At 36.1% G+C, this 54,844-nt stretch overlaps 6 protein-coding genes across 12 annotated transcripts; 3 read left to right on the top strand and 3 right to left on the bottom strand.

Moving 5' to 3' along the window:
• Positions 1-4,237: 4,237 nt before the first annotated feature.
• On the bottom strand, positions 4,238-6,127 carry LOC111891413 (uncharacterized). The gene is made up of 3 exons (XM_023887465.3): positions 5,743-6,127; positions 4,890-4,970; positions 4,238-4,809 (listed from the first exon to the last, which is right to left on the bottom strand). Exons 1-3 carry the CDS (start codon positions 5,899-5,901, stop codon positions 4,486-4,488), a joined length of 564 nt encoding a protein of 187 aa, XP_023743233.1. The 5' UTR covers positions 5,902-6,127; the 3' UTR covers positions 4,238-4,485.
• Positions 6,128-15,465: 9,338 nt separating this feature from the next.
• On the bottom strand, positions 15,466-17,788 carry LOC128126668 (uncharacterized). Of its 2 annotated transcripts, none has more exons than XM_052764505.1 (2): positions 16,177-17,788; positions 15,466-16,099 (listed from the first exon to the last, which is right to left on the bottom strand). In XM_052764505.1, the coding sequence occupies exons 1-2, from the start codon at positions 16,759-16,761 to the stop codon at positions 15,746-15,748; spliced, it is 939 nt and encodes a 312-aa protein (XP_052620465.1). In that variant the 5' UTR covers positions 16,762-17,788; the 3' UTR covers positions 15,466-15,745. The 2 variants fall into 2 exon arrangements, with proteins under 2 accessions (XP_052620465.1, XP_052620466.1); XM_052764506.1 differs by having other exon boundaries at positions 16,177-17,786.
• Positions 17,789-18,116: 328 nt separating this feature from the next.
• Positions 18,117-20,430, top strand: LOC111891433 (uncharacterized). Of its 2 annotated transcripts, XM_023887487.2 has the most exons (8): positions 18,117-18,322; positions 18,675-18,764; positions 18,906-19,031; positions 19,147-19,254; positions 19,366-19,482; positions 19,562-19,654; positions 19,740-19,871; positions 19,956-20,430. In XM_023887487.2, the coding sequence occupies exons 1-8, from the start codon at positions 18,242-18,244 to the stop codon at positions 20,319-20,321; spliced, it is 1,113 nt and encodes a 370-aa protein (XP_023743255.1). In that variant the 5' UTR covers positions 18,117-18,241; the 3' UTR covers positions 20,322-20,430. The 2 variants fall into 2 exon arrangements, with proteins under 2 accessions (XP_023743255.1, XP_023743256.1); XM_023887488.3 differs by lacking the exon at positions 18,675-18,764 and having other exon boundaries at positions 18,121-18,322.
• A 1,818-nt stretch (positions 20,431-22,248) lies between these two features.
• On the top strand, positions 22,249-25,172 carry LOC111891408 (UDP-rhamnose/UDP-galactose transporter 6). 2 transcript variants are annotated; one of them, XM_042895956.2, is made up of 7 exons: positions 22,260-22,435; positions 22,857-23,181; positions 23,503-23,756; positions 23,844-24,028; positions 24,107-24,307; positions 24,379-24,540; positions 24,626-25,172. In XM_042895956.2, the coding sequence occupies exons 3-7, from the start codon at positions 23,627-23,629 to the stop codon at positions 24,953-24,955; spliced, it is 1,008 nt and encodes a 335-aa protein (XP_042751890.1). In that variant the 5' UTR covers positions 22,260-22,435; positions 22,857-23,181; positions 23,503-23,626; the 3' UTR covers positions 24,956-25,172. The 2 variants fall into 2 exon arrangements, with proteins under 2 accessions (XP_023743228.1, XP_042751890.1); XM_023887460.2 differs by lacking the exon at positions 22,857-23,181 and having other exon boundaries at positions 22,249-22,435.
• A 2,571-nt stretch (positions 25,173-27,743) lies between these two features.
• On the top strand, positions 27,744-31,988 carry LOC111891425 (pentatricopeptide repeat-containing protein At5g55840). 3 transcript variants are annotated; one of them, XM_023887478.3, is made up of 3 exons: positions 27,744-27,872; positions 28,107-28,328; positions 28,429-31,988. In XM_023887478.3, the coding sequence occupies exons 2-3, from the start codon at positions 28,184-28,186 to the stop codon at positions 31,668-31,670; spliced, it is 3,387 nt and encodes a 1,128-aa protein (XP_023743246.1). In that variant the 5' UTR covers positions 27,744-27,872; positions 28,107-28,183; the 3' UTR covers positions 31,671-31,988. The 3 variants fall into 3 exon arrangements, with proteins under 3 accessions (XP_023743246.1, XP_023743247.1, XP_042751889.1); XM_042895955.2 differs by having other exon boundaries at positions 27,770-27,872; positions 28,113-28,328; XM_023887479.3 differs by having other exon boundaries at positions 27,755-28,328.
• A 2,347-nt stretch (positions 31,989-34,335) lies between these two features.
• Positions 34,336-39,796, bottom strand: LOC111891398 (protein GIGANTEA). Of its 2 annotated transcripts, none has more exons than XM_023887442.3 (12): positions 39,558-39,796; positions 38,821-38,994; positions 38,614-38,685; positions 38,480-38,534; positions 38,253-38,395; positions 37,895-38,166; positions 37,738-37,793; positions 37,229-37,626; positions 35,472-37,151; positions 35,168-35,386; positions 34,974-35,066; positions 34,336-34,842 (listed from the first exon to the last, which is right to left on the bottom strand). In XM_023887442.3, exons 2-12 carry the CDS (start codon positions 38,905-38,907, stop codon positions 34,528-34,530), a joined length of 3,390 nt encoding a protein of 1,129 aa, XP_023743210.1. In that variant the 5' UTR covers positions 38,908-38,994; positions 39,558-39,796; the 3' UTR covers positions 34,336-34,527. The 2 variants fall into 2 exon arrangements, with proteins under 2 accessions (XP_023743210.1, XP_023743209.1); XM_023887441.3 differs by having other exon boundaries at positions 38,821-38,991.
• Between the last annotated feature and the right edge of the window lie 15,048 nt (positions 39,797-54,844).

Genomic DNA, 54,844 nt, shown 5'->3' with positions numbered 1-54,844 from the left:
AGAAAGGGGACCTTTGACATGGGTTTTTTTAAATGATAAAAGGGAGGTGGCTTCATGGAGGTTATAATGGCATTGTCAACCAAAAAGCCAAAAAAGGAAGGTGGCTTGTTGCAAAGCACACAAATGGCTTTTACTTCAAATTTAATATCTTCAAATTTGCAAAGAAGCATCAAAACAATCATTACATTGGATAGCAATCTTAGACATTTATATTTAAATCGAAGCAAAAACACTATATTTTAACACTCATTAAAAATGAATACTAAATTAAAGATATATAGAAAAACTAGCTAGAAATTGGAATATATTGTTCTTTTTATTTATGTACAAAAATAGTTATAAGTTTTAGAAATTGGAATATATTGTTCTTTTTATTTATGTACAAAAATAGTTATAAGTTTTAAAAGTGTGTAAAATAATATAAAACATAAAAGCTAAAAACTTGAAATTAACTACTTAAAATGACTTCTGGATTAGATAATTCTGTTTAAAAAAAAATCATGTCCCAAAAAAAAGAATCTTAAATCTTATTCTATCAAATTTTATGAGAATCCTCACAACCAAACACATTCTAATATGATGTATGTTATAAAATCTAATCATCATCATCGTACGTTGCAACCTAAAACAAATATACATGGCATGACACATCATCATATTCTAAACATCATACATTATAACCTAAAACAAAACATATAATTTTGGCTTGTTTTTATGATTAAGACCTATCTTACCCTTAATATTATCTTTTATACTAAACTTATTGTTATAATGGAAAGATAGTGCAACCATTATATTCTCTCCATCCAACTCCATTACAGTTAACACTAAAAAAATATTCTAAGTTATATTCTGTTTTATACAATTTATACAAAGACAGTGTTGATATATAATGTAACAATATATTTAGTGTTATATTGTTTATCATCACTATATATAGTTTTATGTTTAGTGGTGAGGTTTGAGCATTTTAGTTTAAAAGTAAGTTTAGCGTAGGGTTAGAGATGTCCTAAACCATTACTCCTTTTGTCCCAAAATTATTGTTCACATTTGACTTTTTAAGTCTCTTTTGTTCAACTTTGACCTCAAATAAGTACTTTTTGTTATATAACTTTTTATGCAATATATATGAATAGATTGTTTTTTTAAATGTATTTTCATTGTTATAAGTTTCATCAAAGATTATATATCACAAATAGAGCTATTTATAGTCAAAGTTGACATGGAAAGACTTCAAAAGTCAAACGTAGACAATGATTTTAGGACAGATTGAGTATATTACTCTGATGCACAATCTCTATATCTCACCATCCTAGAAACATTTAACTTCGATTGGAAGCCATTTTAGACAATTGAAATTAGGGCTTATATCATATAGAAACAAAATTACAGATGTTCTTATTTTTTTTTATTTTAATGTGAGATGGTAACCAACTATGCCCACACCTTGTCCATACACATACCTCTTTCCAACATCCGCCCCACACCTACCCCATATTCACATCCATACCTACACTCTCATCGACCAAATATTTAACTTTAACAAAACAATTAATTAGAAAGTTCAAGAGTATGGGATATATAGTCCCTGAGTTTAAAAAAACTTAATAGATGGTCCACGTGGTTTTAAAACTTTTAACAAATAGTCTATCATCTACATAAAAAGACTTATACTTTTTTAATATAAATTTTATTTTGTTTATTTAAATCTATTTAAAAAAATAAATAAATAAAACCTCGCCCTTGGGCCTCTCTCTCTCTCTCTCTCTCTCTCTCTCTCTCTCTCTCTCTCTCTCTCTCTCTCTCTTTTACGAGAAAGAACCCCCACACACACTCCACAATACACACATAAATACACTACATAATACACAGATACACACACTCCACATACATACATAATTGTCGATGGTTAACTATCAGGGGATGTTTGGCTTGTCATTTTAATAGGCAAAAGTCTTTTTTAAAAAAGATAAAAGGTAAAAGATGTTTGGTAGAGACATTTTAAAAGCTTCTTTTGGATTTTAGATAAAAGGAAAATTGGCTTTTTGGAAAAGTTAGGAAAACTTGACTTTTTGTAACATTTCCAAAAAGAACTTTTGTCTCTCAAAAAGACAAGTCAAACACCCCCTCAATGACTCTCCTCGATTCTCCCACCATCAATTGCGTTCAAAAACACATCAAAAGGAAGCTCAAAGATTTCATCAACGATGGCCTCTCTTCATCCGACTTAGTCTCCGTCGTGATGAGAAAATACGATCATAACCCTGACTCTCTTTCTTCTATTGTCGCTCTTAATTCCTTGCCTTATCAAATCACTACTCATCATCCTCAATCCCAACCAAGGGCTTTTTCCACTTCCGTTTGTTCTTTCCCCAAATTTACCAATATAGGGGATTAGGATGCACTGCTCTGACGTAATTGTCAGTGTTGATGATAATAAGGACATCCACGAATTGGGAAGGAAAGAAGGTGAGGAAGAAGAAACTGAAAAAGAACAAGAACTTTATTTGTTCAAGTAATGAAGTTGGTAGTGGTAGTGTTGGGTTTGAACTTTCGTCTACTCACAATAGTCCCCCTCTGGCGCCAGTGTCGACCATAGCGAGTTCGTTGTCTTGTTTGGTTGTCCATGATGTTTGGTTTAGCCCCATGTATCGAGAATGGTAGTTTTCGAAATAGGAAAAGTCGGTGGTGAAAAGATCAATTTACGAGAGGTGAGATTGTTCATTATATGTTATTGTTGGTTTCAATTTCATGAACTCGATTTCGGTTTGTTTGTTTTAAAGGTGGTTTGTTGGTTTTAAAGAAAATTTTAATTGATTCCTGATTGTTGTGGCAGCAAGATGTGAACATTATGTGGTTTGTTTGTTTTAAAGGTGGTTTGTTGGTTTTAAAGAAAATTTTAATTGATTACTGATTGTTGTGGCAGCAAGATGTGAACATTATGTGTGTTATACCAATATGAAGCATTCAAAGATAAAAGAACATGCTTCCTCTTCCTCCGATGAGAGAGAGAGAGAGAGAGGCTAAGGTGGTTTTTTATTTTTTTTTCTTTTTTTTAAATAGATTTAAATAAAGAGAAACAAAAATATATTAGAAAAGATATATAAGCATTTTTATGAGGGGATGGACTATATGTTAAAAGTTTTGAAACGACACTATTTATGACATTTTCTTAAACTTAATAACTATATCTGAGATTTCAAAAAACCACATGGACCCTTAAATAATTCAAAAGATTATTTTTAATCGAATTAACTAAGGCTTGAGGGATAGGCCTCGACCCTCTTGCCTCCTAACTTCAAGTGCTAGTACCATTCCCATCAAGATGCTAAAAGACTTGTTAAAATTGTCGGGCCATCTACATAGCAAGATGAAAGAAGAGAGAGAAACTTGGATGTTGGGTTTTCATTGGTTGAAACCTTTTTTTTCTTTTTCTTTTTCTTTTTATTTTTTTCTAAAATAGAACTCATTCAACTAACACACCATCACTCCTTACATTTTGCAACTTAGATGCTATCATTTTCTTCATCCTATGTGTCTTCAAAAAATTTGACATGACATCAAAAAACCTGATGTGGCAACATGCTAAGCATCAAAAAATATGATGCGACAACATGTTAAAAATGTTACCACTCCATCCAGCCTAATACAATACAAAAAGTTATTTCCTGAACACAAGTCATTTGTGTGTTTTACTTTTACACAGTGACCTTTGGTGTAATTTTTACATTTCTTGCTATTATGCATGAGCTATTTCTGTAATTTTATCTATTCCATGTAAAATATAAGGACACAAAAACCATTTTTATAATTTTACTATTACACACTGTAATTCTGCAAATTAATAATATACTATTACACACTGTAATTCTACAAATTAATAACATATTGACCATTTCTAAAGTTTTAGTATTGCACATGAACCATTTCTGCAATTCTTGCATTAAAGAACTGAAGTTTGATGAGACCTTAAGAATGTGTTTTCTAATTCTGGAAAATGAAACGAATAAAAAATACACACTAAAATGGAATGAAAATAGAAAAACAGCCATGGCTATATATGAATTATTTTTTCTTAACACAATAAAGAACAACTTGATGGAGAAAAGAATGAGGCTTCCACGACCTAACTTTTTACAAAATTGCCCTCATTTATGTTTTCCTTATGGTGTCATTTTTTCAAATGTTCTTTAAGCATCATATATAACCATACAAAGCATAAAAGACGCATAAACAGTAGCAATCCAAATATTTGAATCTTGCATACATGTAAAACAGTAAAAGTAAAACCACTTTACATATAACACCCAAAAATCCACACAACTCACATTCTCTTTCTCTCTCTCTCTCTCTAGCCACCAAAAATAACACCTAATTTTTTCTTCACCAACCTTCACCACTAGTTTAATTTCTTTAACAACCTTTTTTTTTCCATTTTCTTTTACGTTTTAATGTGTATACATAAAACCGTAAAAAAAAAAAGATTCAAAGAGTAGAATCATGACCTGTAGTATTATCTGCATCCATTGAAGAATCAAAATTCTGATGCTCATGAGATGATGATGATGGTGATGATGATGATGATGATATATGATGATAGCTTTGAAGGCTGCGACGAACAGGGCTTGATAAAGCATTAGAAAATATGTAGTTTTTTGACGGCTGATCACACAGCTCACCTCGGAAACCTTGTACGCCACCTGGCACATTGGATGGCCCTGAATTTATGAACGGATTTGTCACTTGTGGCGGCTGCTGCAATGTTCTTGGAGCTATTGGCGCCTCCTCCACTGAAGATTCTAACTCAGCCTGCACATTCATATATGTATGTTATAGGGGTAAATAAGTAATTTTGTAATCAAAAGTCTCATGTATAATAACATGGTAACCTGGATATAAGCTAGTATGTCTTCAGTGGTCACCCTCAATCCTTCTGCATATTGCTTGGAAATCCATTGATATAGCTTTTCCTGAAAAATGGAATTTCAATTCAAGTCAACAAGATTCAACCTTTTGTAAGTGAAATTTATAATTACTTTCATCAATTACAGGTTACAAACTAAAAGGCTAATACATTGTGTTTGGAAATGGAAAGTCAATTTAAGGAAGTTCATTAGGGTTTTGATAGTCTTTGGCTTGATGCACACCTTAGTAATCTTATGAATACCTGTTTGATCAATAAAAATAGAACTAAGTGTTTATAGAAAAGATATTAACAGCTATAAAGCAAACCCACAGATAAACAAGTAATCTCATCACAGAAGAAACACAGCCATGGATCATAAACAAAAAAGTATTCAAGGTAGTCGTTACTCAACCAGTTCATGATTTTGCAGTTTCAGCATTCATAAAAGGAACATGTGTCTACATAATAAAGAAGAAGAAAACTTGTGTCTATGGCAAATTGTGCTAATCACATCAAACATTTGGTTAAATCCAGCACTAGCAGGATTGGAGTCCATTATATATAATTGGCAAATACAATGAAGGAGATGTGATACTTGCCCTCGAACAGAAAAAGGCGAAATGGAAATAGCAATAACCTAATCAATTTGGTAATACTAATACAGGCCGATTTCGAAGCTACCAAATCATAGAAAAAGATCGGTGTGGTGTACATAAACACGTCGGTTACGTTGGGTAAAAAAACAGGAAACAAAAAACTAGGGTTTTTGGAAATGAAGTAAGATCAGGAAAAAAAACATAATCAAATAACAGGAAATAATCTAGAATTTGATATACCAATCCATGGCGTTCACCGGATAGAAATGAGAGCTTTTGTTGGCTCATGGCTTGCGAGTAAAGCTGAGAGAGAGAGTTGGCGGCGTTGCAAAACGTCGAATACATAGTCCGATCGACCTCGTCTAGGCTCGTTGCCAACGATTTCCTCTTCTTCGCCATCGTATTATATATCTAATAATTCACAAACAAAAATCGTTCCTTATTATCTCTCCCTCCCCCTAGAAAACCTAGGTCGACGTATCGCGTTGATGCTTTCGGCAAATCGGACGCCGACACCGATTACGACGACTAGCAACCGATGGCGGTGGCGGAGGCAGAGCAAACTGCCATGAGAGGCGAACGAAGGGAGGTTGGGAGGTTCTGCGTTAGGATTTTATAGTTTTATAATTTAATTATGATCGGTGCCCAAAAAAGAAAAGGAAATATATTTTTGAGGTTGTATTCTTTTAGACGTGGCAATACACATTTTGTTGGGCCCTCGTCATGTATCACTAATGATGATTTGATCACTCACTCTATAAAAGAAAGGGTTATAAGAGTTTTTGGTGGAATAGTGATTTCTAGGGTTTTGTACAACATACTCAAATATCAAAATGGGGAATACTCATCAAAACTAAGCAAGATGCTTGAGATGAACATGTATGGTTTTATAGGTCACCAAGCATGAAACTATGATTCCATTAAGGATATGTATGAGTACAATGGATGGTTGTACAAGAGTTTTATGTATTTCGGACAATTATATACGATTGTTAACAAAAATGTAGAAATACGTACTAGGTGTATTTGAGTTTGTATCAATCATGTCAAATGACAAATTAAAGAAAACAATATTTTGGGTTTTATGAAAAAGCATTGGTATATGGTTAGCTATCGAGATACAATTAATCGTGTATTCCAGTCTATGTAGGTGTTTTGTGATCATCGTGAAAATCTCGATATGTAAAATCCCGTTTTCCGAAGAAGGCGAGCCAAAAATTAAGGAATCAAATAAGGATTTTTAGGGCAGACCCTCAGCCACGACATGGGGCATAGATGCCCACGATGTGGCGTGATACTTATGGAACGCGTATTTTCGAGGGTCACCGCAGCGTGGCGCCTGTTCAGGCCCAAGCTCACGTATTTTTAGGGTTTTTATCCATAAACTTGTAACATCCCAAATAGGGATGAGCATATGGACCGGGGAACCGGCCGGAACCGGTACCGGAACCGGAACCCGATAGAATCGGTCGGGCCGGGACCGGAACGTTATTTTTATGGATTTTTGGAACCGGGAACCGGTAGAACCGGCAAAAACCGGAATCGTATGATGCTATTTTTCGAGGACCGGTTCCAACATTTGAAGACACGGCAAGAACCAGTAGGAACCGGGAACCGGTAGAACCGCCGGGTCGGTTCGGTTCTTGATTTTCGCCGAAGTCGGTTTCCGGTTCCGGTTCGGCCCTTTTGCTCATCCTTAATCCCAAAAATTTCAATCAATTAAATTTTTTCAAAACAACCAATTTACTAATAAAAATGTATACAAAAATATTGTTTCAAAAACATTATTTAAAAATCAGTGTCTCCCAAGTCCAATGACATAAAATTGGGATGTGTACGGTCACGCCTTCGCCTTGCCACGATTCTATGAGAAACCATAAACCAAAACTGTAAACACACAGCTTAGTGAGTTCCCTCAAAGTACTAACACACAAACAGATAACATATACAAATAACAACATACAATATGTCCACAACTAAAAGATTGGATTACCTCTAAGCCCACAGTATGAGTCTCGCTTACCTATCAGGCCTATAGCTCATATATGGCTTTGCTCCCGAGCCCACAACATAAGAATGGATTGCCCTCGGGGCCCACAACTTATGTATGACTTACTCCCTCAATCATCAGACTATAATACTAATGTTTAGCCCTCAGTACAAGTTTGGCATACCACCCGATCCTCAACTCGTATATAGAATGCTACTGAGCGCTCCGTATGAGTCTGGCTTGCCCTACTCGGCCCTCAGCTCATATCTGGAATGCTCCATGGTTTGTTGGCTACATAACAAAGCAGTACAACCTCAACCCAACACAATACCCATACATATACCGATAATCATACAAACAAAATCACAGGTAGTCCTACAGATCTACCAGACCAGCATATCGACAACTAGCATAATCATGCACATCTAATCCATACTCAGCATATCAGAGGATAATAGGATATCAAATCGATGGGCCGACCTTGGTGCCTTCGACCCATAAATACAATGAGGAAAACTCACATCGCAGTGCCGAACCACACAAACGATCTTTGGCTGCTGGCTAATAGATCCCCGAACTGTCAATATCAAAACAACACCCAGTCAACATTTGAGTTCCAATCCATAATCATAAATCCTTACTTGGGGTAAAAAGACCATTTACCCCTAACCTAGCTTAGTCCGAGACTAAGGCCCAAACTTCCAACCTGAAAGGACCAAAAGCCAGATAATCAACCAAAGCCCTAATATGGCCCAATTTCCAAATTGGGCCAAAACCCCTTACATGGGTCTTACCCTAAAGCCCAACCAATTTCCTAGTCCAAAACACTTGTACCCAGATGGACCATTAAAAATTCAAACACCCAAGCCCAAAAGAAAGCCCAAACTTGAAGCTCAAATGCAAAATCTCATATGACTAAGTACGCCCCGTGTACTCAGTGGGTACGCGAAGCATGCACCCAAGAAACTCAGTACACCCCACATATAAGGAGGTAAGCCCCTCATAGTGACCCTGCCCACAACCAACCTAGAAAATGACTTGATCCCTTAAGACGTCCAATGCTCCGATCTAGATCCAAAACATGCCTTAATCCATAAAGTTGTTTAACTTTGAGATTTTGCATGGCTCAGTGGGTCCCAAATCTAAGTTCTTACTTTCCAACTTCATTGAAAAGTCTAAACTACATGCATAAGTTGATATCAACTATCAAGATCACATTTGTATGCATTTGGGACACCTAAAATGTCCAGATCTAGTGTCCAAATCTTGGGGAAAGATCAAACTCATAAATACTAACCAAAGGGACCAAAAACCACCCCAAACAAGATCTAAACAAAGAGATGCCAAGATGAGAGCTTTTTACCTTCAATAGATGGCAAAGGATGAGAAACTTTTGGATCTATGTAACGTCCCAAAAATACCGGTTAAAAATTTCATTTTTAATTTAGGTTAATACATAGAAACATCATTACAAAACATTCATAACAATAATCCATGTCTGAAAACCAGTAATATCATAGTAATAATTCAGAGTACATCCCATAAATCCATAGTGCGGAAAACAAGAGTGTGTGTGATATGCCGCTACCGTGCCGACTCCTTTCCCCTAGCTGAAGAGGTACCTGAAACAACAACTGAAAAACGTAAGCACAAAGCTTAGTGAGTTCCCCCATCGTACCACATACCATACAAACACATAACATACATACTGCCAGGCTATTCTGGGGTGCCTGACTACCCGGTACGGCCATTCTGTGGTGCTGACTACCCGTGCGGCCATTCTGGGGTGCCGTCTACCCGTGTCAACCTATTCTGGGGTGCTGACTACCCGTCGGTCCTGACAACCGATCCTCGGGGACTATTTCGCCCCCTACTGCTACTTACACATATATCATAACATAACAAATTATCAGACATATATGGGGTGTCTGAACTACCCTTCGGTCCTAACAATCGAACTCTAATTCTATCACATATAACACATCATGCTAGCATATAACATATAGTGTAGTAGCAAACCTAGATGATATCACAAAGACATTCATCTAACGTACAACTCCTACTGGTGGGCCGACATTGTGGTCGTAGACCCACCGCTACTGGAAGGTAACTCACCTCAAAGTAGCTGCTGATCTGATCCGGAACTGACTGTCTACTGTTGTTGTTGCTGCTCCGAACGTCCTCCAGCTATAATTCCCACAAAACGATCAGTCAAACACTGCTAGATGTACTTAGGGTAAAATGACCCTTTTACCCTTTACCAAGTCAAAATCCAAGTCAAAGTCAACTTCCAGTTGACTGGACTCGCTGAGTCCGCGAGCAACTCGCCGAGTCCTTCCCTTACTAATCCGGTCCTACTCGCCAAGTCCCTCTCCCCACTCACTGAGTCACCCTTGACTCACCACTCGGGACTATGGGACCGACTCGAGTCCCGACTCGTCGAGTCTGCGAGCAACTCGCCGAGTTCCTCGAGCGGATCCCCTACTCGCTTCCAATCCACACCAGAACACCCCATACGAGGGTTTGGGGTTTTGGGACTATGTTACACGGTTAATTCCACGTGCAGGTACGAAGGGTTGAACCTTTAACGCTTAAACCCCTCTTGCTCTGTGAAAGTTCATATGACTCACCGAGTTTGAAGAACAACTCGGCGAGCTCCAGGAAATCTTCATAGGACTCGCCAAGTTGTTCATCCAACTCGCCGAGTCTAGGACCATCTTCATAAAACTCGCCGAGTTCCCCTTTGGGACTCGCCGAGTCCCTCGACCCATTTCCCGAGTAGGCCAGATCTGAGACATGCAACGCTTCAAAACCACATATCTATGGTCCTAGGGCATGTTTACCACGTAAAGTTGCAAACTTTACATGCATACATGGCCCTATGAGCTCAAACATGCAATTCCAAGCTCTTTAAGAGGTCCTACACTCAATAGGGACCTCAATCACCTCAACCACATAGACTTTATGCTACTAGGCAAAAGGTCCAAATCCGGAGTCCTTGCAGAACATTAACCATAAACACATAGAGATTTAGGTTCTTAGGGCTTAAAACCACTTTTTAGGGACAAAAAGGGGATTTAATGAACTAAAGATCAAGGTAGGAACTTTTCTACCTGAATAGAAGCCCTTCACAGAGTAGATTCCGGATCTTCTTCCCTTCTTGCACTCTTCAACCTTCTCCTTCTTCTCCCAAGCTCCAAACCACCTTCACAAAGCTAAAAAAATCACCCACAAGGACACAAAGGGGGCTAGGGTTTCGTTCTACAGATCTCTGGGAGTGCTAGGGGAAATGGAGGCTGGGTTAGATCGTTTAAATAAGGTGCAAACACCCGGGTTAGGGTTTTAGTCCAGACAGGGTCTACTCGCCGAGTCCCACGAGCCTACTCGCCGAGTAGACAGAGTAGATCCCGCTTCTACTCGGCGAGTTAGTCCTTCAACTCGCCGAGTCCAAGGTTAAAATGCAATATATATTGAGAGTTAATAACCAAGAATACATACCAGGAACCAGGTGCTACAAATCTCCCCCACTTATTTTAGACTTCGTCCCCGAAGTCTGTTGCTTGCTCCAAAAATAGCTCGGGGTAATGCTCCATCATCTCTTCCATCGACTCCCAAGTCCACTCTGATCCCTTCCAGTGCTACCATTGCACCTTCACGAGTTCCACTCGCTTGTTCCTCAAATCCTTCGACTTCCGGTCGATGATTGCTACTGGTCTCTCAACATAATTCAGGCCGCCATCGACCTGAATGTCCTCTAACGGAACCACTGTGGAGTCGTCTACCATGCACTTCCGCAGCTGAGAAACATGGAAAGTGTTGTGTATCTGACTGAGTTTGGCTGGCAAATCCAGCCTATACGCCACCTTGCCCACCCGGGCTACAACCCTGAACAGCCCAATATACCTCGGGCCCAACTTGCCCCGCTTCCTGAATCGAATGACACCCTTCCAAGGCGACACCTTCAGGAGAACCATATCCTCAACCTGGAACTCCAGGTCGGATCGGCGCTTGTCGGTGTAACTTTTCTGCCGACTCTGCGCGGTCTGAAGCCTGCTCCGAACCTGTTGAATCCTCTCAGTAGTCTTGAGCACCACTTCAGTGCTCCCCATGACCCTCTGACCAACCTCTCCCCAGCATATCGGGGTCCTGCACCTCCGTCCGTACAACATCTCGAATGGAGGGCGGTCGATACTCGCGTGATAGCTGTTGTTGTACGAGAACTCAGCCAAGGGAAGATAAGTATCCCAGCTACCACCGAAGTCTAGCACGCACGCCCACAACATATCCTCCAGAGTCTGGATGGTCCGCTCGCTCTGACCATCTGTCTGTGGGTGAAAGGTGGTGCTAAAATGCAAACGAGTGCCCAAATCGTCATGAAACCTCTTCCAAAACCTGGAAGTAAAACGCACATCCCTGTCCGAGATAACCGATATTGGCACGCCGTGTCGCGCCACAATCTACCTAATATAGATGTCGGCCAATTTCTCGGCCGATATGCTATCCTGAATCGGAATAAAAGGAGCACTCTTGGTCAATCGATCCACGATGACTCAAATCGAATCTACTCCACGCGCGGTCCTGGGAAGCTTCGTGATAAAATCCATCGTGATATCTTCCCATTTCCACAACGGGATGTCCAACGGCTGCATCTTGCCATGCGGTTTCTGATGTTCGGCCTTGACCTTCCTGCAGGTTAAGCACCGCTCAACGTACCAAGCCACATCCCGCTTCATGCAGGCCCACCAATAATCTAGACGAAGATCCCTATACATCTTCGTCGCCCCTGGATGAATAGAGAATCGGGATTTATGCGCCTCCTCCATCAAGATCTGGCACACGCCTCTGTGATACGGCACCCACACCCTACGGTGTAGTGTCAATAGTCCTCGGCTATCATAATCGAAGGAGGAAACCTGACCCACCACATGCTCGCTCTTTCGATGCTCCTCCTTGATAGCATCATGTTGAGCCTCCCGAATTTGCTCCAACAGGGGAGTCACTACGGTCATCCTCATGCAAATATCCTTGGTCGGCGCCACCTTGCGGCTAAGCGCATCGGCCACCACATTGGCCTTCCCCGGGTGGTAGAGGAACTCGTCATCAGCAACCGAACCCTGCACAATAAGAGCATTCATGGAAGGGTTAGCGGTAGATTTCTTCTTCCTCATCTCATCAAGCTTTTTCTGTAGCAAAGCTTCCTCATCTTTTTCAGCCATCTTTTTGAGGACACAATCCTTAGCATAGTGATTTTTCCCTCCACAGTAGTAACAACTTACTCCATAATCACCATCTGCTTTCGGTTCCTTCTTGGGCTCTTCAACCTTCGGTTCATTATTAACCTTTTCAGAACTATAACTCCCCTGCCAGTTTCGGTTTTTGTTGCTGGGGAATCTCTTCTTAATGAACCTCTTAGGGTTAGACACCATCATAGCATAATCCTCAGACGTGAGGTCATACTCCTCCAAGTTTAGGTCTTCATCCTCCATCACAGCTTTACTTTTTGACAGGAGGGCCAACGAACCTAGGCTTGAAACAACATTCTTTTCCTGCAGCACAATCTTCTCCTGAGACTTGAGAATACCCACTAGTTTCGCCAAAGAGTATGATTTAAACTGCTCATAGGTTTTAACTGTTGACACCACTGCTCTCCATTCTGACCTTAGACCATTTAAGAACGTAACCTTCTGCTCGATAAGCTTCCTTTCGATGTCATGTTTGATCATCCTGCTGAGAAGATGATTGAAGCGATCGAACGTCTGGGTCACAGTTTCTTCGGCTCCTTGCCTGAATTCTCCAAACTCAGATAAGAGCAAGGTTTGGATAGAATGTTCAAGATCCTCGTCTGTAGAGTACAGTTCGCGAAGTCTATCCCAAACTTCCTTTGCCGTCGTGCATGAGCTGACCAACCTGAAGGTGTCGGACTGAAGGGCGAATCTTATCAATCTTAACGCCTTGATATTACACTGGAATTTATCCTTTTCATCTTGTGCAATATCTTTGACATCCTTCAGCAGATCATTATACTCCTTTTGAGTTTTAACAATCCTTGACGTTGCAGAATGAGAAAAAGGTCCATTAATGATTGCTTCCCATATGAGGTATCCATTATCCTCAGATCCTATAACGTAGTCTTCGAAGTGATGCGCCCAGACTTCATAATCATGGGTATATAGGATTGGAATCTTCGTGGTTGAACCGATGCTGTTGGAAATATTGATGGGATTTGATTGCGACTCGTCCATTATGATCGAAAAAAAAACCTGTTCAAAGATCTGACTTGTAATAAATCAGATTAGGGCAAAACAATAAATATCAAGATACGTCAATAATGAGATGACGGCTCAATAAATATCAGTAATTGCGGAAAAACCCTAATTGAAACCTTTTCACAGAAAAGAAGTGTATCGATTACACAGCCTCCTGCTCTGATACCAATTGATGAGATTAAAACTTAATCTTGAAGATCGATTAGATCTCAAACAGGTAATTAATGATTAAATAGCAAGAACACGAAAATAAAGAACAAGTCAAGAATGAATCAAACGTGTCGAATGATTATAAAATAACCCTCAGAAGAGCTCGATTAAGAACATCAACTGTAGAGGGTTGGAGGTTTACAAGAACGATAAAAGAAATCTGTAATGCTATCGTAATCGTTATTCTCTAGATCGTTCAATCATTAACCTAATATGCATGCAAGCATATACTTATATAATAAACCTAGCAAGTTCACGATTTGGACAGGCCCAAAACCGGAGTACAAAATTAATGGACTAACAGTCGAGCCCAATGACGCAATCTTCAAACAAATCTTCAACCCAACAAAAGAGCATAAAGATTGGATAAAAAAAAGTAAGAAGGCAATCAAAACGACTGGAAAACGGCTTGCTGAGAAGGATGAGCAGTTGATACACATTATGGTAAAAAAGGATCGTTTCGAAGACAAAATGAGAATTAGGGATGACTATATAACAATGGAGAAAGAGAAGTACCCGTTGCAGTTCCCTGAGTTTAAAAATTAGTTACAAAGTTGTTGTAATATTATCATGAAACAGATTAGGTTGCCAAAGGATCGTTTGTTGTTTTTTTTTAAATAACATGTTGTAACTGTTAAAATAAATTTGCAAACTATATTTTATAATATAAAGGCTTCATTCATTGTTATAATCAACAAACTTAACTAAAATATGAAAGCATAGCAATGTCTTGTAAGAGTTAATAAAAATATTACAATACATAATAAGCTAACAACTCGTCATTACTCTTAATTTCAAGGTTGTTTTATATCAAAATCAGCGTTATAGGTTTGTGAGCAACCCGCTGAACCACCAATATTATATGCCATTTCTGCAGTAGAAATTATGTGACCTGCTCTGCTACCGGACGCCCTTCCAGTACAATTATTTCTCGTGTGTCCTAGTTGAACACATGTAGAACACTCTTTTATAATTGGACCCTCGCATTGGGATGGAATGCGGTCTGTGTTTCTTGGCCTGCCTGGCTGATGTTTATCCATTATAGGTGGCTTAACAATCATCAAATCATCGGGGATCTCCCATTCGGATGGCTTCGGCAGAGGGTTTATTGATTCCTCATATGTTTTCCTCAATGTTTCGGTAAGGTAAGCATTTAATGCAAACCTCGAGCAGTCTTGGTAATTGTTCACTGTTAAACATCTTATGACATGACCACAAGGTATCCCATCAAGTTGCCAATGTCTACATGTACATGTCATATGTTGAAAATCAACAATCACATTTTGTGCCCCCTTTTTGACCTCGCATTTCGTATTTGAGATCATGCGAACATCTCATTTGGTAAAAGTTTTCTTGTTTTCTTTTATAACTTCATCCGCCCAAGGGGTAAGTGTTGTTGTTGCTTCCGCTAAAAAAACAGCCAAAATGAAGAAGTTAAGATCAATAACATCAAAACTAATAAAACATTAATATTACAAATTTACTTAATACCTGCAAAGTTACGTCTTTGAAACCACCATTGCTGCATTGTAGCACGAAAAAAATCAATCAACATAAGTATTGACACCTTACGTGCGTGTCTAGATAATGCATTTATAGACTCCGCACTGATGGACGACATAAGATTGTATCGGTTCCCTTTAAAATGTGCCCTTGACCAGGTTTCTGGATTTATACTTTTTAAGTACTCCCATACTGGTTCTTTTGTCTTTTTCATAACATCCATGGCAGCATCAAAAGCATCAACTGTGTACGCCCTACACGCCTCCCAAAAAATTCATTTAACCGTCTTACTCTTGCCGAATATAGATACTATGTTGAAATACAAATGGACAACACATATTCCATGATGAGCGTGAGGAAAAATGTTGGCAACGGATGTTGCTATAGATGGAGACCTATCAGATATAATTGTAAGCTCCTGCATATTTCCTATGCAATCATGTAGTTTTTGAAAAAACCATGTCCAAGAATCGGTACACTCATTTTTGCATATACCATATGCAACCGGTAATATTTGGTTTTGTCCGTCCTTAGTAACTGCAAGTAGCATGGTACCTTTGAACTCGCCCTTTAGGTGAGCTCCATCTACTACTAGGGTCGGCTTACAAAAATTGACAAAATCTCGTACCTACAATACATTGTATATCTATTCAAATACACCAAAATAAATATTAAAAAATTAAATTAGGATATGATAATACTAACCGAGCAACCAAGTGCGACGTACAAAAACTCAAAGCGATCATCAACATCTGTTTTAATATGTGTGACAATACCCGGATTATGTTTGGCCAAGTTGTGACAATACGCTGGAAGTTTGGTAAAAGAATCCTCTTTCGTACCCCTTAACGACAACAATGCATATTGCTTCACACGCCATGCCTGATGGTATGAGATATTGATATTCAATTGAGCATTCATATCATTAACAATTTCTTTTCCCCGATAAACTCTACTATAGTCTTCAGCCAAAACATCAGCAACATATTCACCCAAAACATATTTGTTTGCTTGTCGATGATTAGGTTGCAACAATGTTGAAGAACATGTGTGTACATCAACAAATTTATTCACTTGGAAAAGTCCATCAGAATTTTTAATTGCTTTTGCTCTTAGTAACCAAGAACAATTTTTCGAAACACACACAACTTCATACCTTGATTTGGTGGATCTACTTGTCCTCGTCTGGAAACCTTCTCGAAGACATTTTTTACCAATACACCGCTTTAAAAGTTCTTTGTTTTTAAATGTACTCTCACATTGAATCTTTTGAAGATTCATGTCTACCATCTGTGTTGGGATATCTTCATTAATATCAACTGGTCATGCTGGTACAGAGGGCATACCGTGAAAAAGATTATCGGGAAACTTAGCTTTAACTCCATCACCCAACTCATCTCTATCGGAATTGCTTTGTAGCTCGGTTATATCTAAACATACATCACCAACATCAACATAATGCCCGTAAACATGATTTTTTTCATTTTTTTGACTTGAATTTTTTTTCTTTTTAGTTTTATCTACCACACGCCTATTCATAAGTTTAACTTCTTGTTCGGCAACATCATCACAACGACCACCCACATGATTAAGATATGTACCAACATCATCATCACCAACAGACTTGTAATTCTCGGGATCCACATAGTGAATAGGTGAATAACTAACATTAACATTTTCAACAACACTGTGAAACTGAGGTACACTAGGACTATTGAAAGTACCTATCGGATCGTTGCTCCCTTTATAACTGCATAAATTACCAACAAGCTGGTTTCCAATTTCACCACCCCCATTAACCTCCTCAACTTCATCAACCACCACAAACACTTTCACAGCCCTTCCTCCACTACATTTGGTTACGTTTATCAACATTCTAACATCCATGTCTTCAACTATAGCTATATAATAATTTAATTCAGGATGGTGGAAACGAAGACTAATTCTATATTTGTCTAACAAACCAATTTTTACCAAAGATACAAAATCACTATAACTAATATACTCAGAAAATATCAAAGCAAGTTTAGAAATACCTCCCTGTAGACATATGTATTCCAGATTAGTTCCATTAACTTGCCATCTCCCACCGGTTACAAGACAAACCAAATATTCAATCATTTTTTGAGCAAATTGTAGAGAGAGTTCCTAAACAAATAACAACCAAAATGATATTTTTTCTACAAAACTTTTTATATAGCAACATGATTTCGTAGTCAAACCAATTCATTTCATAGTCAAACTTAAAAAAAAAAATAATACAAAAAAAACCACGATTTCGCAGATAGAGTGAGAGTATTTCGCAGATGGACCTATTCCATCTGCGAAATTACCCCTATATATACAGCAAAAATATTAAAAAAAAAAAAATTAATTCCACCTGCGAAAGTACAAGCACCTAAAGCACAACTGTGCTTTAGGTGCTTGTACTTTCGCAGATGAGAAGGTCATTTCGCAGATGGGACCTTCTCATCTGCGAAATCGCTGGCTATTTTTGTAATTTCGATTTTTTTTAGCTATTTTTGTAATGCAATTAGTGTAAATGACTATTTTTGTCATTTACTCTAAATAATATAATTTATTGATAGTTTTTTGTTCTAGACAAAATTAAATAGTGTTTTTTCTTGTATGATTTTGAAACTTTGGTACAAGTAATTTTCCCTTAACCGTACTTCTCTCTCTCTCTCTCTCTCTCTCTCTCTCTCTCTCACTTCGAAACTCTCTCTATACACAGACACACAGAAAACCTTACTTGTCTGAGACACCGGAAATGGCTGACGATGACTGGCCGGAGTGGCTTCCATCGGGCTGGACGATACAAATCAGAAAGATCGATGGACGGAAGGTCAAGGTACTTGCGATTCTCACTCTTCCATCTCGACTTCCTCCAACTTAGGGTTTTTTTTTTCTCGCTTCAGTTTCTACAGAATTTGAGTTTTTTGTCTACATTTTTGGTTTAATTTTGAACATGTAGCTAAGAACATACCTGCACGCGAATTGTGTTGAGTTAATTTTGCGTTGCTCGGAGGCCCATCATTTTTTTTTCAACCTTATGTTCCTCTCTCCTTTACGATTAAGAGGTGCAGTTTGATTTCTCTAAAATTGACATCAATGTTTGCTTTATGAGAGGGTTTTTGATAATCGATACACCCCCAGAGTTAGAGTTATTTGTGCGATAATTTCATGCCTGATTGCTGTTGCAGTGTTACATTGATCCAGAAGGACACAAGTTCTATTCGAAGCCGCAAGTGGAACGGCATCTTAACGCCATCAGAAACAGCATAGTAGTGACTGTAATGATACCTTCTGTTGATATTTTTCCCTTTAACTCCTAGCATTCTTACAGAGTCCTGTTTTCTTTTAGAACAATGCCCATACAAATGAGGATCCTGAATCAACAAAAAAAAGTCTTTACATAATGCCTGGTGATACAGGAAACTGAAGGGCTTTTCGCTTCTAAGCCTAAACGTGGAAGAAGAAGAAAAATCGAAGATTCTAATTGGCTACCTGATGGATGGAATGTGGAAGTGAAGTATAGAAGTTGTGGAAAAGAATATAAGGTAAATGGATTATCTTTGAGTAGCATACATAACATAACATTGCTCTACCATTTTTTTATTCTATAATATCTCTATCCATTTCCTGATCACATTTCTTGTTTTGCTATTGTTGTAGGTTTTCATGGATCCCATCAATGGACATAAATTCTTTACAAAGCAACAGATTCTGAAATATCTTGCTAATAAGGCCAATACAAACAACAGTCCAGCTGAAGAGAAAAAAGTATGCATCAGCCACTAGTATCAACTTTCATATTCTTCTTTTTGTCATTTATAAATTCAATTCTTGAAATTATAGCATCATAATCTTCTGTTACATTATGACTTTTTATAGGGAGATAAAACCCCTATTAAACTTGAGGAGTCCCAGATTACTGAACCCATTGAAGCCAAGAAAACAAATGAAACCAGTGCGAGTTCAGCAATTACAGAAAGCACCCCTGACTATGAAGTTTGTTCCACTTTAACCCTCCAAGATTTTCATATATTACATTTATATCATCACCCATTTGACTTTGACCAAAATCTAGGTTATCTCAAGAACTCCTGCAGATGGGTTGCCTCCAGGATGGATAAAAGAAATCAGAGCGACACAACATGGATCCGAGAAGAAAAAAAATTTGGTATATTATTTTTTCTTATTTAAAAACTCATTATAACATATAAATCATAATACAATGTTTTATAATTAATTAATTCTCCATGCAGTTCTACGCAGACCCTTTGAGTGGCTACATATTTTTCTCAAAACTGGATGCTTTATGCTATTTGGATACTGGAGGAGACATAAAGAAATGTGCCATGAGACCATTGAGAAGGGATATGAGTCGAGAAATCAATGTAAGTTATGTACTTATATTCACTTGATGATAATTATCTATTTGTTTAAATATCAATCTACTTACAATTCTTTATGCAAAATAGAGTTTGAAACGAAGCAAGACATCCGACTCAAACGATCATATGACATCATCGAATTGCTATGAGGATATGGTTGAAGAATTTGAAAGTGATAAAGCAAAAAAAGCGGCTTCATTATCAAAAAATTTGGTCCCACAAGATGAAAAAATTGAAGAATTAGTTGATAATATAAAGAAGTTTAATTCTACATATGATGAACACTTGCAATTTGAGAAAGAAAAGTTTCGGTCGAGGTTACAAGAACGTGAGAAAGAACGGGATTTGAAAATATTAACCACCAACACTCAGCATTTAACGGAAGGGGCCCGTGACACGATTCTAGCGATGCAAGCGGAGATAGAGAAAAAGTATCGTGATAGCGGGATGTAATTTTTATGTATTATTAATGTTTTATTTGCATTTTTAGTTTAAATGTTTTTTGGAATATTAAATATTATTTGAATTGAGAAATAATAAAATTTGGTGAAAAGTTAGACCATGGTTGAAAGGTGGGTATTTTCTTGAAAGAAAAGAGTGAAAGGTTTGAATAAGAGGCCAAAGGGAGCTGAGGAAGAAGAACAATGGGGTAATTTGAGTACTATGATTCAAAATTTTGTAGTTTTGGATTAGAAAGATAGACTAGATTGGTCATTGGATGCTAATAATGAGTTGATAGAACAAGTTTAAATATCTTTGCTTTGGCGTGTGACATTTAATCGAATTCCCACACGGGAAAACCCGATGGAAAATGTATAGACTGGAGACTGCTCTATGCCTTTCCGAAGAGGAAGTTGAGAGCACGAATCACATCTTTATTTTTGGAACAACGACTCTTAGAAAATCAAACATTTTTTGATGACATTGTTTTGCTATATTTTTTTTGGATTTATAATAGGAGATAACTATGGGTCTCTAAAAACTTTGAGGCTTAATCCTTTAGATATATAAAAATAATTACAACTTTGAGGCTTAATCCTTTAGATATATAAAAATAATTACAACTTTGAGGCTTAATCCTTTAGATATATAAAAAAAATAATTACAAGTGTTTAAATTTTTTGAGACTTAAGCCGTTACATAGGTAAATAAATTTCGAGGCTTAAGCTATCAACCATGTTGGACCCACCTGTGTGTGTGTGTGTGTGTGTGTGAGAGAGAGAGAGAGAGAGAGAGAGAGAGAGAGAGAGAGAGAGAGAGAGAGAGAGAGAGAGAGAGAGAGAGAGTCACCATTGTGGTTTTGGCCTAAACCATTCAATACAGAGATTATAAAATTGTCAAGATCCGCTTTTTGAGTTGATTCATGTTTTAAAAATACTCTTGATTGGACTTTGTTATTACCACACTCAATTCATAACTCAAAGTCAAAGACTTATACCTTTAAACCTAACTTTTCCAAACTCTAAAGTTATTCATAATTTTGTAGATTTCCTTTCACTCGTATTTTACTTTGACAATACTCTTTCCCTTTTATAATGTAAGTCAATTGGTATGGCATTTTACATTAAATGATTTTGCATCCCAAACCAAGTACATACTATTTGATATCCTAACTAAAGTACAACATATGCATTAAAAATATAATCGCTTAAAAACCCATGTTTCAATTATATTTGTGGTTCTTGTGAAAAGTAATATGTGCAAAATAAAAAGAATTAGGATGTTTGGTGTGTGTGTAATGGTATGTAAGTTCTAAAAATTAAACATTTTAATGAAGATGTGAATTGTTAGATAATTCAGATATTTAAGACATATATTTCGAATGATTTATACATGTTTTTTGTATTTAGACATGCAATATATGTGGCCCTTACTTAATTTTCGTGAAATAACGTTTTCAAGCAATATTCTCATTTGTGTTTTTTATTCATCCATTTAAAATAAAAACGATTGATTTTATATCTTTATCATGATTTTTTATTTTTAGTTAAAACAAAGGGTATAAAAATCAAATTTTAAATTGTTGTTTTTATTTTATGATATTGATTTTTGATATATTTTGGAGTTATTTTAGTGTTTATTTTAGTTTTAAACATACGTTACTTTTTTGCCCCCTCACAACTTTATGTGTATGTATGGATAAATGTATGTATATGTATTTTAAAACAAATCAATAGTCATATACTGTTTTCTCAAAAGACCTAGAACATGCAATATGAATTGTAGATGAATTTAAAAGACATGTCTTAGAAAATAGTTAAAGGATTTTTTAAAATTCACGTAATAATAATTTTCAGTTATAATAAAATATAACTTATATCTCTCTATATATTTATTAATTTTAATTAATAAGAAAGGTTATAAAACAGAATGGAAATTTGGAAATAAGTACCTGATCGAACGTGCAAATCCTTCGAACTTCTTCGGGTCTGTGGGGTTTATTTCAGTCAAAGTCCTTCTCCTCATATGCTCAAACACACACACACATAACACCTTCAACTGTGTGTGGGAGCGAGCTCTGTGATTTGATCCTAAAGATCTGAATTCGTTCACTTCGATTTCTCAAGGTATGTTTACGCGACTTGATTGGTGTAAAAACTCTCTGGACTTATGAAAAGTTTAGATATAAATTGACGATTTTAGATCTGAAATTACTTGAGAAATTGCGGAGTTTGTCGCGATCTAATCCTGTTGCTAAAATTCAGACTATTGATGACATTATGTGCTAATTGCTTTCAATTTTGAGTGCTTATATACTGTTCCCGATCTGATTAATTTATGGATCTGCATTTTGATTTTGATTATTTGAATTGTTTTGATGTTTTTCTGTTGATAATTGTACAAATAATCAAGTTATAACGGATCGAATACGTGAAATTTTGAATATTCCTCGTGAATTTAGGGAGAGTGGTGTGAAGATTGGTATCGAGTTGAGTAGTTGAGTTGTGATGTAGATAGAGTTTAATCATGATGGTGAGATTCTCGCAGGAGTTATCTGTACGCATTATCAACCTAGGGATTTGTGTACATCAATTTTGAGGAAGTTAATCGGATGCAAAAGTTGACGTGTAGAGTTTGACTACTTTGGCAGTTTCTACATCTGGTGGCACAAACATTCATGTTCTCGATCTGATTTAATTTATGGATCCCGTTTTGATTTTGAATTATTCACGTTACTCTAGTAATATAGTGTTGCTAATTAATTAAGTTCAGAGGATCAAATCTGTGAATTCTAAGTGTTCACATGATCATTCAAGGAGGGTTAGAAGCAAATTGAGGAGTTAGAGTTGTGATCTACAGTGTAATGACAGTGGTGAGGTTCTTGCAACTTCCAAAAGTAAACCTTGAACAATATGAAATCTGTGAATTGTGTTTTGCAACTTTTGTACCTAAACATGTTATCTTTAGATAATTAGATCCATGAACTTATTTCCTATCCATGATCCAAAAGTTAAAAACCCCTCTGCAACCCCTCTAAACTTCATAGATTTTGAATAACAAGTTTCGAATTTCTAGAATCCTTTTTCTTTAGTTTTCCCTTGATACCTTTCTTTGAAATATCTCAAAGAATGCTTGCTATTTTATTCCATATACCTTATTCTTAACTGTTGTATCTATTTCATAAAAACAACAGTGACAAAACAGAAGATCTTCCTTGGGTAATGTGGAATTGCAGAAATCTACTTTTCGCATACAAGGGGTAAAACCGTAAAAATAAAACTTCTTCTGTTGAAAAATATCTACCTCTACTCAAAAAAATGACTCCATCAAGTAAAGCTGATAAAAAGGCAGCAGTTGATATTGCTGCATGGACATTCAACATAGTCACTTCTGTTGGCATCATCATCGTGAACAAAGCCTTAATGGCAACATATGGTTTCACATTCGGTAAGTTCTCTATTTATCTATTTTCTTTGTTAATTTTATTTATAAAATTCTTATTTCCTGATATCCAATAATTTCTTTTATGTGCAGCAACAACCTTAACAGGATTGCATTTTGTCACCACAACCTTGATGACTATTGTTCTTAGGTGGTTGGGTTACATCCAACCCTCTCATCTACCCATTGCAGATCTTCTCAAATTCGTCCTATTTGCTAACTTCTCCATTGTTGGAATGAATGTCAGTCTTATGTGGAACTCTGTGGGATTCTATCAAGTAAGCTTTATACTTTATACTCCTTTTTTTTTAAAGGTGTTTGCTTTATGATATTTATGTTAAGGTATTGATTTTCAGATAGCAAAACTGAGTATGATTCCTGTATCCTGTTTATTGGAAGTTGCATTTGATAAGATACGATATTCAAGGGACACAAAGCTCAGTATTTTAATTGTTCTTCTGGGTGTTGCTGTATGCACTGTTACTGATGTCAGTGTCAATACTAAAGGTTTTGTTGCTGCCTTTGTTGCAGTATGGAGTACAGCCCTTCAACAATATGTATGTAAATTTAACTCTTTTTTTTTTTCCCCCCAAATTATATTCTAATATTTATATATTTTTTTTTACAGTATGTGCATTACCTTCAAAGAAAGTACCAGTTGAGTTCTTTCAATCTGTTAGGACATACTGCCCCAATCCAGGCTGGATCCCTACTGTTAGTGGGCCCCTTTGTTGACTACTGGTTGACCAACAAAAGAGTGGATGCTTTTAAGTACAATACAGTATCTCTGGTAAGTTTTATTAGTACACTACAATTGGGCTCTTTTAGTTGTTTGTAAAAATTAGTCTGATAATATTATGATATGATATTTGCAGATATTTTTAATTCTATCGTGTACGATTGCAATTGGGACAAATCTAAGCCAGTTTATCTGCATCGGGAGGTTTACAGCCGTCACATTCCAAGTCCTAGGTCACATGAAAACAATCCTCGTACTGATGTTGGGTTTTATTTTCTTTGGGCGTGAGGGTTTAAACCTTCACGTGGTAATTGGAATGATAATAGCAATCATGGGAATGATTTGGTATGGGAACGCGTCATCAAAGCCAGGTGGCAAAGAGAGGCGTAGCTATTCCCTTCCGAAAACAAGTCAACCCAAAAAGGACTCTCTTCTAGAAACTTCCGAGACGGATGAGAAGGTGTAAGGGTTTTTCAGGAGTATCATATAGAAAGGAAAGGAAAGGAATATTTTAATTTTTTTTTAATTGTTAAATCAAGTGATGGAGACTATACGAAGGAAGAAGGTTATGTTGCTAGAAAATTTGTCGGTTAATCGGTTGTTATTGTTAAGTTATTATTATATACGATATGATTTTTGTATGTCATTTTTAAATGTTATGATTTGGAGGACTTGAAGAGGGAGGAGGATTTGTCTTTTTTTTTTTTTTTTTTTTTTGAAAAACCTGTGATTAGTCTTGATATAGAAATCAATAAGTGTGTGTTGGAGTATTTATTATCAATTTATGTAGTCATGTCCCAGTTTATTATGAAAACTATCAGATTATATATGTGAAAATTGGTAACAAGATGGAAAAATGGTTGTATGAATGGGTAACGAATAGAAAACTGGGTAAATAAGCAACTATTATACCTTTTTAAAATAAATAATCCAAATGAAACTTTTAGCCTTACAATGTATGAAATACATAAATGGATTCAATTCAATAGTAATAAGTTGACATTCAATGAATTTGGAGTTAAATGATAAGTGAACATTCAATGAATTTAAAGTTAAATGATAAGTGATCTGTGAGAAAAAAACAAACTTTTTACTGTAAAAGTATGTCACTTATCTTTGTAGAGTTTAAAAGTATGTTTGTGGAAATAAAATGATAAAATTGTATAGAAAATGAGAGTATGTGAAAAAAAAATAATAAAATTGTATGGAAAATGAAATATTGATGTGTCAATTTATTAAAAATTCAATATGTTGTGAATGCCTTTAATACTCGTGGATGAAATTATTATGGGTATTTGATATTCATCTTAGATTGAAAACCCCGAAAATTCAAACCAAATAAAATGAGTTAAACCTGGCTTGCAAGTAACAGATAAATAACTTTTCATTTAAACTCTTAGGTCGAGCTATCTCATTTTTCATGAGATGATATAAAAGTTGTACATAATATTTGCTTTAAAAATATTTATTTTGAATTTCTTTTGATGGTATAATATTATGTTCAAATGTAATGCTCACCGGTTTCAACTAGTATATTTGATTTGGACGGAACTTTAAATACACTTTATCAAATATGGACTAACTTTATAAAAAAAAATTATGCTACTCATCAACTCTATGCTTAGCCTTCACACCCTCTACATAAGACTATGTCCCTAGAAAGAGTAAACTTATCCATATGTAACCTCATACCATAAAAAAGAGTAAGCTTATCAATGTATAACCTCATACTATCATCTTAGTAAGCTTATCAATGTATAACCTCATACTATCATCTTACTTTCTTCAGGACATAGTTTTCTACTTTTTACCATCAATCATCATTGAATCTACCTCCTTACCATTGTCAAAGGTTCCTCCTTAGGTTATGTTCATACCACCTCAATCGTCTTTCTCTTAATTTATCAAGTGATCCATGCTATTCCTAATGAATTTCTAATAGCCGCATTTAGTATCCTATCAAATAATATTTCACCGCAAGTCCACCTCATCCATACATCATGGTAATCCTAACAACTACCATGTAAAATTTATCCTTGAATTTCAACGGGGACCTTCTTGACACCCAAGACTCATAAGACCACCCTCCACTTTAACCAAACCCTATTTATGTGATGGGTAACGTCTGTCTCCACCATTCCTTTATGGATCATAGACCACATATACTTGAAGCTCTCATTCAATGTAAGAGCTTGCTCCCTTGTATTTACATCTACTCTTTCATCATTTATTTTTCCACTGAAATTGTATTAAAGATACTTTGTTTTAATATTATTGATTTATAACCCTTTGACTTCTAATGTTGACATCTATGTTTCCAATCAATCACTCAGTCCAATTCTAGACTTAATCACCAACACAATGTGATTGGCAAAAATAAACACCAAGGCACTTCCTCCTATATCTCAAGTTCAAGACAAAAATATACGAATGAAAGTCGAACCCTGATGGAGCCCGATTTCATCCATAAATGACATTGTATAGTCGGGACATATATCTCCTACGTACCCTTCTAGCTTTAAACTTTAAAGTCCCTCACATTGTTTCTCGTCTTTTCTGGGTCGATGAACACCATATGAAGATCCTTATTTTTTATTATGTTTCTCTATAAGATGTCTAAGAGGTGGATAACCTATGAAACCATATTAGTTATCTGAAATAGTGGTGATGCTAGGCAAGTATGCAACCCAACCTCCAATGCTCGCTCACATAGTTTCATGATATGCTTACTTTCTCACCCGCTCTCTAAGGGGGTGTTTGGGAGAGCTTTTTGAACTAAAAAAGTGTTTTTAGATAAAAGTGCTTATTTGCTTATAGTGGTGCTAAAAAGAGTTTTTTAAAAAGTGTTTGGATAAGCTTTTATAGTGAAAAAGTCAATAAGTCAATAAGTTAAAAAATGTTTGGCTTAAAAAGTGTTTTTTGAAGTTATATTGGTTGAAAAGCCATAAGCAGTTTCAAAAACCCATGTTTTACATGGTTATTCAAAATGTTTATTGAAGCTTATGAAAAAGCTATTCTCAAAAGTGCTTTTGAGTTTGCAAAACACTTTTTTTGACTTATTAACTTTTCAAGAAGCCAATAAGCAAATAAACACTTTTCAATTGCAATCCCAAACACCCCTAAGTTTGCTTTGAATCTTAGTAAAAAACCCAAACTTTCTTTGTTAAAATGACAATGTTATTTTCTACCAACAAATGAGAGCTAATCATCTTAACTTATTTTACATTGTTATTTTATATACGGGAAAAAAACACCGCCAATATACCCTCCCCTACCTATTTTGAAGACCGTTTCCCTGTTTGTTGCCACACATAGACCCTTCACTTCCAAGCGCACCAGCAGGTGATCTTCCATGACGGAACTCTCGTCGTCTTCATCATCAGGTTTGATTTCTTTACGACCTTCATCTTACTGGTCTCTTCTTTTCCGTGTGAGCTTTAAGTAATCGGGCGTTGGTCTTGCTGAACTTCAAGCAATCAACTCTTGAGTTAGTTAATGTAATTAGTGGTAGTCTGCTCTTAATGCGTGATTCTACAAGATCGTACAAACGAGAAAGTCATCATTTTGGGTCATTTTTCGATTAATTCGTTGAAGATTAGCTGAACATTTGATTTCAGCTTCAGACTGCAGAATGACATCCATACACACCCGAAATGCAACATGATAATTGATTCCTTTTGAAGAAACACCAAGTATGTTATGCGCTTCGAAAATCTCCAACTTCTCAAATAAACTAACAACATTTAGGCACTTCTCGCAAATGGGGTTTTTCAAAAATTCAAAAAGATCACTCAAAGATGGTAATCAAACCAAAGCTTCGACGAACCAGAAGAACTCTGGTAAAGTTCTATCTCCTTTTTGCTATTAAATCTTCACTTTTTCTAGTTTTTCTTTGATGAATTGCTTATGAGTTTCTGTAATTGGGTGAAACTAATTTAGGTTTTGAACTGGAGAACAGCATCTATGCAATTCTGACAATTAGCAGATGGGAGTCTCTAAATCAAATGAACTATAAACGAGTTTCCCTCAGACCAGTTCATGGAAACCTAGCTTTAAAATTTCTCAATTGGGTAATCAAACAACCTGCTTTTCAACAACTCAAGAATCTCACGTATGTTTACTGTATAACTGTTCATATACTGGTGAAAGCAAGAATGTATGCCTCTGCTAAATCAATTTTGACACGATTATCTGACATGGGTATCGATTCAAACTCCATTTTTGCTGCTTTGATGGACACTTACCCTCTTTGCAACTCAAATCCTGCTGTTTTCGACCTTTTGATTCGAGTTTACTTGCAAGAATCTTTGGTCAAGGACGCTTTGGTAATTTTTCATTTGATGGGGCTTCGGGGGTTTACCCCATCTGTTTTTACTTGCAACAAGATTTTAGGCTCAATGAGGAAGGACAACGAGGCATCTTGGTTATTTTTCAAGGAAATGCTTTCAAAAAACGTATGCCCAAATGTTGCAACTTTTAATATACTCTTGAATATTCTTTGTTTCAATGGGAAGATCAAGAAAGCCGAACATCTTGTTTTGAAAATGGAAGAGAGTGGTTATGTTCCAAATTTAGTTACCTACAATACTTTGCTTAATTGGTATTTCAAAAAGGGAAGATACAAGGCAGCTTTGGAGTTGATTGATCACATGAGTCATAAAGGTCTTGAAGCGGATGTATGCACATATAACATGCTTATAGATAACTTATGTCAAAACAATAGGAGTGCAAAAGGGTATTTATTGTTAAAAAAGATGAGAAAGAAGATGGTTTCCCCAAATGAAGTCACTTATAATACTCTCATAAAGGGGTTTATCAAAGAATCAAAAACCAAAGTTGCAGTTCATGTTTTCAATGAGATGATGAGCTTTAACGTTTCTCCAAATGTTATAACTTATAATACTTTAATTGATGGGTATTGCAAGGAGGGTAGTTTCAAAGAAGCTATAGAATGTATATACAAAATGGAAGCAAAGGGATTAAAGCCTAATGAAGTTAGTTATGGTGTTGTTTTGGATGGATACTGCAAACTTGGAGATTTAGATTCCGCTCATAGTCTTATAGAATCCATGAAAGTCAATGAAATTCTTGTTGACCATGTTTCATATACAATGTTAATCAACGGGTTTAGCAAAAGTAAGATGCTTAAACAAGGTGTGGAAGTTCTTGATGAATTGATCCAAAATGGTGTTGATCTTGATGTTGTTACATATTCAACACTCATAAATGGATTTTGTAGAGAGGGGAAGTTCAAAAATGGAAAAGAGATCATGTGTAAAATGTATAAATCCGGTGTGACACCAAACAAAGTGATGTATTCAACATTGGTTTATAATTTTTGCATCCATGGAAAAGTAAATGAAGCAATGCGAATTTATGCTATAATGAATCAAAGTGGACATGATCCGGATCTTTTCATGTGTAACAAATTAATTGCTTCGTTTTGTAAAAGTAAAAGAATGGAAGAGGGAGTGGAGTTTATGAAGCACATGGGTAGAATCGGTATTTCCCCAAACACCTCAACTTATAACTTCATCATAAACGGCTATGTAAGCATAGGAAATGGATCAAAAGCATTGAACTTTTACGAAGAAATGGTCAATATCGGTCAACACCCGAGTTCTTATACGTATGGAAGCCTACTAAGAGCACTTTGTTATGGTGAAAATCTTGAAGAGGCATGGAAATTCTTGAACAAAATCCGGAACATTCCGGATGCTTTAGATATTGTTTCTTACAATATGTTATTGGGGGAGATTTGTAGATCTAGAAATTTACAAGCTGCTGTCTTTTTGTTGAAAGAAATGGTTCGTAACAATGTTATTCCCGATAGTCATTCGTATACATGTCTACTTGCTAGTTTGTGTAAGAAGGGTAAAATGGTCATTTCCGTTCTTCTTTCAGAAAAATGGATGCAAAAAGGAGCTCTTTTACCAAACAAGGTAACTTACACATGCTTAATTGATGGTCTTTTTAAAGCGGGCCATCCAAAAACCGCATCTTTTTACCATGAAAAGATGGTGGCAGATGGTTTTTTTGCTGACACGATTTTACTCAATGTACTTATGGATGGTTATTCAAGAATGGGAAACATGTCTATGGTTTATGGTTTATTTTCCACAATGAGAGATGAAAATTTGTCGCCTAATTTGGCTACTTATAACATTCTCTTACATGGGTATGCAAAGCAAGAAGATATATCAAGGTGCTTTGAAGTATACGCTACCCTTTTGAGAAAAGGGTTTTTTCCCGATAAAAGAACATGTCACGCAGTAATTTATGGAATTTGCAACGTGGGTATGCTTGATTTTGCTTCCAAAATGTTGAAAAATATGATCTTGAAAGGTATGATTGTCGATAAGGTCACATTTGATATGTTGATCTCTAAATGTAGTGAGAAGAAGAAGATGGTGAAAGCTTTCGAGTTCTTGGATATAATGTATTTTTTGAAAGTTATCCCGGATCAAGAAACCTTTGATATTATTCTTAAAGGAATCAAAGAAACATATGGATGTCACCCCACTCATGTTTTTATCAAAGAGATGTTGGAGAAAGGTTTTGTTCCTTGTGAAAAACAAGTTGTTCGGTTGATTACGGATATGTGTCGTGTGGGAGACGTGAAAGGGGCGTTTTTGGTAAAAAATGAAATGCAAAAAAGTGTTGTGTCACGGAGTGTGGTTGAGAGTGCTATGGTTCGTGGGCTTGTGAAAAAAGGAAGAATTGAAGAAGCCATTTTGATGTTTGATTGTATGCTTAAATCAAAACTTGTTCCAACAACCGCTACTTTTACTACTTTGATGCATTCTTTGTGCAAGAAACAAGAGTTTAAAGAGGCGTTGAAGTTGAAAAACATTATGGAATTTAATCGTGTAAGATTTGATGCGGTTACTTATAATGTTTTAATAATGGGATTTTGTAATTGTGGTGATTTGGTTGAAGGGTTGAAGTTATATAAGGAGATGAAGAAAAAAGGTATTTGTCCAATGGTGAATACGTTTTGTGTGATTGTCGAGTCTTTTTGCAATAAAGATGATTTCACGGATGGTGAAATGATTTTGATGGATTTATGTGAAAGGGGTTTGTTATGTGAAGATGAAATCACTCAAGATATGGTTCAAAGTTTTAATGTTGCTTTGATAAAGTTGAAGATGTTGAAGCACAAAAAGTACAAAATCAGTTGAAGATGATGTCGGGATCTTGTATTATATATGGCTCAGAATTCTGAAGCTTTTGGTTGGTAATTTACATCTACTCATCGAATAGCAATGTGCTTTTAGTTTTGCATATTAAATATAATTTCTGTTTTGTTTTAAAACTTTGTATATACTAAATTTGTGTTTTCATATAGTATTTAAAAAATTCATATTCAAGACACTAATATTTACTAAATCTAAAAAAAGAAAAGTTGGTGGTGTAAGGACAAATCGGTCATTATACGTGTGAATTAATTTTTAAAAATTATAAGTGTTAATCACACCCAAATTGACCTACGCATCATCATACCTGCAACATAATCATTAAACCCAAACATATCACAATTGGCGATATAAATAAATTTTACATTTGTGGTCCTTCATCTTATATGATTACACTCCATATAATCTGGTATATACGTATCAAAACTATATGTGCGATGATCTTGAGTTAACGGAATATAATCTGGCGTATACATATCAAAACTATGTTTGAAAGGATCTTGAGTTGGTGGAACCGGAGGTCTTATTTTGTTGACTTTGTGCTCAATCGTGGACTGGGTGCTTTAGTTTTATCAAATCTAGAATGTTTTTTGAATTGTATGTTAAATATTTGGCCATCGACTTTACAATCAAGTTTCCGCCAACATTTATGAATTGAATCAAGTGGTATAAGATTACCTTTATAAAAATATACCGCTTGTTCATGAACACATGATAGACCATGATTAGTATGCATTTGACATCCACAACTTTCTGGAAAGATCCAACAAAATCAATTTGTTCAAATTCGTTGAAGATTGTATCAAGTGCATAACTTGAAACATTTCCAACTAGGTCTTTGAAATGTAGCATGTCGAATCGATGTTGTTTCGATATTTTGCTATATCTAATCGTAATGAGCGTAGATATTGTTTTATCTTGGCATGCTGACTCTCCATCTATTGGTTGTGTTATTATTGGAGTGTAGAAATCTGATGTCCAAGCATATACAAAATTTTCTTTTATATGATGTCAACCATGTTGTCTTCAAATAAACAATAGCGTAGCGTCAGAATAGATATACGTTTAGATCAACTTTTGATTAAATAAATATAACTGAATAAAATATATATTCAATAAATACCTGGATAGTCTATTAGAATCTTTTTCCAGTTGCGAGACATTGGCAATGATTTTTTTTTTTTCAATTAATATTTTCCGGTCTTTATGGAAAGTAATCCAACAATGACCTGACATTGGTCTTTTGTATTTTCTTTTAGTACTTGTATTGATATGTCATTTACAAAGTGATTCTTTAACGTCTGGAAAAACATTTTTGCATACTTTAATGCAAGTCAAATCTCTATTTGTGACAACACTAGGAAACATGCATCCGTCTTTTGAACCCAGTCTATTATTAATAACTATACTAATAAGCTTGAACCCAGTCAAATCTCTATTTCTTTTACGAGAATTGAATACCTAAAAATGAATTTTTTTATTAGAAACTGTTAAATTTATCAATTAATAACTATACTAATAAGCCTAAAATTTTATCATGTCAATTTCAAAATTTGATGTGTCACTAATAGTTTGTTTCATTATCACCATCTTGAGATGCATTACTTGTATGGATATCTTTACCCTAATCAATACATATAAACATAATATATGATATACATAAAACATAAATATCTTAACAGTAATAAAGTAACATATCTCATAATTTAATTCATCAAACGATTGAAAAAACTCGAACCAACTCATGTTGTTACTTAAAATATATTGTTTTTTAAAATTAGGTATGATGAAAATGAAATTGGAATGGTCTATTTATAAGAAAAACATAATATATGTTATGATTAAATAGATTGAATTTTGTGTCCGTATCATTGAACTGTGTGTCGGATAAGAAATGTCATTGAATTGTGTCCGACTTACATATCATTATTATAAAAAATATTATATATGTTATGATTAAAGTGATTGAATTATGTGTTGGTATAATTGAATTGTGTGTCAGATAAAAAATATCCTTAAATTGTGTGTAAGACTATACATATCATTATTATATATTCAAATTACATTTATAGTCTTCTTATTTATAACTTATTTTGATTTCCATCCTTTTTATTTTTAAGACATTATTTATATATTTTTATCTTTTTGTTTACTTTTTATAACATTTATATTTCATCCTTTTACATTTAAAATTATAAAACACTAAAACAGTGTAATGTGTAATAAATAAAAAATTCAATAAGAAAATCATAAATATTATTTTATAGTTGCAATTACAATAAACCAAAAGGAAAATTGTAAATATGTAATACAATACAACTCATATCATTATTAATAATTTAAAAACAATATAAAATGGTCAAAGCAGTCATGCCAAATAGGGACAAATTGGCACATTTTTAACTTTTAAGTGTACATAAGTTATACTCCTTAAGATGACGAAAAATAAAACACGTTACATTTTAAGAAAATAGTTTAATAATAAAACTAAAAGAATTACAATTTTGAGACAGTTTAACAGCTGAATAGTTAGCTTAAATATTCAGGGACCAAAATCACTACAGAAATTAAACACAAGGGGTACCTTATCCTTATGCTTGGTTAATTATACATCTTTAAGTAAAAAATTAAACACAATAAACAGGTTAAATAAGAAAAACTAAAAATTGACTATTCAGAAATGTACTCATCAAGTCATATCCATAAACATATAGAACTAACCCGCTTTCAAAATCCATGATTTGAATTTCACAGCAAAACCCTAAATATTATCCACAGTGTATACACAACATAGAAGATTACAACAAGTCCGCATATGTTAATGTCATTAGTGATCGATCGATTAGATAGATATGGGAATTGGAATTGGACACCCCAATCCCAATTCCTTAGCCGCTGTATTCAGATACTGAATCGGCATTCCAGTCGCAATTCGACTGTGAGCTTCCCATGTTAGACACTTTCCAACATCCGCCTCCCAGTCAACCACATCCACCCTCACGTACTTGTCCACACCACCACCACCACCACCACTACTGCCGCCGCCGCTTGGGTTGATGAAGCCGGCGTGCAAAATGGCTCTAAGAACCGAGGTGCTAAGGGCGCGCACATGAGCACTCGGGTGAGAAAGGCACCGAACTGTAGCCGGCAACCGACACTGTTACATTCAATCAAATTCATTATTTAACGAATGTTTGTCTATAAAAGAAGTCCAAGGCTTTGGTTTCAAAGTATCCTGCTATCAAATATTCATGTAAAAATCAAGAATATTCAAATCTTGATTTTTACCTTGAGAAGATTCGAGAGTCCATCTGCAACTGCCATTCCGGATTCTCCCCATTCCAGCACTGGTTGAACTGCTCTAGCAGTTGCTTCCAAAAGCTAAAACAACAACCAAAATTTCACAGATTCAGTTAATATATAATACAAATCAATGAAAGAGTATGTGAAATGAAGTTAAATTTGAAAAAAATATATGATACCTCGAGTTGTGGTAGAGTACATGCTTCTCCATCAACAAGCATGCCATCTGTAGCACGAAGGAGGAGATCTAAAGCACTTGCCATAATTACCAATGATTCAGGAGTATTGTGATTTCTCATTAGCTCCACAATTAGCTTAACAATCCTCTGGTTCACTCTCCACATTTCTTCACCAACATCATCATCTTTAGCAATCCATGGCTGCAATTCTCTCTCAGCCTAACAACCAAAACAATAAAATAGATTCAATAGATATATATTTTTTAATATTGTAATAAGAAGAAATTTTTTTTGACATCCATACCTGAAGGACAACCGCAGTTGCAGCTTTTGTTGGTGATGCCGACACCACATTGCATAGCGCATCCACCACCTGTCTCCATCCTTGTTGAGCAGAAGTACTTTCTGCAGTAACTTGCGTTTCAGGTGAAGCAATCAGCTTATGCCAAAGCAACGACACAACAGAGAAACACAGCTCCTGTTTCTCAGTCAACACCGAGGTCAGAAGTATCCTCGCACTACAGTTAAACCCAATATGCCTATCCTTCGTAAGAAAATTAGCTAACTCCGAAGCATTGAAAGGAAAACTCGTTATCTCCTCCTTCTCCGAATCCTCACTCGAAACCTCCTCGCATGTCCTTACAGATCTCGATGATTCCCCTTTTTCAGATCCTTTATTCTGTCTTTTACCGTTTAAGTTCACAAGAGCATCCTTCAGCAAATGAGCTTCCCGTGGTTCCGCTTTGTTCACAATCGATGCAACAGCTTTACTATGAACATCGATTAGGTTATAAAGGGAAGATGCTGTTGAGTGAATCGGTTTATCCCATTTGCATCGCATCAGAACTGATAAAGCACGCATACACGCTTTCGATTGTCGGAAAAGTTCAGAGATATGAGCAGCGACCATAGCAGCTGCGACGATTTCGTTCGAACTGTAACTCCATGAAGTCCCGACGGAAGAAGGTTTCAACGAAAATAGCGCTTCCAGAATCGCCAGTAATCGACGCGTATGAGAAACTGCAGATTTGATGCTACTTTGAAAGTCATTGAAAGATTCTATGTCCTTCGCCTTCGTGTTTGTGTTTGGAAGATGCTTTGAATGCTTTCCGACTCTCGAAATCAATGGAAATATCTGTAGCTCACACGCAAGCGCACAAACTGCTGCCAAAACGTAAGAATCAAAAGCGGATACTGGTCCGGGTCCGGATCCTTGTTTGTTTCTCAATTTTTCGCTTCTAGTCACTGAACTATCTTTATCTTCCTCTCTTCCTCTTCGTGCTTCGTGACTGACGCAAACAGTTAACACAACAAAAAGCAATCGAGAAGCGAGTTCAACGGTGGCGATGGAGTCGAGAAACAGAGAGTGAACCATGGTACGAAGCTCCGCCACCGCGATGTTATTTGACGCGGATCCGAAAACGTTTTTTGATTTTTTGATTTGTTCGAATGGGAATGTTCGTTGAAGGATTGTTTCAACAGTAGCGACGAATATCTTCATGAGACAAGCTTCGGATGGGGATCCACGAGGGAGATACTCCAGGACTTTAAGGAGAGGGATGTAGAGGTTCCATGAAAGGATCGGAGGTTGTAAAGGTGCAGCGACGATGATTTCAGGGAGGTCGATTATGGAAGAACTCAATGGGATTAAGCCGTATGCAGCTTCCCAAATGGTGCAGATTCTCCATTCCACTTCAGGTCCATGTGCACAGAGCATTGAAGCTATCCCTTGCGCTGTTGCTTCTATTGTTGCTTCAGTCGTTGGCATTTCTCTCTGCTTTTTAGGGTTTGAATTGTAGCCATTGAGATGTTCATCTTGAAGTTCAACTCCTTCAGTTTGTGTAAGAGGAGGAAAAAGCAAAGCAGGTTGAGAAAGTATCCGAAAAAGTAAAGCAGCTGCAGCATCTGCAGCAATCCCAGCTCTCATGGACATTGCAGTTCCAATTGCTCGTAAGAAATGCAAATGCATCCAGTTTCTCGGAAGCTTCAAAACAATACAACAAATTCATAAATATGTTCATATACAATTTCGGTTAAATACATGTAGAATTTTGAACTTACCCTCATGCCAGATGCATAATCTTCAGCAGCTCTAAGGAGCTCAACAAGCTGAACAGCAGCATCAAGAGCATCTGGAGCCCATGATGGAGGCGCTTCTAGAAGTCCAAGAAGAAGCCTTTGTGTAGCACTTGGACTAGCAATTGCATAATACCTATGGAACAACCTTGCATATGGTTCTAAAGCTGGAAGACCTGCAACAAGATGTTCATCCATGGAAGTTGTTGGAGGTGGGAGTAAAAGAGCAGGAACAGCAGCTGCAGTTAGAGTAGCAGTTTCATAACGACCTACTTCTTCATCACAAACACTCAATATCACACCAGCACCATTAGCAACTGCCCACCTTGGAGTTGATGGAATCAGCTGTGGATGCTTTCCAGATCCCCTAGAAGAAGCCATCACTGAACACATATAAAAAAAAGTTAAACAAAACTCTTATTTTCTTTCTTCAAGATTGAAAAAAAAAAAAAACGATTCAAATTATTCAATCGAAAGCTAACATGTCCACTTACCCACAGAAGGTGGTTTCAGTTCCCCTCCTGCATATTTCCCCATGACACCACCACACCTAAAAAACAAAGAAGTAAACGAAAGTTTTTGATGAGTATATACGAACAGTATAAGGGTATTTTTGTAATTTTGTAAATGGAACAACTCCTTAGTCCTTACCAGCGAAAGTAGTCACTTCTGATACCTAAAGGAGCAGCAAGCAAGATATCAGTAATCCATGGAGACAATGGCCTCAGTGGCTTCACTTCATTTTGTGCAGATGATGAAGAAGTTTCACCATTAACAGAATTACTTGTTGAAGCTTGACTCCCACTGCTGCTTCTATCTGTTACATTATGCTGATGTTCAGCCTTAAAAATCGGTCTGTTGTAATGCGTTAAAATTCTTAAAATCTCCCCACATGCCAAAGCCCATTGTTCAGAATACTCATTCTGTGTTTCAAAATTAAAAACACATGAGTCAAAAATGTTTTCATAGTATTAACTATAAATAGTAAGAAAGGTAATTAAATTCTTACATCATTCGTTGGGCAAACTAGTGAAATGAAGGAGGCAAATGGGGGAGTGTTTCTATCATACTCCATTGTTCCATCAATGATACATGAAATTATTGGAAGAATGACATTATGCCCATGTTCTGGATGATGAAGGACAAATGTTGCTGAAAAGTTTTAGATTCGTTAGATTATATATATCAACATGAAATGTGAAGGTGATGTAAATGATGAAATATGAAAAACAATACCTAAGACATCATCAAACAGGCGTTTTTCCTGTGAGGGGTAGCGGTGGCGAACCAGCTGAAAGTATATATCAAGGTCAGAATTGTAATTATACATTAGTAAAGAGGTTGATTCTTAAAAGGTGTAAAAGAAATACCTTAGCTATATCTTCAGGAAATTGCTCTGATGTAAATTGACCAAAGTAGTCAACATATGCAGTAATTTGTGCCTGGTTATGAAACACAATGAAATATAAAATCACTGTCTAAATACAATAACACTTTTTTTTTAAAACTTTATAACTTCAAATCGCAAAAAAAAAAAAAAAAAAAAAAAAAAAAAAAAAAAAAAACAGTGATTATACCTTGCGCTGTTGCGTATCTAGAGGGGGAGGCCAAAACAGTGAAGAGAATCGTAGACCATCGGTCCACCTGGCAGATGTGGTAGCCATCTATGAAAAGACTAGATTACCCTTTGCTTTCTACTAATATTAGCACAGGGGATATGGTGAAGCTGCGAGCTTTGGTTTTTCAATCTGCTAACAATCATCAAGAATGAGAAGATTGTAATTAAGCATTTTATAAAAAAGTTCATTTACATGAAAGAAATTGGTAAACCAAAAGAACAATGAACGTTTTTTTTTTCATCCAAATCCATAAAGCTAACACCTCCCTAAAATAAATAAAAGAGAAGGAAAACCTAAATCTACATGTAGTTGAAAGTTGAAACACAATCACCCCATCTTATTAGAAAGATCTAAGAATTGGGAAAAAAAATAAATAAATCAAGTACTATGCTTGTATATCCAACTCAAGAACAATATTAACAAAAAAAAAAAAATACTACATTTTGCTGAATGCAAAAAAATTGGGGGAAAAGGATAGTAAATCAATACTAGATTAAAAAGATAATAACAATAAAAATAAAAATCGAACAACTATTAGAGCTCCTCTAAATTTGTCAAATTATCAACCACTGTTTTCGCTTTCCTAATCGCGAAATGCAAACAAGTTAAGTACCTTCATCAAATCTGAACTTATATACAAATTCAAAAAAGATTATACTTGTACAAATATGTATGTATTATGTATTTATGTATACCTGATAGATGGAGATCTCCGGAGAATTAAAGATTCCCCGTAGATCTTCCGCCGTTGTTGTTCAGAGCACCGGAGCCGCCTTCAAGATTTAGGAAGTTGATTTGAAGGTTCTAGTGGAACGAGAAGAGAGATTATAAGGGATCGAAAATGGGGAGAATTTTAGGTGGAAAGAGAAAGAGAGAGAGAAAGAGAGGGGTTAGTTTTTTAGAGCGAGAGTGTTCGTTTTAGAGAGAGGAGATCTTTAGCTGTAATATGTGTGGACTTAAAAATCTAAGGTTTGCTTACGTGGCTATGATATTTTCCTATCGCCCTATACGCTGCCTTGATGTCATGATATCATGATATGTGTAGACATACATGCATGCTTATGTACATGATGCTGTGAATTAAATACCAATAATAACCTTGAGGTTTTGGTGCTTGTTCATTTGTTACTTTCTCTTTTTCTACATTTGACCCACCCAAGTTTATGTAAAGCGCGTCGTGTACAAAAACTTTATGTTTTGTTCTCGACTTTCCAAACAGCAATAGCTTGTATTTTAACTTGAGTTATGTCCAGCCAATTATTTAAAATATAATAGAAGAATTCCACTGCAACTTTATTTTCTTTATCTTGATACATTATATAATCATCCAACTGAGAAACATCTTAATTAACATCGTACAATATATGAAAAGGCAAACAGTCAACATGATGCACTGCTAAGCCTTTTTGTATGGCAAACATAATTCTTTTGAAAACTACATCCACAGATCTATGAGATATAACATTGTTATGCATGATCCGTTGTACTCTACTAAGAAAGCTTAGTGAGTCCCCCCATCATACCACATACCATACAATAAACATACTGCCAGACATATCTGGGTGCCTGGCCAACCCTGCTGAGCATATCTGGGTGCTCAACCTACCCTTGTCAGGCATACCGGGGTGCCCGACCTACCCCCTGTTAAACATATACGGATGTTCGACCTACCCTACCAGGCATATCTGGGTGCCCGACCTACCCTCCAGTTTATCTCAACCGGTTGCGGGGACTATTTCACCCCTACCACTACCACATAATAACATAGCATAACATACTGTAAGGCATATCTGGGTGTTGGACCTACCCTATCGGTCCTTACAACCGATATTGGAGTCTTCATACCCCTCCTATCAATATCACATGAAAACATAGCATACTAACACATAACTCATAACATATAGTGGCATACCAGATAATTATCACACATACATTTATTTTAACTATAATCAACTACTAGTGGTTCGACATTGGTGCCTTCGACCCACTTCCACTGGAAGGTAACTCACATCAATGTCGCGTAATAGTTGAACTGTCCCCAGTGCTAAGATTAACTCCTCTCAAACTCCTACACATAACAATCTCCTTTAATTACCCTTTCATACTCATAACCCCTTTAAGGGTCAACTCTGGTCAATGGTCAAAGTAACGGTCAACATCCTGGTTGACTCAACTCGCCGAGTTGGTCCATCAACTCGTCGAGTTCCATAATCCATAAAACCCTGAAATCTCGATCCTACTCGTCGAGATGTTTCATGAACTCATCGAGTTCTTCCTTATAAAATATATAGACGGGACCTTTTACTCACAACTCGCCGAGTTCCTCCTTAAACTTGTCGAGTTCTCCTTCATACAGAGTCGGTCCATTTTGCTCATAACTCGTCGAGTTCCTCCTTGAACTTGTCGGGTCCTTCAATATTCAATCCCAAAACATGTCCAATTCGTTGAGTTATCTCCTAGACTCAACGAGTTTACTCAGTAACAGAAAAGGTTGGGGGACCACGACCCAACTCGCCGAGTTATATGAACAGCTCATCGAGTCCCCCATAGACTAAATCCATACAGTCATTTCTAGTCGGGCTTAATGCATCCAAGTCATAGATCTGGTTCCCTAGGGTCGATATATCATGTAAATTTTCAAACTTTACGTCCATGCACGGGTTATTTAGCTCATAAAGCCCTAAAAAGTTGTTCACAAATTTCATGGGACTCCCATGGCCATAAAGTTGTCACCTTTATGCCATGGAGTCCCTCAAAGGCTCTGGATCTGAAGTAATGACTCCAAAACATGTTTGCATCCATGAATGGTCCCAAAATGGGCTCCTCAAAGCCCTAAATTGCCCCATGAAGAGATCTAGTAGATGAATAGACAAGGTATAAACTTTATACCTCAATAAGGTTGTTTTGACCACAAAATCTCTGGATCCATGGCTTTTTTCTTCAACCAAGCACTTCTAGCTTCCACTCCTTTAAGTAATTACCAAAGAATCACTCCTTTTTCACTTACATACACTCACTCACAAGGATCAAGATCACGAATTAGGGTTTTGCTAGACTGAGGGAGGCGATGAGGGAGGCCATAATGGGGTGTTAAGGTCCTTAAGTAAGGTGCAAACCCTGAAAATTAGGGTTTCACTATGGCAGCCCTAGTCGTCGAGTCGAGGCTTCTCGACTCATCAAGTAGACTTCAAGTCCTACGTCCCAAAAATCTGTTTCTACTTGACCAGTTTGAGGCCTCCAACTCGTCGAGTCCCTTTGAAAAAAAATGAATAATTCTTATTAAAATACATACCAAAAATCCGGCGTTACAGGATATGACGAAATGAACTTCCACGTTTCTGTCTTTAACATGATCCCTGACAAAAGGATATCTTAGTGCAATGTGTTTTGTATTTGAGTGTTGTATTGGATTATGACAAATAAATATAGCACTTTCAGAATCACAGTATAATGGAATCTATTTTCATGCTTATCACATAATCCCATAACTAACTTTGTATCCAGACTATTTAAGAAGTACACGAAGCAACATCAATGTATTCAACTTCAGTGGTTGATAAAGAAACGCATGTTTGTTTCTTAGATTGTCATCTTACAAGCTTTCTGTCATCAAATTGACATCCACCATTTATACTTTTCCGATTAAGACCACATCCACCTAATTTAGCATCGGGAATATTCTTGCACAAAGAATCGTAAATTAGATGCATAACATAAACCAAATGAAGTAGTCTTCTTGAGATATCTAAATATATTCTTCAATGTCATCATGTGTGGTCTCTTGGATTAGCTTAAAACCTAGCACAATAACATAAAACAAACATTATATAAGGTCGACTAGAGGTTAGATATAATAAAGAATCTATCATCTGTTGATATAAAGTAATATCTGCTACCGGTTTTTCAAATGAAGGAGTCAGCTTCGTTCCGAATGCTATTAGAACTTTGATTTTTGAATCACCATTCATATCGAAATTGGCTAGTAGAGTCTTCATAAAAGCTTCTTGGCTGATGAATATTCCATCCTTACTCTATTTAATTCTCAATCCAAGGAAAAGCTTAATTGAACCCATAAAACTCATTTAAATTTAGTCTCCATTAAATATCGGAATTCAGCAATTAAGCTGGGATTTGTTGATCTGAAATAATATCATCAACATAAATTTGAACAATCATTAGATGATCACTATCTTTCTTACGAAAGAATGTAGGACCAACAGAACCTTGTTTAAACTTAGATTGTTTTAAGAAACGAGTTAGAGTTTAATAACGTGCCTCAGAGCTTGTTTAAGACCATATACAACTTTATTCAATATATACAATGATTTGGAAATTTGTCATTCATGAAACCTGGTGGTTGTTCAACATAGATTGTCTCTTCAAGTTCACCATTTAGAAATGCACACTTCATATCCATTTGAAATACTTCAAAATTTTTATGAGCATCATATGCTAAAAATATTCAAACTGATTTAAGTCATGCAACTAGAGAAAACGTCTCTTCGTAATCAATGACTTCTTCTTGACAATATCCTTTGACCACAAGTCGTGCCTTTTTTGTGAACAACATTTCCTTCTTTATCCATTTTATTTCGAAAAACCCATTTCAAACCAACAACAGAAGCATTTTCTGGAGTTGGAATTAGTCTCTAAACTTCATTCCTCTCAAATTCATTAAGTTCATTTTGCATTACTTTCACCTAACCTGCATGATCAAGAGCCATATTAACATTTTTAGGTTCAATTTTTGAAATAAAAGAATTAAACATGCAAAATTCCATTTTAGAAAATAATGCATTTGGTTTCTGTTTCTGTTAAGCATCATTCAAAACCCTAGAATAAGTATCACCAATCACTTGATATCTTGGATGATCCTTAGTCCATTTTATTAAGGGTGGATAATTCTGATCATAAACTGGATCTAACTCGGCCACAATCTCTTCAACTTCCGATTGCACTTCATATTCATCATTTTCACTATTCTCTCCCTGGAAATTTGCACTAGAGTTAGTATTCCGATTTAAATTCTCCCCCTCAAATTGAACACCATGACCATAATGATTATCATGAATAGAATTAGAAAAATTTGGATCAGAAATCTGAATTGAATTTAAACTTGGAGAATTATTTTCGCTCTCCCCCTCAACCACTTGAGTTGGTAATCCTGTTGTGTTCAGAACAACTTCATCTTCATGAGTTTCAATATTTTCCACGGCCTCATCGGCTAGTTTCAATAATTCATCATCATGATTATCAGTTGCGTTTGTTTCTGAAGAAGTAGCCATCTTGGATTCATCAAACAAATTCAGAAAATTCTCATATAAAGACATAATCGGAATTGTATTTGAAATTGTTGATGGAAAAATCTCTTTAGCTTGAGTTGGTTTAATTTGATACGATTTGATGTATTTATCATCAAAAGTAACATAATAGCTTTCTTCAATTTTCTTCACCTTTTCATTAAGAACTCGATAACCCTTTGAAGTTAATGAATAACCCAAAAATATTGCTTCTTTTACTTTAGTGTCAAACTTGTTGCGATGTTCTTTTGAATTGTATAAGAAACACCTGGAGCCAAAAAAAAGGAAAATTTTGACGTTAGGCTTCCGATTATTCAAAATTTCATAAGGAATAATTAGAAAACGCTTGTTAACGTATGAACGATTTTGAGTGAAACAAGCAGTAGCAATAGCATCTACCCAAAAATACAATGGTGAGTTCGCAAATGATAACATCGTTCTTGCAGCTTTGCACAAAGATCGGTTTCTTCTTTCTACAACACCATTCTGTTGAGGCATGTATGGTGAGGAGAAATTATGAACAATGCCTTTGTTTGATAAAAACTCTTCAAAAACTTGATTTTTGAATTCCGAACCATTATCACTTTTTATTTTCCGAACATGTTTTCGTAATTGAAGTTCAACTTCCTTGATAACTCTTTGAATAACTCTTTGAATTGTGGGGCCATCTTTCGTAATTGAAGTTCAACTCTTTGAATAACTCTTTGAATTGTGGGGCCATCTTTCGTAATTGAAGTTCAACTCTTTGAATAACTCTTTGAATTGTGGGGCCATCTTTCTTGAAAAACCCTTTTCTTTCTTTTTGATTTTTGTTTCAAACTTTCTAAGAAATTCATTTTGATTAGAAACATTCTTACTTGAAATTTTGATATCTTTGGATATTTTCTCACTCTTTGAATAAATTTAATCGATGAAAAGTTTGAGTTTAACTTTTGAAAATGAGATGAATCAATCTTTTGATTAAAGGATTTTGATGAATTAGCAAAATTCATATTTGACTTTTGAGAATAAAAATTAACTTTTTTATTATTATTTTGATTTTCCTTATTCTTACAGAATTGTTTCATTTTAATCAAATTCTTTTTATATCTAGCATTCATTTCTTTCTTCTTTGCAATTATTTCTTCAATTGACTTATGAACATTGATTTTTGGTTTCTCTTTTCTTTTCAACTTCTCATCTTTTTCCATTAAAATGTCACTTGAAATCTCTTTTGTACCACTTAGTCCAGCCTCATCATAGTTATAATTTACACGATTCAAAGATTCTGAAACATATTTTCATTTTGCTTTCCAGGATGTCTTTTCCGAAAGACCATTTGTTTCATGAGCATTATTAATTGGTTTAGACCAAAAACAACCAGCACATCCTTTTACATTATCAAGATTTACCATTGACGTTAATTCTGATGTATCACTTTTGTCTTGTCCAGTTGTCACAAAAACTTCATTTGGAGTTTATAAGAAGTAATTTCCCACAATAAGTATGATTTGTTAATCAAACTATTTATACAAGTACAAGATACAAATATACATGACAACTAGCAACAATGAATGGAATTTAAAATAAATACATATCTTGAACATTATCTGTTAAGTTGTCGACTAATACCCCTATCAAGCTAATCGGTGGTGGACCAACTCTTAGCTTGGTGCAAAATTGCTCAAAAAAGGGCATGGGTAAACTTTTGGTAAATATATCGGCTAGTTGTAAGTGAGTGGGAATGTATTTGGTGATTAGTTTGTCGAAAGATACTAGTTCCTGAATGAAATGATAGTCAATATCAATGTGCTTTGCCCGTTTGTGAGAAATTTGGTTTTGACTAAGAAAGAGGGGCACTCTTGTTATCACACAAGAGTGTAGGAACAGTAGGAGGCAAAGGATGTAGTTCTCAAAGAAAATGTGTAACCCATATGATCTCGGAAGTGGTGTTAGCTATTACCCGATATTCATACTTACAGCTAGAGCGGGAAACAATATGTTGCTTTTTGGAACCCCAGGAGACAAGGTTTCCACCATGAAAGATAGAATAACCACAGGTGGAGCGTCGCGTCTCAATACATCTTGCCCGGTCCGCATCAGAGTAACCAAGAACAGATGATAACTATGGTCTATGGAAAATTAGCCCATATGAAAGAGTATCTTTAACATAGTGGAGGATGCATTTGATAGCCTGAAAGTGATCAATTGTGGGTGCTTAAAGAAATTGACTTACCTGATTCACTGCATAAGAGATATCGGGTCTTGTAATGGTTAAATACTAAAGAACACCAACTAGAGAATGATACAAGGTAGGATCCGAGAATAGGATTCCAGTTGTGTACAATTGATATGTTGTTGTTAAAGGAGTAGTGGTAGGTTTGGACTCCAATAAGCCTACCCGTGTTAAGATATCATGTGCATACTTGGCTTGAGTGAGAAATAAACCAGTATCTGTATATGTGACTCCAAGACCAAGAAAGTAATTTAATTTGCCAATATCTTTTGTTTCAAATTCATTATTGAGACGAGTGATGAAGGTGAAAATGAGGTCAGGATCACTTCATGTAAGGATAATGTCATCAACATATACAAGGAGATAGAGAAGTGTGGAACCTTTCTTGAAAACAAAAAGTGAAGTATCCGTGCAACTAAAAAGAAAACCCAGTGAAACAAGAAACGTACTCAACCTATGAAACCACGCTCGAGGTGCTTGCTTGATCACGTAGAGAGCTTTCCTCAATTTACACACATTTGGGAATTTTCATCAGTGAATCCTAGAGGTTGTTCCATGAAGACAGTATCAGTAAGCTGACCATTAAAAAATGCGTTTTTGACATCTAATTGACGCAGTGACCATTGATTCATGACAACCAAGGAGAGAACAATACAAACGGTGGAAGATTTAAAAACAGGACTGAACGTGTGGGAGTAGTCAAGACCAGGTACCTGAGTAAAACCCTGACCTACTAACGAGCCTTATACATGTCAATAGAGCCATCAGAGTGAAACTTGGTGTGAAAAATCCATTTTGATCCAACAAAATTAGAGTGTAAAGGACGAGGAACTAATTCCCATGTGTTATTTGACCTTAAGGCGGACATTTCTTCCTCCATTACCATTAGCCAATGCAGATGTTTGGTAGCGGACTTGAAACATTTTGGGACTGTGGAGGTAAAAAGTGCATGAATCAAATTTGTAGTGCCTAAAGTAGCAAGGTCAACTTTATGTTTGGGTTTGAAAATGCTTGCTTTTCCTCGAGTTACCATGGGAATAATGGATGTTGCTAGAACAAGAGATGGTGGTGGTGTAGTTGGTGGTGAGACTCGTGGTGTAATTGGAGGTGTGGCTTGTGGTGTAACGAGTGGAGTATGGTGAGGATGAGTCAAGATGTGATGATAAGTTTGTCATATGTGTTGATGCACCAGAATCAACATACCAATTGGGTTTGGAATGAGTAGTGTTGCATTGCGTATGGAATGCATGAGCAAGATTGGCATCAAGAGTAGAACCTTTTTGATAAGTGGAGAGATCAGGACAAGCTGAGGCATAATGTCCATTCTTTCTGCAAGGCTAGAATGGGGTCGTCTCTTACCACGCCATCGTCCCCCTGAATAGTTGGAGTGGCCTCGTCCTCGCTGTGAAGTGCCCCTCGAGGTGATGATTGAGTCGAAACCCTATAAGACTCAGCATTGAAGGTAGCTGGAGTGGAAACAAGACCATGTAGAGAGCTGAGAAAAAGTTTGTGACTTTCTACTTGGGATAGAAGGACACGAAAAGATGGGTAAGGTGTAATAGCCCTATGAGCAGTTGAGAAGGATTCATATATGTAACACCCATAAAATTCATGAAAAAATTAAACTTTCTAAAACCAACCAGAAATCATATTTGTTTACAACATAGTTTTCAAAACATGTTTAATATCACACTTTTACCAAAATCATAACACAAAACACGAGGAGGTGCACGATCAAGCCTTTGCCTTCCCGTGATCATCTGAAGTACCTAAAACATAACCCAAAACTGTAAGCCCAAAGCTTAGTGAGTTCCCCCCCCCCCCCCCCCCCCCAAAAAAAAAAAAAAATACCACCATGCAAAACAAATCATAAACACAAATACTCATGCCTGGCCCAATCAGCCTCCAGCTGGAATACCAGGCATGTCCATGATGGGTCCAGTCATACTCGGGATGGAATACCCTCGTATCATAAGCATATTGGCCCAATCAGCCTTGAGCTGAAATACCAACATGTCGGGCCCAATCAACCATCAGGTTGGAATACCCAGGGTTTGTTGGCCTACCGCCTCAACCCTACTGCTCCTCCCAAGCCCCCGTGCCTACGGCTTATAACCGGCCTACACCGGGTATCTTGGCCTACTGCAAAAAGCAGGACCGCCTCAACCCAACCAAATACAATATGTCGACGTATAAGCAATCAGGATCAAGTAGGCACATAATACATGTAAACAGAAATCATACAACTCACTACTGCCTATAATCCTCTCACAGCATATAGTCCCACTACCAGCTAACCCCCATAGAATGTGTAACCATAAGTAACCAGAGGTGAAATAGCCACCTGAACAGATGGTCCTACTCTGGAGCCACAACCAAACAAGAAACATGCAAGAGAGCCTAGACCAAGAGTTCTTAGGCTATCTTACATGACCACCGACAGTCCCTAAGGGCACTCCATAGATGACAACCAGCAAGCACATATAACATACAGTCATACAGGTTATTACCACATAGCAACATACTCGATACCAGAACACAGATCTAATAGATCGCTACAGCATAGCAACATACTCAATACCAGAGCACAAATCTAACATATTACTACAACATAGCAACATACTTAATACCAAAACACAGATCTAACAGATCACTACAACATAGCAGCATACTAAATATCAACAATCCAAGGAATGCATGGCCGTATATACTCAGATGTGAGATTGTCACCCAGACAGTTGATCCTACTCTAGAAACACAACCAAACAAGAAACATGTAAGTGAGCTTAGATCAAGAGTCCTCAGTCTACCTACATGACTATATAAAGTCCCTAAGGAATCCATCTACTAGCAGATAACCAAAACTAGTGGGCCGACATTAGTGCCTTCAACCCATGGGTATAGTGAGGCGAAACTCACCTCGATATGCACGTAGATAACCACTGTAGCAAAGGACTCTACCAACTTCAACTCACTTCCAAACACCTATAGGAAGATACTTGAGTCAATACTCGATCACAGGTCATAGTCACTCGCAACAGTGACCACCTCACATGAAATGACGCTTAGGGTTTCACATAAAATGACGATTAGGGTTAGGTAAGAACACTTAACCCATTAAGGACTTAGTCACTAAAGGGTGTGACTGATTTAAGGTTTGCTTAGTCATTATCGGGTTAAATAATAATCCAATCAATGGCCCAACTACGCGCCCGGTCATTGTCCAAATAGAGTTCCCCAATTCTAGGGTTTTAAAATAAAATGATAACTAGGGTTAGTGTTCCACACTTAAACCCTTAAGGACTTAATCCATTAAGCCCAATATTGCATTAGGTTAATTGTAGGGGCATTATTAATTATTATTTTAAGTTTAATTAATAGTTTTAATGCGGATCCCGTCCAAATCCAAAAACTAGGGTTTCTTGACATTAGGGTTTTCTAAACCCTAATTAGGGTTTCCAACTCCTAAGTTAGATAATTAGTTAATTAAATAAATATATATGTTTATAAATCAGGCACCACCCACTGCCACCTCGGGCATGGTGGTCGGCGGCGGTTCAAGGAGGAAACCACCCTTTTTATGGAAGGAGTTATAAGTTTTTAGGTCCAAACACACATATAAGCACACAACCAGCCAAAGTGGCGGCTGGTGGCGGCATAACGACGACATGAGGTTCTAACCACCACTTCACGGTGGTGGTGGGGGGTTTTCCTTGATTTTTCTCCGGCCAAGAACACCCAGACAACATCTTATCTTAAAGGAAACACGCACACACACACACAGTCACCCATAGGGTGGCAGGCGATGGTCGGAGATGACAACCACCACCTCACGGTGATGGTGGTGGGTTCTCTTTTGATTCCCTATCAAGAAAACACACGCCAACACACGTACATACACTCAATACACGAGTTCAACACCGAAATACACACTAAATCTCAGCCACCCTCGTTGTGGCGTATGACAGTCAACGAGATAGCGACAATGTAACAGCAAACAGAATGGAGAGGGAGAGGAGAAAGGCTGTGCGTCTTCAACTGAGAACAGCGGCGACGACAACCACATTTTTTGTTTCTCTGGCCTCCTTAACGTAATGGCGTCAGCTCGCAGGTCGTCGTCATCACGGTGGTGTCGGCTTGGCGGTTCACAACGACGGCAAGGGGTTAGCAGTGTCCCTCTTCGGTATTGACAGATCCTCCCGACAACCCTTGTCGTCGCTGAAGGTAAGAGCATCAATGGTCCAACACAGCAGAGGGTGGATGGTGGTTACTAGAATAAGGTGGCGGCGGATGAGATCTTTAGGGTTAGGGTTTGGTGATATGCAAGGCCAAAGGGAGGTGACGGGTATTAAACCCCGTCCATGTTCAAACTCCATATCATTTGACAATTCCGGCCCCTCCCCCCTATATTCCTTTCACTTCAAGCCCATAATTTACCAAACATCCCTTGCTCATGAATTTCTTCACATTTGAAGTCCTAATGTTACAATATAGACCCCAAATTCTGGAAATTATATCATTTAACTCCCTATGGCTAATACTGGTAAATTATTACGTATTTAGGGCTAAAATAAAGTAATATATATATATATATATATATATATATATATATATATATATATATCGGGGTTTTATGGCTTATTTATTTATATTTATTTACTTATTTTATTTTATTTTATTTTAAATGGAATGTTACAATATACGACGCCAAGACCACATAAAAACTAGTGAGATTTATCAGACTCATCAACAGAGTGATCAATAGCGGATAATTGATCACAAATTGTCTTGAATTTCCTGCCAAACTCAGTGACATAAGATATTCCTTTTTGAATCTGACGAAAAGAGTCTCGAAGAGTTTGAAGGCGTTCTCTGGAATCATGAGAGTAAGCACTCTCTAAAGCCTTCTAAATTTCGTGTGCAGTAGAGTGGCCAAGAGTTACTGCCATAGCCTCTTTCAATAAGGAAGATTGAATGATGAGTAGGGCCTTTTGATCAGCATTGAACCATGTTTCATAGGCTGGGTTTGGTGAACTTTTTCCATCAGTTTGGATGGTTGTTGGAGGTGTGGGAAGAGAATCATCGACATGCCCAGGTGGGTTTGATAAGATAAAAGGGGACAAATTTGATTCTTCCAGAGAAGGAAATTGGAGGAGGTTAATTTGATTGTGAGAAGGTGAAGGATTGTATTGAGAGAAAAATATGATGAGGAAGAGGCCATGAGAGTCGACAGAAAGAAAAAGGATTGAAAAGAGGGTATGACTAGGGTTAAAAATCCCTGACTGATACTATATAAGAAGTAATTTCCCAAAATACGTATGATTTTATTACTCAATCTATTTATACAAGTACAATATACATGACAGCTAGCAACAAAGAATGAAATTTAAAATAAATACATATATTGAACATTATCTGTTAAGTTATCGACTAATAGAGTTTTCTGAACTTTTGAAAAAATAATTGTATTTTCTTTTAAAATTTTCAAACCTTTGTTTTTAACATTATATATTACACTAATTATTTATTACAAATTAATAATTAAGTATAATTATTTTGAATCGTTGTGAGGGATAGGACGAAGCTCCTGACCCCAAAAATTAAATAGGAGTAAAACAACTCCTGCATCGTTGTCATGAACCTGGAAACTTTATAAAAATATCATTCTCTATAAGAAAATGCCACATTTAGATTTTTTTTTATTTTGACACCCCTAGAAAGATTTGCCAATAGTAAAAAATAATTATTTACAAAAACATAATTTGAAAATACTTGTAAAATAATTTTTACTTTTATTAATTAAAACCAAAGTTCTAAAAAGTTCGTCATGGCTCCGCCATGGCGCGCCACGACTCCAAGGCTTGCACATGCTGCCAAGCTTTCCCAAAACGCCGCCTTAACTCATATATGTGTATAAAAATGAATAATAGTTGAAAATACATATAAAAATATTAATTATATAGAAAATTGCCACCTTAAGTCACGCCTTACAAACGTCGTGACTCACCAAGGCTCGGAAAAGCTTGAAGCTTGACAATGCCGCCAAATCACACCTTACGTCATTTAGAACCTTGATTAAAACACTATAGTTTCTAAGGCTTAACTAAGTGGAAAATTTTCGTAAATGGTTTTCTTACAAAGTTCAAGTTTTTTCTTAATTTTCAATTCAATCCTTTCTATAATACATATAAAAATATATTGACATGGGCCATGTTAATAGTTATCAAGTTAAGAAAAAAGTATATATCATTTTCAGATGTTTAAAGTTTTGAAACACTTGAATATCCATCTTGCAAGGGAACCATTCAAATCGATCTAACATGGGAGTCGACTCCTTTCTTTTCCCTAGTGCAAAAAAACCCTTCTTTAATTTTAACTTTTTAAGTGGAACACAGAAGTCAAAACCATGTGTCATCCAATACTAGGTTGACTTCTAATTAAACATTTTAGCTTTGACTAAAAATATTTTACTCACAGTGGAAAAGCTTTGTGATTGATTGTAAGTTGTAACAATATATAATTTGACATTCATTTCATTTTTTTTAAGAACTATTCTGATTTTATAAAGCTAATAAAAAACTAGATAAAAGGAACAAAAATAAGTAATTTATATCTGAATAATAAGGATAAAACTTTGAAGTCACTCAACCCAAGTTTTTTTTTCATTTTTTCCATGTTAAAAATAGGTCTTTTAGTTGAACCCGTCTAATGACCGATTTCTGGTTCAATCGGTCTGATAGTCGGTTCAATCGAAAAAACCACCGGTCTACATATGGTCTACATCTGACAGTGATATGCGTTAGCCTTCAAGTTGTGTACACTATGGATAACTTGATCGGGCTATTCAATTTTCTTTGAAAATTGAATATTTATTTAATATGCTAAGTGAAATCTCAACTATCTAACCAGTGTTTAAAAAATTGGTTCGAACAAGCCAATTGAACCAGGAACTGATGATAAAAGCAGTTCAACAACGATCGGATTTATGCTGAATTCTAGACCGTATTGAACCGGACGGTTTCTTCAAAAGCCGGGTTGAATCGGTATGATAGAATTGGTCAAAAACCGTTTGAACCACTTTATTAGACTTCGATAGTTGGATTTTACTTAGCTCATTAAAAAAACAATCAATTTTCAAATAAAATTGAATAGCTCAATAGATAAGAAATGTACACAACTCGAAAACCGACACACACCACTAGAAGATGTAGATCGACGGTTTAACCGATTGAACCGATGGTTGAAACGGTTCAACTAAAAAACCGATTTTTAAAACATTGTATCTAAATTCAACAAAACCGATTTTTTACTAGTTCTATCACTCCGATTCAACCCCGATTTTTGAAGAAACTATCCGATTCAATCCGGTTTAGAACTTAGCATAAAACCGATGTTGTTGAACAACTATCGTTCCCGATTTTCGGTCCAACTGATTGGTTCAAACCGATTTTTAAAACACTACATTTTCCTACTTTTACACACCCAAAAATGATTAAATAACAACCTTTTCAGATAACTCAATTTTTTCTAGGTTTAATCTTACTAACAGTCTAACACCAACGCGTTCTCAAAAGACCAAACACATCACCAAATCATAAAACAAATGGCTTCCAGGTAGTACTTAGACATACCCTTCAACCACAGTCCTTAAAACCAAGCTAACCAATCATGAGACGACGCAAAGTTCAGAAGTTTTAAGCCCCACCATCTCCCAAGATGATCCAAAAAAACACTTTTAAAATTTTTAGTGGAACACAATAGTCAAAACCATGTTTCAACCAATGTTGATAGGTTGACTTTGTATTAAATATTTAACTCATAGTGGAAAAGCTTTGTGATTGATTGTAACAATAAAAAAAATTGACGTTCATTTCAAATTTTTTTTTAAAACTGTTTGAGATTCTATTAAGCTATTGAGAAACTAAATAAAAGGAACAAAAATAATTATATTAAAGAAATAGCAAGGATTGAAATTTGAAATCACTCAACCCAATTTGGTTCACCTTACTACTCCTATTACACACCAAAAAAATGATTAAATAACGACCTTATCAAATAACTCAACCTAATTTGCCAAACACACACGTGTTCCTGAAAAGTCATCACCAAACCGTAAAACAAATGGATTCTCCTTAGAAGCACCCTTCAACCGTAATCCAAAAAACCAAGCTAATGACTAAACCTGACATCAGCCTATTAAAACATAAACGATTATATGTAAGACAAGATTTTGGGGCAATTTCATATGGGTTTGATACTAAAAAAACGTCTAAAATAGGTCAACAATTCTTTAAAGAATTATTATCAATGCTAAAGTTAAAAAATAACATGCATTTGTATATATGTGTGTTTGTATGTTAAATTTAAAGGATGTTTATATGACAAGAAGCGATTGAGATCCAAACAGTACATAGTTCTACTTCTTCATATCAACACACGTCATTATTAAATCGATTATTGCATTGAT

Source organism: Lactuca sativa, chromosome 6 (genome assembly GCF_002870075.4).
Source record: "Lactuca sativa cultivar Salinas chromosome 6, Lsat_Salinas_v11, whole genome shotgun sequence".
NCBI lineage: Eukaryota > Viridiplantae > Streptophyta > Magnoliopsida > Asterales > Asteraceae > Lactuca > Lactuca sativa.
This window is presented reverse-complemented; position numbering and strand designations above follow the sequence as displayed.

What these genes read in the sequence shown, in the direction of transcription:
- LOC111891413 (XM_023887465.3), bottom strand. Translation starts at nt 5,901, where the DNA reads ATGGCGAAGAAGAGGAAATCGTTGGCAACGAGCCTAGACGAGGTCGAT. An exon ending in CCGGTGAACGCCATGGATTG is followed by an intron (nt 4,971 to 5,742) that starts GTATATCAAATT and finishes TCCATTTTTCAG; the next exon opens with GAAAAGCTATATCAATGGAT. An exon ending in ACATACTAGCTTATATCCAG is followed by an intron (nt 4,810 to 4,889) that starts GTTACCATGTTA and finishes ATGAATGTGCAG; the next exon opens with GCTGAGTTAGAATCTTCAGT.
- LOC128126668 (XM_052764505.1), bottom strand. Translation starts at nt 16,761, where the DNA reads ATGGTAGACATGAATCTTCAAAAGATTCAATGTGAGAGTACATTTAAA. An exon ending in ACGTCGCACTTGGTTGCTCG is followed by an intron (nt 16,100 to 16,176) that starts GTTAGTATTATC and finishes AATGTATTGTAG; the next exon opens with GTACGAGATTTTGTCAATTT.
- LOC111891433 (XM_023887487.2), top strand. Translation starts at nt 18,242, where the DNA reads ATGGCTGACGATGACTGGCCGGAGTGGCTTCCATCGGGCTGGACGATA. An exon ending in GAAACAGCATAGTAGTGACT is followed by an intron (nt 18,765 to 18,905) that starts GTAATGATACCT and finishes CTGGTGATACAG; the next exon opens with GAAACTGAAGGGCTTTTCGC. An exon ending in CCGAGAAGAAAAAAAATTTG is followed by an intron (nt 19,655 to 19,739) that starts GTATATTATTTT and finishes TTCTCCATGCAG; the next exon opens with TTCTACGCAGACCCTTTGAG.
- LOC111891408 (XM_023887460.2), top strand. Translation starts at nt 23,627, where the DNA reads ATGACTCCATCAAGTAAAGCTGATAAAAAGGCAGCAGTTGATATTGCT. An exon ending in GTACAGCCCTTCAACAATAT is followed by an intron (nt 24,308 to 24,378) that starts GTATGTAAATTT and finishes TTTTTTTTACAG; the next exon opens with TATGTGCATTACCTTCAAAG. An exon ending in AGTACAATACAGTATCTCTG is followed by an intron (nt 24,541 to 24,625) that starts GTAAGTTTTATT and finishes TGATATTTGCAG; the next exon opens with ATATTTTTAATTCTATCGTG.
- LOC111891425 (XM_023887478.3), top strand. Translation starts at nt 28,184, where the DNA reads ATGTTATGCGCTTCGAAAATCTCCAACTTCTCAAATAAACTAACAACA. An exon ending in GACGAACCAGAAGAACTCTG is followed by an intron (nt 28,329 to 28,428) that starts GTAAAGTTCTAT and finishes AAACTAATTTAG; the next exon opens with GTTTTGAACTGGAGAACAGC.
- LOC111891398 (XM_023887442.3), bottom strand. Translation starts at nt 38,907, where the DNA reads ATGGCTACCACATCTGCCAGGTGGACCGATGGTCTACGATTCTCTTCA. An exon ending in AGAAGTGACTACTTTCGCTG is followed by an intron (nt 37,794 to 37,894) that starts GTAAGGACTAAG and finishes TTTGTTTTTTAG; the next exon opens with GTGTGGTGGTGTCATGGGGA. An exon ending in GTACTCTACCACAACTCGAG is followed by an intron (nt 35,067 to 35,167) that starts GTATCATATATT and finishes TTGTTGTTTTAG; the next exon opens with CTTTTGGAAGCAACTGCTAG.